The sequence below is a fragment of the Oncorhynchus nerka genome, linkage group LG2 (genome assembly GCF_034236695.1).
Source record: "Oncorhynchus nerka isolate Pitt River linkage group LG2, Oner_Uvic_2.0, whole genome shotgun sequence".
In the NCBI taxonomy this organism is placed as follows: Eukaryota; Metazoa; Chordata; class Actinopteri; order Salmoniformes; family Salmonidae; genus Oncorhynchus; species Oncorhynchus nerka.
Window position 1 is genome coordinate 72,695,887 of NC_088397.1, and position 72,089 is coordinate 72,767,975.

Sequence of the window (72,089 nt, forward strand, 5' to 3'; positions counted from 1 at the left end):
CTACTTTGCACATTCTTCCATTGCAAATCTACCATTCCAGTGTTTTACTTGCTATATTGTATTTACATTGCCACCATGGCCTTTTTTTTTGGCTCACATCGTATATAGACTTGTTTATACTGTATTATTGACTGTATGTTTGTTTTACTCCATGTGTAACTCTGTGTCGTTGTATGTGTCGAACTGCTTTGCTTTATCTTGGCCAGGTCACAATTGCAAATGAGAACTAGTGCACTATAAAGGCAATAGGGTGCCATTTTGGCCACAAACAATATATTCCCGCTCTCTCTCATTTTTGCATTATTTTCTTCATTAAAAGTGCAGCTGTTTGCCTGTATCTTGCCTGTAAGCTGAACTTGGCTGAGAGAGACTGTATATTTCCAAATGACACCCCATACCCTATATTGTGTACTATGTAGGGAATAGGACACCATTTGGGACACAGAGAGACTCAAAGGGAGGGACGGAGCTAACAATGGGCTGTCACACTCAATTTGGGTTCCACCGCCAAATACAAATACTCAGAACGGATTGCTTAGCTCCTTTCAAAAGCATTCTAGCAACAGAAGGCTGGCTATATGTGTGGACACACACATGCATTTGAATAGTTGTAGGTACACATACACATACATAGATAACAAAAAAGGGTGATTGGTTAAAGAATGAACCATTCAATGTAACAGAGACTGTCTATGTTCACCATTCACTGCCTGTGAAACACACACACACACACACACACACACACACACACACACACACTGTATAAAAACACACAGTCACAAAGGTAGATATGTTGTGATGCACACACACACACACACACACATCATGGTATGGGGTATTTTTTGTTCCGATTTTGACAAACAACAACTGTGACCTTTCAGTCCACCGAAGCAGCAGGGCTCTGATCACAGGAATGGAGACAGAGCCAAAGTGAAATGTCAACCATCCCTGTGGTTTCAGCACTGACGCAAAACTGACTGCCAGGGAGCTATGACAAGTGGAAGGGCTGTGTGTGTGCGCACACTTGTTTTACTATACTTGTGAGTACCAGAAGTCCTCACAAAAATAGTAAACCAACTAAAATTCAGAGAAGTGAGGATATTTTTCAGGTCCTCACTTGTAAAAGGATATTTTAGGCTTAAGGGATAGGTTTAGGGTTAGGGTTAGAAATAGGGTTAAAATAAGGGATTAGTGAAAGGAGTTAGGTTTAGGTTAAATGTCACTACAGTATGTTGACATATTCTGATGAGATCATGTCGGTCTAATAAAAAAAGGGTGTTGACTGTGTTACGTCCTAAGACACCGAAACACATTGAGACAATATTTTACTGTAAGAGAGTAGAACTTAACCTTTGTAACATGATTGTGGGAAAATAATACTCAGTTTCTGTTGCGGGTGGCATTGCAGCATTTTAGCCACAGACAGTTATGTGCTAGCTATCTAGTCTGTGATTTATAAATGTGCAATGAGCATAAAAATGCACATTTACAGTGCCTTCAGAAATTATTCTGACCCCTTTACTTTTTACACATTTTGTTAGGTTACAGCCTTAAAATGCATTACATTGTTTCCTCATCAATCTACTCACACTACCCCATGATGACAAAGCAAGAACGAGGTTTTAGAAATGTTTGCTAATTTATCATTTAAAAAAAAGGAAATATTAACTATTAAATATTAAATATTTACAAAAGCAGCGATCGGCAGCGATTACAGCCTTTTTGGGTATGAAGCTACAAGCTTGGCAGACTTCTATTTGGGGAGTTTCTACCATTCTTCTCCGCAGATCCTCTCATGCTCTGTGAGGTTGGATGGGGAGCGTTGCTTCACAGCTATTTTCAGGTCTCTCCAGATATGTTAGATTGGGTTCAAGTCCGGGCTCTGGCTGGGCCATTCAAGGACATTGAGACTTGTCCCGAAGCCACTCCTGCGTTGTCTTGGCTGTGTGCTGAGGGTCGAACCTTCGCCCCAGTTTGAGGTCCTGAGTGCTCTGTAGCAGGTTTTCATCAAGTATCTCTCTGTACTTTGCGCCTGTCACGGTCGTCATAAGGAGGAGGCCAAGGCGCAGCGTGATAAGCATACATTCTAATTTATTAAACAAATGCAACACTGAACAAAACTATACAAAATAACAAAACGAACCGCGAAGCAATATGACTAGTGCGAACAGGCAACTAAACATAGAATAATAACCCACAAAACCAAAATGGAAAATGGCAACCTAAATAGGATCCCCAATCAGAGACAACAATAAACAGCTGCATCTGATAGGGAACCAATTCAGGCCACCATAGACCTGCATATACCTAAACATACTAAAACCCCATAGAATTACAAAAACCCTAGACAGGACAAAAACACCTAGACAATACAAAAACTAAATCAACCACCTTTGTCACACCCTGACCTAACCAAAATAATAAAGAAAACAAAGATAACTAAGGTCAGGGCTTGACAGCGCCGTTTATCTTTACCTCGATCCTGACTAGTCTCCCAGTCCCTGCTGCTGAAAAACATACAGCATTATTCTGCCACCACCATGCTTCACCGTATGGATGGTGCCAGGTTTCCTCCAGACGTGACGCTTGGCATTGAGGCCAAAGAGTTCAATCTTGGTCTCATCAGACTGGAGAAGCTTGTTAATCATGGTCTGGGAGTCTTTAGGTGCCTTTTGCTAACTCCAAGCAGGCTGCCATGTGCCTTTAACTGAGGAGTGGCTTCCATCTGGCCACTCTACCATAAAGGCCTGATTGGTGGAGTGTTGCAGAGATGGTTGTCCTTCTGGAAGGTTCTCCCATCTCCACAGATGAACTCTAGAGCTCTATCAGAGTTACTCTCGGGTCCTTGGTCACCTCCTTTACCAAGGCCCTTCTCCCCCGATGGTTCAGTTTGGCCGGGCGGCCAGCTCTTGGAAGATTCTTGGTGGTTCCAAACTTCTTCCATCTAAGTTTGATGGAGGCCACTGTGTTCTTGGGGTCTTTCAATGCTGCAGGATAATTTTGGTATACTTTCCCAGATCTGTGCCTTGACACAATCCTGTCTCAGAGCTCTACGGACAATTCCTTCGACCTCATGATTTGTTTTTTTCTCTGACATGCACTGTCAACTGTGGTACCTTATATAGACAGGTGTGCCTTTCCAAACATGTCCAATCAATTGAATTTATCACAAGTGGAGTCCAATCAAGTTGTAGAAACATCTCAAGGATGATCAATGGAAACAGGATGCACCTGAGCTAAATTTGAAGTTGCATAGCAAAGGGTCTGATTACCTATGTAAATCAGGTAGTTCTGTTTTTTTTAGTTTTAATACATTTGCAAATATTTCTAAAAACCTATTTTCGCCTTCTCAATATGGGGTATTGTGTGTAGATTGCTGAAGAACTGTTTTTATACATTTTACAACAAGGCTGTAATGTAACAAAATGTGGAAAAAGTCAAGGGGTCTGAATACTTTCCGAAGGCACTTTATATAAGGAAATGGTAACTAGTTTTCATTCTGCGAAATATCCAGAATGTTCTTATCCAGGTAGGCCACTTGATTTCATCAACTAAACAAAGTGAACAGGCTATGTTGTTCAAACATTTGGAGACGGACAGGAGGGTATACTCATAACTGTTCTGCCTTTTTTAATTTTTATAATATTTATAAAATCCATATTCAAACCTATACATACGAACAACAACTTACAGACGCACACAAACAATGACTACATCTCATCTGCCCAGATCTGCATGCTCACACCCCCATCCCTAGTGCCTGCATTATTGTTTGCTACATGGCCTTAAATTGTATCAATTTGTTTTTCTCGGTTGCCAATGCTATTTCAATATTTCAATAATAAATCATTTGATTTTTCCATTGTGTTAATGATGATTGATTTTCAAGATGAGTGATGCCAAGAGTGTGCAAAGCTGTCATCAAGGCAAAGGTGGCTACTTTGAAGAATCTCAAATATAAAATATATTTTGATTTGTTTAACACTTTTTTGGTTACTACATGATTCTATATGTGTTATTTCAGAGTTTTGAAGTCTGCACTATTATTCTACAATGTAGAAAATAGTACAAATAAAGAAAAGCCCTGGAATGAGTAGGTGTGTCCAGACTTTTGACTGGTACTGCATAAAACTATTATTTGATGAAAAAATGTTTTGGACCTTACTGCTGTAAGCCCATACAAACGCATTGAATAATAGATTCACTACACGGAACAACATATCGTCCCCCAAAAAAATCCAAATGTAGTTTCCTCTAAAGAAGTGGTTGTCCTATATTTGAGAGAAATAAAAAAGATCAGTCCAATTTTTTAAAATGTATTTAACTTAAACAGTCTCCATTTATACACTACATGACCAAAAGTATGTGGACACATGCTCGTCGAACATCTCATTCTAATATGGAGTTGGTCCCCCCTTTGCTGCTATAACAGCCTCCACTCTTCTGCAAAGGCTTTCCACTAGATGTTGGAACATTGCTGCAGGGACTTGCTTCTATTCAGACACAAGAACATTAATGAGTTCGGACACTGATGTTGGGTGATTAGGCTTCGTTTTCAGTTGGCGTTCCAATTCATCCCAAAGGTGTTCGATGGGGTTGAGGTCAGGGCTCTGTGCGGGCCAGTCAAGTTCTCCCACACCAGCCCGTGACAAACCGTTTCTGTATGAACCTCGCTTTGTGCACATGGACATTGTCATGCTGAAACAGGAACGGGCACAAAAGTATCTAGAATGTAATTTTATGCTGGAACTAAGGGGCCTAGCCTGAACCATGAAAAACAGCCAAAGACCATTATTCCTCCTAACTTTACAGTTAGCACTATGCATTGGGCAGGTAGCGTCCCCCCTGGCACCCGCCAAACCCAGATTCGTACTTTGGACTGCCAGATGGTGAAGCTTGATTCATCACTCTAGAGAACGTGTTTCCACTGCTCTAGAGTCCAATGGTGGCGAGCTTTACACCACTCCGGCCGACACTTGGCATTGCGCATTGTGATCTTAGGATTGTTTCACGAAGCTCCAGACTAACAGTTCTTGTGCTGAAGTTGCTTCCAGAAGCAGTTTGCAACTCAGTAGTGAGTGTTACAACCGAGGACAGATGGTTTTTACGCACCACGCGCTTCAGCACTCAAAGGTCCCATTCTGTGAGCTTGTGTGGCCTACCACTTCACTTCAATGATGGCCATTTGTGCGTGTTTCGCATAAATAAGCCAACGTTTCAACAAGATATCTCTCCTACTCCAGCCCTGTGGTCATAGCTATTTTAAGGCGTGTCCACATACTAGTCCACATATTAGTGTACTTCAATTCACTTTTTCAGCTGGTACCCAGGGGACCTTCAGACGAGTGATGTCTGTGGGTGTTCTTGAGAGTCTCGCTTTTCCACGGAGAGGTCATATCAGTGTGTAGCCCAAAGTGTACAAATGCTACAGACAGAAGTTGGCATATTGGCTGTATCAACTTCAGAAGCGTCCGAAGACGCTTGTGAGGGTTGTAAAGCAAAACAGAGAACACCATCGTGTTCATGTCCGTTCGGATGCTACAGACAATGAGAGAAGACCGATTTTTGGCATGTCTCATGGTCTGACAAACACCACTCTAGCTCTGTCATCTTTCACCACAGATGTGGAAGTGCAACATAGGCGGATGCAGTAGATTGAGACGCATACAATGCAAAAAAACAGATATCTCTAGCTTCAACTGATTCAATTCAATTCATTACATGTAGATATATATCTTGAATCACCCTTAAATAAGAAAAAATCTAGATATAATTTTTGGCTCATATTGCCCAGCCCTATGTGGAGACCATTGACGGGAATGCTGAGTAACATCATATTTTTAGCAGAAGAAATTCATTGGGTGAGTGTGTGTTGTGATTCAACATTTACTCAGATCTGATTCCTTCAGGAATTTTTTTTAACAAAAGTGTCCACATAATCCCTGAATACCGAAAGGGAGAACACACGTGCCCCCACACACACACACACACACACACACACACACACACACACACACACACACTTCTACACATTATACCCTTCTTGCCTCCATATACCTTTCACACTTAGTATCCTCCAAAACTCATTATTTTAAGATTTAAATCATAAAAGTTCACTGAGACAGCTGAAGGAAGAGATCCTATAATGCATTCTCATTTGGACACCAAACTCACCACTGGTGGGCGTGATTAAGTCCAAGTGCCAATGCCGTTTAGCACACTCCGGGCGTTTACATTTGTTGGCTGACATGAAAATAGAGCTCTTTGGCCACACACATCAGTGGTGGGTTTGGCATCCATGAGAATGCTTGAGCAGAAAAGAACCTTATACCCACTGTAACATTTGGTGGTGGATCTTTGATGTTATGAGGCTATTTTGCATCCACTGGTCCTGGGGCTTTTGTTAAGATCAACGGCATCATGAACTTTTAGCCAGTACCAGGATATTTTTTACAAAAACCTGTTTGCCTCTGCCAGGAGGCTGAAATTTGGCCGCAAGTGGATCTTACACCAAGACAATGACCCCAAGCACATATCGAAATCCACAAAGAAATTGTTAATTGGCCACAAAATCAACATTTTGAAATGGCCATCTCCATCTCCAGACTTGAAACCCATTGAAAACCTATGGTTTGAAATGAAGATGGCAGTCCATAAATGCAGATGAAGGATATCAAAGGATCTGGAAGGATTCTGTATGGAGAAATGGTTTAATATCCCTCCCAATGTGTTCTCCAACTCATAAAATACATTTTAGTAATATGCTCAGTGCTGTTTTCCTTGCAAGGTGAGGTATTTAAAGGTATTGAAAACAGGAGTTTTCTTTTCTTTTTATAAAAAAAATATATTACCTGTTAACCTCAAATATATTTCTCTGAGCAATTGTATTAGTATATAATATTATAATTTACCAAATGTTTGGAGCATACTGTAACGTTCGTCGTTAGAATGAGGTGACGACCAAAGCGCAGCATGGTGAGTGTTCATCATCTATTTATTAAACCGAGAACACGAAACAATATAACAAAGGAGAAACGGAAGGAAACAGTTCTGAAAGGTGACATACACATAACAGAAAATAATCACCCACAACTCAAAGGTGAAACCAGGCTACCTAAGTATGGTTCTCAATCAGGGACAACGATTGACAGCTGCCTCTGTTTGAGGCCAAACACAGATATCCCAAATCATAGAAAAAAGAACATAGACAACCCACCCAATTCACGCCCTGACCATACTAAAACAAAGACATATCAAAAGAACTAAGGTCAGAACGTGACAGTACCCCCCCCCCCCCCAAAGGTGCGGACTCTGGCCGCAAAACCTGAACCTATAGGGGAGGGTCTGGGTGGGTGTCTGTCCGCGGTGGCAGCTCTGGCGCGGGACGTGGACCCCACTCCACCATAGTCTTTGTCCGCCTCCTAACCTGCCTCCGTGGCCTCTTTAGAGCCGCGAACCTCACCGCCGACCTCGGACTGGGAGATTCCAGCAGCACCGGACAGGCAGGAGACTCCGGCAGCTCCGGAGTGAAAGGCGATTCCGGCAGCGCCGGAGTGACGGGCGATTCCGGCAGCACAGGAGTAACGAACGGCTCTGGCAGCTCCTGACTGACAGTGGGCTCTGGCCGCTCCTGACTGACCGGCGGCTCTGGCCGCTCCTGACTGACGGGCGGCTCTGGCAGCTCCTGACTGACGGGCGGCTCTGGCCGCTCCTGACTGACGGGCGGCTCTGGCCGTTCCTGACTGACGGGCGACTCTGGCAGCTCCTGACTGACGGCAGCTCTGGCAGCTCCTGACTGACGGACGGCTCTGGCAGCTCCTGACTGAAGGGCGGCTCTGGAAGCTAAGGACAGAAGGGCGGCTCTGGCAGCTAAGGACAGAAGGGCGGCTCTGGCAGCTCAGGACAGACGGGAGGCTCTGGCAGCTCAGGACAAACGGGCGGCTCTGGCAGCTCAGGACAGACGGGCGACTCTGGCAGCTCAGGACAGACGGGCGACTCTGGCAGCTCAGGACAGACGGGCGACTCTGGCAGCTCAGGACAGACGGGCGACTCTGGCAGCTCAGGACAGACGGGCGACTCTGGCAGCTCAGGACAGACGGGAGACTCTGGTAGCTCAGGACAGACGGGAGACTCTGGCAGCTCAGGACAGAGGACAGACGGACAGACGGGCGACTCTGGCAGCTCAGGACAGACGGGAGACTCTGGCAGCTCAGGACAGACGGGAGACTCTGGCAGCTCAGGACGGACGGGAGACTCTGGCAGCTCAGGACAGAGGACAGACGGACAGACGGGCGACTCTGGCAGCTCAGGACAGAGGACAGACGGACAGGCGGGCGACTCTGGCAGCTCAGGACAGACGGACGGCTCTAGCAGCTCCTGACTGACGGACGGCTCTAGCAGCTCCTGACTGACGGACGCTCTGGCAGCTCCTGACTGAAGGGCGGCTCTGGCAGCTAAGGACAGAAGGGCGGCTCTGGCAGCTCAGGACAGACGGGAGGCTCTGGCAGCTCAGGACAGACGGGCGGCTCTGGCAGCTCAGGACAGACGGGCGACTCTGGCAGCTCAGGACAGATGGGCGACTCTGGCAGCTCAGGACAGACGGGCCACTCTGGCAGCTCAGGACAGATGGGCGACTCTGGCAGCTCAGGACAGACGGGAGACTCTGGCAGCTCAGGACAGACGGGAGACTCTGGCAGCTCAGGACAGACGGGAGACTCTGGCAGCGCTGAGCAGGCGGGAGCACCTGTAGGGGGAAGACGGAGAGAGCCTGGTGCGGGGGGCTGCCACCGGAAGGCTGGTGCATGGAGGAGGCACCGGATAGACCGGACTGTGGAGACGCACTGGAGGTCTTGAGCACCGAGCCTGCCCAACCCTACCTAGCTGGATGCTCCCCGTAGCCAGGCCAGTGTGGCGAGGTGGTATCGACCGCACTGGGCTGTGCTGGCGAACCGGGGACACCATGCGTAGGGCTGGTGCCATGTACCCCGGCCCGAGGAGACGCCCTGGAGACCAGATGTGCTGAGCCGGCTTCATGGCACCTGGCTTGATGCCCAATTAAGCCAGGCCGATACGAGGCGCTGCGCTGTAACGCACCGGGCTATGCCTGCGCACCGGGGACACCGTGCGCCTCACGGCATAACACGGTGCCTGCCCAGTCCACCTCTCTCCACGGTAAGCACGGGGAGTTGGCGCAGGTCTCCTACCTGACTTAGCCACACTCCCCGTGTCCCTCCTTCCCAATACATTTTTGGGGCTGCCTCTCGGGCTTCCAGCCGCGCTGCCGTGCTGCCTCCTCATACCACCGCCGCTCAGCTTTAGCTGCCTCCATCTCTGCCTTGGGACGGCGATATTCCCCTGCCTGTGCCCAGGGTCCCTTGCCGTCCAAAATCTCCTCCCATGTCCAGGAGTCTGGAGATCGCTGCTGCCCGTTACCACACTGCTTGGTCCTTGGTTGGTGGGTGATTCTGTAACGTTCGTCGTTGGAATGAGGTGAGGACCAAAGCGCAGCGTGGGGAGTGTTCATCATCTATTTATTAAACCGAGAACACAAAACAAAATAACAAAGAGGAAACTAAACAGTTCTGAAAGGTGACATACACATAACAGAAAATAATCACCCACAACTCAAAGGTGAAAGCAGGCTACCTAAGCATGGTTCTCAATCAGGGACAACGATTGACAGCTGCCTCGGATTGAGAACCATACCAGGCCAAACACATATATCCCAAATCATAGAGAAAAAAAACATAGACAACCCACCCAACTCACGCCCTGACCATACTAAAACAAAGACATAACAAAATAACTAAGGTCAAAACATGACACATAAGATATACTGTAGCTCAGTATTTGAATTATTTATTTAATAAAGTCACCTATGCTCATCTTTAACAAGGGTGTCAATAACAAGCATACAAAATTATTCTGAAGTCTCACACTGCAATGACTTGAATAGTGATGCATGAAATAGTTTTTTCTCCATTATCCATGTTTTTCGAACCAACCCTCTTTTGATATTTCTAATTGTATGATCTGCGTCGCATGTTGGCAAGGGACTCGTATCCCACGCAAAAACGCTATTTCATTTGAATGCATGCTTGGAAAATCTATTTAATCATCCCAGGCCTACTCATTTTATTATGTAAACTGATAATGAAACTGTGTGAAGCTTTGAAGATGAAATATATATTTATATATTTTTTTATGGATTTGGTTGAGATAGGAAACGGAGCACAGACATAGCTGGGGGTTTGTTTGGTAGCGAGCTTGTTAAACTTGTTGATACTCTATTTTCATGGGACTGCTGTGTTGGGTTGTGTTTGCTCGCCAAGGATGATGTTACCCTTAAAGGTGCACACACTTTCTTTTCTTTCTTAAAAAAAAAGTGTTAGGGAACGCTGGAGTTTAAAATAGGTGACATAGCTCACTTGCAGGTGCAGTTAACAACACCGGGTGTTTCAAAAAGCCTTATCACCGGTTTATTCTGGGTGTTCTCAAGGGGTACAAAACACTCCCAAACCCCTATTTAAAAACTCTTCCAACGCTGCTTCCAAAGATGGTATATTTAAAGCGGTCTGAAAGACATTATTTCACCAGTGTAGCATGAATATGAGTGTTAGTGCGGGAGGGATGATGGGGTAGTGTGGTTAAAGGGGATCCAAAGATAGGTGAGCCACGATTGATGGGGGGGGTCAGTGTTTCTTATGTATGAGTGTAGAGTGTGTGTACGTGCATGTGTGCGTGTTCATCTGAGCTGTGTTGCTCTATTGGGATTTTGAAGCCTGATTGACAGGGGAGAAGTCTATTAGCAGAGATTGTTAACTCAGGGGCACGGGCCAGCCTGTTATCGGCTCCAGACAGGCATGAAAGGGGACGGCTGATTCACAAGGAAGCCATTGTGAATTTCAAAAGGTGTTGTCTGAGTGATTTGGGCCTAGGCCAATACCACACCGAGTGACTGGAGCGTGTGCTGGAATCCACTGTGATCAATGAGCTTTCAGGAGCTCTCTCTCCATCTCTCGCTCTCTTTTACCTCTGAAAGATTCTTTCAATCGTTCAATCCTTCTTGTTTTCTGTTTCTAGTTTTTGTTTCTAGTTTAACCAGCTTTCTGAATCTGGTGTATCTCGTCTTCTCTTTCATCCTCTCTCCGTCTGAATCTGTTTCTCTTTCTTCTATTCTCTTTTTTACAGTGCTTTGTGTCTTCTTTGCTTTGAGTTTCTCTAAAGAAAGGTTAGACTGGTGCAAAGAACTGGAAAAATACTGGGAGTGTGTATCCGAATGGCATGACTGGTAAAATTGCAGGTCCCATATTGAAGAAGGACCAAGACTACCAATAAACACTCTGTGTGACCCTGATTCAGCCCACTGCAGTAAAAGGTTAATTAACTACCTGACCCTGATTGTTTTCAATTAAAGAAAAAAAAAGAAAAAAAGTGCTTCTTAGCAAAGAGCAAGGACTGTCTGGGAGTGGTTTGAATTGGCAGGGGAAAACTGAAAACCAGCTGTTATTGGCAGAGAGGTTTGGAACTCTCTTTCTTATTGGTCTATTAACTAATTTTCACCAGGCAGGCCAAACCTCCATCCCACTAAAACAGCCACAATTTTCAAGCAGTCATTTCAAGCAGCTCTTACAATAAAGGGCATTATCTTAATTTTTTAAATTTCACAGTATTATTCCAAACTCATAATCTGGAAATATATATAAAACACAGGAAAATCTAGTTTTTTACTGCACTGGGCCTGTAAGAAAAACAACTCACCTTACACTGGCTCAGTAAGATCTAATTATTTTTTACGGAGGGACTGTGTGCTCCAACCTTAAATGAAAAAAATGGACTGTGTGCACGCATGTGTGAGTGTACTTGGGTTTGTGTCTGTGTAATGTGTATTAATGCTGAACTCTTTCTAACCTTGGTTTAGATACAAAATTATTGCCAAGCGTGTTAAATGAATGTGTATCTGTGTGTATAAATATTTGTATGTGATTGTGCACGTGTGTGTGCCTGCTTGTGTGTGTGATCGTGCATGTTTGTGTGTGCCTATGCATGTCTGTGTGTGTGTGCACATCTGGGATCTTGTGCATGTGTGTGTATTTGTGCATGTGTGTGTACACATTCACACACAAGGTTATCCAGTGACTAAGACAAATTAGAAATAATATTCTGGCTCCACACCCTGTCTGTCCTGTCGGCTCAATGACAAAGCCCCTATGTCTAGTCTTGATGTTTGGGGAAATCGATACAGTGACATATCGGGATATTATTTTTGATGATCATATAATTTTGGTCAATATTGCAATACTATTTTTGCACTGGTTGGCTGTAGCTGCACTGGTTGGCTGTAGCTGCACCAAAACTTTTTTCTTCATAGGTTTTTCTTCTTTTTAAGAAGGCAGCCAATTTGTTTTCAGCACTTTTATTTCCATGACTTTCTCGTGGCTCTCCCTTGTCCCTCTGCAGCAGACACATGGTGAGCAATATGTTTGAAACATCAATAAAATCACAATATTGAATTGCAATACTTATAGAATCATGAGAATAGCAAAACATATCGTATAGTCACCAAAGTATCATGATAATATCGGAAGGTCCCTGGCAATTCCCAGCCCTAATTCCCAGCCCCCTCTGAGCCACAGGTCAGACCATAGAGGACATCTGCTCTGCTAGGCTAGCCCCTCATTGGCCACAATTCTGAAATTTGATTAAGCAGTTCAGCGAGAGGTGAATGAGATGGGCCTGTTCCCTGCAGGCTAACAGGAGCATTACTCGAAAGAGCTTCTACTTCACTGGTCCACGAATTGTTTTAACAGAGGCTAGGATTGGATGTTGTCCAATGTTTTTACATGATTGTTTGGTGGGTTTTTCTGAGTGCATAGTCTAGGTGACTTAAACTATCAAATGCCGTGAGCAATGAGAGGAATTGCATTTGTAGTCAAAGGCTTTTAGTATTTTAGTATTTTCTTTAGTATTGGCTTAGAATACTAAAGAGAAACATGGTGGGGTGGTACATGTTATGGTTGCAATCTTACCATAAATTCCATATTTGAGCTCACATAATATGGGTAGCTACCTGAAGAAATATATAGTAATAGTACTTTTTCAAAATAAATAGTCATCAATACCAACACAAGCAAACTCCTACTGTTGGGGAGCCTTTGCCATTTCAATTTCCACTGGTATAGTCTCTTACCTGTAGTATCATGAGGATGCCAAATCAAATCAAATTCATAATTTGTGAAGACAAATCAAAAGACCTGTTATGTAGCGCTCACAATCACTACAACAGTAATTTCTCGCCCTGTCCCAACTCACGACCAAAGAGAGCTTGTATCTACTGTTCAATTGTTCTCCCCCTATTTCATTCATTGGCTACCATCCCAGTCATGTATTTTCCTGTTTGCATAGTGTATTAGGTGTGTGCATCTGCAACATCTTCGAACTACCAGTTTGACCCTAATGGTAACATGACAGGCAGGTATTTCTAACCGTATTCTGTAAAACCGCCCCTAGCATCCATCATCAATCCGACTACAAAATCTTGACTTGTGCATATCATGCACATCACTATAATGAAAATGTACAGCTGCACTAGAGGCAGGACTACCCAATACGACCCCGCTAAGCATCAGATCAAAGCCTTCAAAGAGATGCAGGGAGGAATGGCTGCTGGACATTGTATATGTTCAATTATACAGTCAGTAACAACAACGCAATCTGTAACAACACTATTATGTGCATGTTATAGGACATTCTGTTGACAAAGCTGGGTTGCTCAGAATCCTGATCAATGACATCATAAAAATAGGTAGTTTCCTCCAACTAAATATCATATTTAAACACACAATGACTACTTAGGTGTACAAACACCTGTAGCAATTGGATTCTGTAACTATGACAACCGATGCATATGATGGACTGCAAAACCCTACAAGGACCAACTGAGTGTGTGGATCTGGCCAAAGCAAATCAACATCTCAGAAAATGTTAATAGCAGGGCCCGGGATGACATTCACCTGATGGTAAATGTGTAAATGGGACATCTCCCTGACCCACACGTGTGAAACAAACCACTGGAGGAAAGCAGTAACTGGAGTTGGAGATAAGCCAATGCCTTTGAGGACCATCCCTCACATGTGGCCGATACATTATTGACTCAAAGTGTAGGGATGTTACCCGGCTAGCAGATGCCTTTTTGGTTGCGTCCCCAATTGCACCCTATTCCATATATAGTGAGTTGGCTCTGTTCAAAAGTAGTGCATTAATAAATAGGGAATAACATGCCATTTGGGACGCAGACTTTTACTTTCCCCCTCTACTGTCTGGTACCCCTTCCTGGACAACTCATCCTGCTCTTATCTGGACCCAAGTACTCTTCGCCATATCTCCCTATCTCTGTCAGGCCGGGTAATCCACTCCTTCCAGTACATCTGATGCCTGCTCTACTCAGCAGCTGCCTGGATTATCCCCAACCCTGTCGCTGCTGTCTCCCACTGCTGGGGAACCATCACAGACTCCTGCCTACCAGGGCCCCTAGCACTGCTCTTCTATGTTTAGAGCTCCCTTTCCCTTCACACACTCCCTTGAGAATGTGTGTGTGTATGTATGTGTGTGTGTGTGTGTGTGTGTGGGTTCTTCTATCCTTCTGGGGACCTAAAATCCCCAAAAGTCCCCAGAAGGTTAGTAAAACAAGGACAATTATCCCTCGGGACATTTCTCATATCCACATGAGGACAAAGGCTATTTTAAGCTTAGGTGTAAGGTTTAAGATTAGGGTTTCAATTAGGATTAGGGTTAGAATAAGGATTAGGGTAAGGGGTTAGGAGTTAGGTTTAGGGTTACGGGTTACGGGTTACGGGTTACGGGTTAGGGTTAAGGTTAGGGTTATGGTAATAGTTAGGTTTAGGGTTAGGTGAAAATAGGATTTTGAATGGAAATTAATTTCAGGTCCCCATGAGGATAAAAGAGCATAACGTGTGTGTGTGTGTGTGTGTGTGTGTGTGTGTGTGTGTGTGTGTGTGTGTGTGTGTGTGTTAGATGTGTACTCTCTTTGTCACATCCTGATCTGTTTCACCTGTCTTTGTGATTATCCCCTGTGTATTTATGCTTGTGTTCTCTGTGTGTCTGTTGCCAGTTCATTTTGTTTCGTCAAGCCTACCAGTACTTTTCCATCTGCTCCTGTCGATTGTTCCTGTTTCCTAGTTTTCCCGGTGTTGACCAGTCTACCTGCCTTGACCCTGAGCCTGCCTGCCATCCTGTACCTTTGCCCCACCTTTCTGGATTAGTGAACTTTGTCTACCTGACCCTGAGCCTGCCTGCCGTCCTGTACCTTTGCCCCACCTATCTGGATTACTGACTTCTGTCTGCCCTGGACCTGCTTTTTGCATGCCCCTGTTTGATTAATAAACTGTTGTTACTTCGAAGTTGTCTGCATCTGGGTCTTACCTGAAACGTGATACTCTTAGGAGTTGTGTGTGTATGTGTGTGTATATGGCCTCGTGCACATTCATCCTTTGTGTGTGTGCATGTGTGTCTTACTCATTCAAGAGCTGTACACGTATGTACACATTTCTTTTCTCTGTTAAGCTTTCAAGCCAGAGGACAATTCTCCCAGCAAATTAGATCTGTACAGTGCATTGGTTTCTAGGCGAGACTATAGATTGTTCTGTCTTTGAGGTCAGTTGAAAAGGAAACAACCTGGAAAGTCATAATGTTGTCCATTGCCCTGTAGAACACAGTGATTTAGCCCCCCAGGCCTTTACAGTTTTTGGTCACGAATCCCACATGCCCAAAGAAGACTTGTAAAACCTTGAAAGTTTGAGGTACAGCAATGGGTGTAAATACTGACACTGAATCATGCTAGTTGTCAAGTATCAAGAAGCATTTATCCCAGTTGATATGGGCTGAAGCAGCCTTCTAGTATGCAAAGAGGGAGGGGAATATGGCCAACAGTATATTCTATGACGGTTTGATTGATGAGTTGTGACAACGGCTTGAGCTCAGATCCATCACTATACTGTGAGTTCTGTAGACAACCTTTGAGTGGCGGGGCCAATTAGCTGAGCTACAGGGCCTTCAGAAAGTATTCATAACCCTTGACTTATTCCACATTTTGCCGTGTTACAGCCTGAATTCAAAATGGATTAAATACATGTTTTTTTCTCTCACATCTACACACAATACTCTATAATGACAGTGAAAAAATGTTTTTAGAAATGTCTGCAAATGTAATGCAGAAATATGTCATTTACATACAGTGGGAAGAAAAAGTATGTGAACCCTTTAGAATTATCTGGATTTCTGCATCCGGTCATAAAATGTGGTCTGATATTCTTCTAAGTCACAACAATAGACAAACACAGTCTGCTTTAACGAATAACACACAAACAATTATAGTTTTTAATGTCTTTATTGAACACACCATGTAAACGTTCACATTGCAGGGTAGAATTACAGTATGTGAACCCTTGGATTTAATAACAAGTTGACCCTCCTTTGCCAGCAATAACCAGTTTTGTAAAGACCAGTAGTCTTTACAAAACTGTTTCAGTTCCACAATATTCTTGGGATGCCTGGGGTGAACCGCTCTCTTTAGATCATGCCACTGCATCTCAATCGGGTTGAGGTCAGGACTGACTGAGCCACTCCAAAAGGAGTATTTTCTTCTGTTGAAGCCATTCTGTTGTTGATTTACTTCTGTCTTTTTTGGTCGTTGTCCTGTTGCATCACCCAACTTCTGTTGAGCTTCAAATGGCAGACAGATAGCCTTACATTCTCCTGGCAGACAGATAGCCTTACATTCTCCTGCAAAATGTTTTCATAAACTTGGGAATTCATTTTTCCTTTGATGATGGCAAGCTGTCCAGGCCCTGAGGCAGCAAAGCAGCCCCAAACCATGATGCTCCCTCCATTATAGGTTACAGTTAGGATGAGGTTTTGATGTTGGTGTGCTGCGCCTTTTTTTTCTCCACACAGTGTTATGTGTTCCTTCCAAACAACTCAACTTTAGTTCATTCTGTCCACAGAATATTTTGCCAGTCCCCCCATGAACACTATTCTTGTTTAGTGTTTTACGTATGGTAGACTCGTCAACAGAGATGTTAGCATCTTCCAGAGATTTCTGTAAGTCTTTGGCTGATTCTTCTTAACCTCATTGAGCATTCTGCGCTGTTCTCTTGCAGTCATCTTTGCAGGACTGCCACTCCTAGGGAGAGTAGCACCAGTGCTGACATTTCTCAATTTATAGACAATTTGTCTTACTGTGGATAGACTTTTAGACATACTTTGTAACCCTTTCCAGCTTCATGCAAAGCAATGTCTTAATCTGAAGTCTTCTGAGATGTGTTTTGTTCGAGGCATGGTTCATATCAGGCAATGCTTCTTGTGAATAGCAAACTCAAATTTTGTGGGTATTTCTCATAGGGCAGGGCAGCGCTAACAAAAATCTTCAATCTCGTCTCATTGATTGGACTTCGGGTTAGCTGACTGCTGACTCCAATTAGCTTTTGGAGAAGTCATTAGCTCAGCGGTTCACATACTTTTTCCAACCTACACTGTGAATGTTTAAATGGTCTATTTAATATAGATATCGTCTCTCACCTGGTCTCATCAGCTCCCTATTTAGTTCAGTTCTTTCTGTTTGTATGGTTGTGAGGTATTGTTTGTTTTTGACTCCCTACCTGTGTTTGACCATTGGCCGCCTGTGATCACGATTCCTGCCTTCTGCCGTGCTCTGCGTGTGAATCTACACCTTTTTCTCCCTGAGTATTCATTACTGCTGAAAGGTGAATTTGTCTCCACGTGTCTGTTGGAAATGAGACTCAACCAGGTTTTCCGCTAGGATTTTGCCTGTGCTTATCTTTATTCCATTATTTTGATCCAAAAAAACTCCATAGTCCTTGCTGATGACAAACATACTCATAACATGATTGCAGACACCACAATGTTTGAAAATATGAAGTGGTACTCAGTGGTGTGCTGTGTTGTATTTGCCCCACACATAACGCTTTGTATTCAGGACATAAAGTTACTTTCTTTGCCACATTTTTTACAGTTTTACTTTAGTGGCTTACTGCAAACTGGATGCATGTTTTGGAATATTTAATTCTGAACAAGCTTCCTTCTTTTCACTCTGTCATTTAGGTTAGTATTGTGGAGTAACTGTAATGTTGTTGATCCTCAGTTTTCTCCTATCACAGCCATTAAACTCTGCAACTGTTTTAAAGACATCATTGACCTCATGGTAAAATCCCTGAGCGGTTTTCTTCCTCTGAGTTAGAAAGGGGTTATGGTGAAATCCTTGAGCGGTTTTCTTTCTTCCTGAGTTAGGAAGGACACGTGTATCTTTTTAGTGACAGTGTGTATTAACATAGTGTAATTAAAAACTTCACCATGCTCAATGTCTGCTTTTTTTTTTTTTTTTACCCATCTACCAATAGGTGATGGGTATTAGAAAACCTCCCTGGTCTTTGTAGTTGAATGGGGTACATATGTGATGGTAAACAATATTATTGCATACAGAGTGAGTCCATGCAACTTAATATGTGACTTGTTATTAAGCACATTTCTACTCCTGAACTTATTTTGGCTTGCCATAACAAAGGGGTTGAATACATACACATTTCAGCTTTTCATTTTTATGAATTACCATTTGAATAGTTATAGAGATATAACATACTCATTCTGCTAGTATATACTGTACTTTCTGTAAATCAATTGTAGGCCAATATAGGTTTTTATAATACTCTCATGTGCATTTAGATTAAATATCATACAATATGATACATTATTGGTCAGCAAACATTTATCAGTATTTAAAAATTCATGGTTTCCTTAGTAAAATCTAATTTTATTTGATGTATTTTCACCTCACCCATAAACCAACATGCCAAGCATAAACATTATGCTTGTCATCTCTGTAATATGCCTATTGCATTGCAAAACAGCGCAACTGCATTTTTATACCATTTCATTTTATGTAACCATAAATGATAGCGCCATAGATTCAACCTAAATGGTTAAGCATGTGAATTATGGTCGTAATCATCATGAGATTGTATAATGTTATGTGCGATACCATAGGTTCTGAAGTGAAAGGAGAAATGCTACCCGGTACAGTCTCCATTCTCATTGCCAGGACCAGGTTCAGTGACAATTTTGCTGCCTATCTGATTTCAAATCAGTATCTCCCACCATGCTCCATTTTCTTATTCAACCCCTCTCCCATCCAATTTTCTCTCTTTCACTCCCATCCATTCCTTTCTTCCCCCTCTTGCGCTGTAGAGTTTAGACTCTGCGATAGAAAGCTTCATAAACAATTTTCGAGCCCTGCCATTGAGACAGTATTACTGAGGCGGTGTGTGAACGCTATGCCAATTTCCTGAATCCATACTTCACCCCACCCCATCCCCCCTCCTCTCCTCTCGCCGTCTCTTGGCTCTCTCTGTCCATCGAAACAATGTTCACGTCAAGACAATTATGCCCACTCTCTGGCGCGGACTAACTCTGTGTGTTTACCTCCGTAGGGCTGGTGGCGGCAAAGCAATTTCCTCCCACCGCGCTGCAGCTGTATTCCCCCAAACCCCCACTGCCACCCATACCCCTGCAGACATCTGATCTCATAAGCAATATATCTCTTGTTAAGGCCAATAGCATCTCCTCACACACGGCCACCGGCTCTTGCCAGGACTGGTTATTTCTTTGGGGAGGCAGCGGAGGTGTGACAGCAGCGAGCGGCAGTGCCCAGGCAGGCGGAGGCTCGGTGTGGGAGATTAGAACCACTACCCGAGGCCCTCCTCACTTCCCTCTCTGTCTTAGTGGGAGGCCGGCCATTTTGGCTCACCACTTTCTCATGAACTGCCTCCCAGATGGCACCCTCTTCCCTATATAGTGCACCTATTTTTGACCAGAGCTCTATGGACCCTGGTCAAAAGTAGTGCACTAGGGAATAATAGGTTTCCATTTGGGATGCATACATGGAGACATTAATTTTCCTTCTTCTCTGGCCTGTGTGGAGAGAATTGTTCCAGTCACAACATCATGACTGGGTCCATCACGATGTAGCACCATGTCTAGGGCCACCCTGAGACTGAGGAGTGTGTGGGCAAACATGAACATGTGATTTGGGGTGGAAGAAAGTGAATAAATAACTATGATATAAAAAAGTAAACTAAGCCAGGAGCAGAAACCATTCCTCTGTGCATTAGAAAATGCATTAGAATACATAGTGTACATACACAGGGCCCAAATTACAGAGAGGAATGAGAGAGAACACACAGATAGCGCATCCTGATGAGCGTTCTGATGAGGAAAGGCAAAAATTATGAGGGTTTTGGCAGTGTGTTAGTTGAGTGGCAGGGCCAAGGGACCCCTGGGTAGCCTAACAAAGATGGCTTTTCCCTGCACTACACATACACACAGACGCACACACACCTTCCCCCCTCTACAAGCCCGCTCTACATAACACCATGCAGAGCTCCCTTCCTTATAATTAGGGCCAACAGCGTTCCCTGGGTGAAATGGTTACTCATCCTTAAGGACAAGAGAAGGGGGGAAGGTGTGCAGAAATGTGTGCATGTATGTGTGTTGTGGTTAGCATGCAGGCGGCTGCATGTGCAGGTCAATAAGGTCAAAAATAATAGGGTTGAAGAGCTGAGATACAAAGTAAACTACTGTGATTCCTAAAATCCAAACAAAGGGGAATATGAGAGCTTAGATTCCATGTTTCTGTGTGATCTTAATAGGGTTACTGTCGCTTTGTATACAGTTCAATATCACACCGCCATGGTGTGATAACAACACATTTGATTATTTATCTAGAGGTGACGCTCAACAGCATTCTCTTGATTTTAAAAGATAGGTTGAGATGCCAAGCAGTCCTAGCTCTAAAAACACAAATAAATATGGTGCTTACTTGATTTTACAAAGACAATTCCATTCTATTGTAATTCTATTTCATTTTTTATATAAAAAATAAAAAAACTTTTACCCCTATTTTGGTAGTTACAGTCTTGTCCCATCACTGCAACTCCCGTACTGACTCGGGAGAGACAAAGGCCAAGAGCCATGCGTCCCACAAAACACAACCCTGCCAAGATGCACTGCTTCTAGAAACACTGCTCGCTTAACCCGGAAGCCAGCCGCACCAATGTGTCGGAAGAAATATCGTACAACTGGCGACTGAAGTCAGCTTGCAGGTGCCCAGCCCGGCATAAGGAGTCGCTAGAGCATCCCAGCCGGCCAAACCCTCCCCTAACCCGGACGATGCTGGGACAATTGTGCCCCGCCTCATGAGTTTCCCGGTCAAGGCCGGCTGTGACACAGTCTGGGATCAAACCCAGGTCTGTCGTGTGGCTTCAAGCACTGCTATGCAGTGCCTTAAAACGCTGCACAAGGAAGGCCCTCTGCTTTAGCATCTTAACCATGAAATATGCCTTAACTCTAACCTCCACCTTTTCCAAACCTTTAAAAATAAATACAATATTTATGGAATTTGTATCGAGAAATATAAAATACCACCCATGTTCGGCACTTGATAATGTACTGACATACTGACATACAGTGCAGTTGCCCACACATTGCGACATGTTCTGCCAATATCACGCTACATTGCATATTTTCAGTGATCGAAACTGTACCTTTTAAAACAACTTAAGCGACAAACATGGTAAAAAAAACAACTCTGGGCTGGTTTTGTCCCTTGGAGGTTTTTCTTCATATTTCCAGAGTGTTTACATGTGGAAGCTGTTGGGCCGCGAATGAGTTTGATCCCAAATGACAGCTACTGAGAATTCCTCTAGGACTGGTCACACACATTCTCCTCTGGGGCATCCCTCTCTGCAGGAGGACATATTTGTAATCCAGGATTTTAATTCCCCTTTCACTGATGCCATATTAACACTGAATAGGATGCAATATATTGGATTGCTGTCTTCCTTTCTCCCTCTATACCCCTAAGTCTCCCTTGCTGAAAGATTTGTTGTCTCATTAATGGGGTATGTTGAGCCATTTATAACATTCAGAATCACTCCGTCAAGGGAAATATAGTATTCTTTCTAACAAAGATATCTACATATATTTCAGGATGTTGTGTATCTCTGTAAATAATCTGAATTCATGTAAACAGAAACATATCTTGTCCAAAAAAAAGGTGATATTCTTGGCACAAAGCAGAGGGACAGGGTAAGTTGAGCCACCTTGGGGTAAGAGGCATTTTGAGGCTACTAGCCCATGAAACTGGGCCGCAACATTCTTGATATTGTATGTTTATCAAGCTCAGACTCCATGTCATTAGACAAGGCCTTGTGTGCCTCTGCTACTCTATCATAGCCTCTCTTTCGCACAGGTACATGTTCATTTTATTTTTTGGCAATGTTTCTTCAGTGTCATTCGGTCTACTTTTTCATCCCTTGCTCCTGCTCAAATTAAATTTTTCCCTTCTCTCACTTTATTGGCAGCTCTTTGAGGAACCTGACAGGGGGCTAGACCCCTGCTTGTTTTGTGTTTGTTAACACAGGCCATTATGATGTCTGCTTTGTAATAATAAAAATGCATCTTGAGTTCATATGCACGACCAATTGCAAAAATACTATACATATTGTGCATAAGACAACTGACAAAATGTAATCATCATTTATTTGTATGGGTATGTTGAGCCATTTGCTCAACTTGCCCCTGGCCAAATGGCACAATTTACCCCAAAGCAACCATTTTGAATATATTAGTTCACACAGATACAATATTGTACTTTCATGCTAGGTTTAGGACCTCATATTGCAGCTAATAGAGACCCCAACTGATTAATGAAATGGTCTTAAAACTATCTACTTTGGTTTAGGTACAAGCATCATGAAAAATACAACACAACACTTTTCTTTTTACTTAACTTACCACTTTCCGTGTGGTTTATTCCTTCACAGACTCCATGAAACAATGACCTCTTCTTAAATATCTGGTGACATGATTCATTTTGTGTATGGTTTCCTATAAAAAATTGGTGGTTTATATTTTTTTTTACCTTCATTTAACTAGGCAAGTCAGTTAAGAACACATTATTATTTTCAATGACATCCTAGGAACAGTCTGCCTGTTCAGTAACAGAATGGCACCTCGGGGATTTGAACTTGCCACCTTCCGGTTACTAGTCCAACACTCGAACCATTAGGCTACCCTGCCGCCCCTAACTAACCATTTGACACGACTTACCACACTCTCCCCTATCGTTAAGGTGACTTGAAAGCAGTCATTACCAATCCTGTTCCTATAACAATACAGGGTGTGCAGATCTTTTTTACAGACCAAGATGTATGCACCTGGTCCAGCTAACCATAGGGGGCCATGCAGGCCGGTTCTACTTAACCTCTGTGTCCCCCTAATATTGAAATGGTTTCAATTTGAACATTCTTAAAAGCACTTTCTTTCATTGTCTTAAAGTGAAACTGACAGCATTTTAACTACTTTGCAGATATGAAACCAACAGACAATCATAATATCATAATATAAAAAATATAAAATTCCCAGTTTATACTACAAAGCCAACTTCATAAGAGGTTTTAAAAATAGGCTATATTGTTGACAGAATATATGGATGCAGATTAATGCATGAATAATATAATAATATAATTCACCCATACATTTCTTGGTAGTCCAAAAAATATTGTTATCAGGTTGTAAATCACAGTTGGCCTGGGACATTGTTTGCTGCTTCCATTCGGGATGCACTGTTTCAGTTTCAATGGCTCAATATTTTGGACAAAAATGAACAAATGTAACTAGGGCTGGGAATGTAAGTACAATCAAACTAGCAAGGGTAATTATCACAAGTCATAATGTGGCTAATAGGCTAGTGTATCTATTTATGTAGCAAGCTAAAAACACAGAGCCTAACATTTGCTAGATACCTAGCTAGCTAGATGCTAGGGTGATGTCATGTCATGTCATTGGAGGAGTGGGTGAGTGACTGACTTTTTCCCCTCATATCGTTTTTTTGGTGGCTATACTGTACACAGCTAGAGATGCAGGTGTCATTTGGTTAGCTAGCAAGAACTTCAATGACGGTTATCCAGTTAGCATATCGCTTGTGTTTGCATATTCACTGCACTGGCTATCTACTCCAATTTCAGAGCACTCTCGTCTGAGTGTGCCAGAGAGCAGAATAACTGATGAATTTACTAACGCGCAACACCTACTGAATATGACCGACCAGTATCAGTAAATGTAGGCAAAGAAAATAACAGTTAGTCACAAACTCTCTAGATAATGTAAACAGCATAACCAGCTCTACTAGGGCAAGAAAAATGGTCAGAGTAAGGTGTTCTCTTATTTAGCCAGTTTGCTTTGGGTGTTTGGTTGGGACAAGTATTAATTGTTGGCAGGCAAGCTACAGAAGGGCAAGCAGGCCAATTCCCCATTGTTTATCAATGCAATCTTGACGGCCAACTAGCTGAAAAAATTTGAGAGGTTTTATCTAATGTTCCTTCGTTAGATTTTAGCTCATCTTTCTCAGGCTAGCATTAGTTGTTGATCTTTATGTTGTTTATGTGCATACAATTTTCACAAATGCCTTAGTATACGTAATTCCCAAATTTCTTTGAAGTATTTATGGAAATGTGAAAATGTCCATATCTAAGTGCTCGCTTGTCAGAAAATTAAAAAAATATATATATATTCTTCCTGGGGGTGCATATGAACAGATTTTAATACGATTTCTGTTGCTAAAATGCTGTCAAGTATTGCCTATAACCACATCCCACTGTACTATTGTGTAGTGACCATGTGTTCAACAGCACTAACAGTATATCAACTTCCTTAATTAAGAGAGCCAGCTTTGTTGATGCTGTTGATAGCGTGAAGGACTCCTGACCAGAATCTTGTAGGTTTGATTCTACCCTTGGGTGAGATCACTTGCCCTCCTCTTTCATTACAATAGTTTTTCTTTTGGATTCTTCTCACAGGATGTCTGTAAGGGGTGTATGGCCAAACCTATGACATAAAGAAGAAATTCTCTCCTCTCTCTTCGCCACCTTCTCCGTGGCGACTGAATGAGAAGTTTGAGAAACGGATTAAAGGATGGAGATGGAGTCATTATGGGAAAAGGAGGCATGGAGGGGATGGGAGGAACGTCTGGACCCAGCTGGCTCCCAGGGGTCCAGTGGAGAGTGAGGCTCTGATACACTTAGTCATCACACCACTTTAATTGTGCAGAAAATGTGATTTGTGTCCCAGCTTCCCTTCCTTAGGAGAGTGGTGTTCACAGCAGGGGCGATTCCGGTCGCTTGAATAGGTCGGCTATTCATCTTCCCAGGGACCCGCGTCTGTCTGTCTGTCTGTCTGTGTGTGTGTGTGTGTGTGCGCGCATTCGTGTGTGCCTGGGTCCATGTCCGCGTGTGTGTACGTACTGTTCATATGTGTGTCTGTGTCCGTGTGAGTATGTGTGTGCACTCATCTGTGTTTGTGTGTGTGAGCATGTATTTGTGTCTGTGGGTGCGAGGGCCAATGTGTTATGTTCATATTTACCCACTATGTGATCAAATGAAAAATGAATATGCATAGTTCAACATCATAACAATTTTATTGTTGTCAAGAACATTTTCAACATTTTATTTAAAACAACCTGAACATAAACCATGACATATTCGAGATTGAAGATTGAATATCCTACCAACGGGACATCAAAAACTGTAATATCTTATGTTTCACCGAATCGTGGCTGAATGACGACATGGAAAACATTCAGCTAGCGGGATATACGCTGCACCGGCTCGACAGAACAGAACACACAGCGAGAGGAGGGAGGGGGGGCGGTCTGTGCATATTTGTAAACAACAGCTGGTACACGAAATCTAAGGAAGTCTCTAGATTTTGCACGCCTGAAGTAGAGTGTCTTATGATAAGCTGAAGACCTTACCATTTGCCAAGAGAGTTTTCATCAATTTTTTTCATGGCTGTTTATTTACCACCACAGACGGACGCTGGCACTAAGACCGCTCTGAGTTGTATAAGCTGTATAAGGAAATAAGCAAACAGGAAACCGCTCACCCAGAAGCAGTGCTCCTAGTGGCCGGGGACTTTAATGTAGGCAAACAAATCAGTTTTATCTAATTTCTATCAGCATGTTAAATGCGCAACCAGAGAGAGAATAGTTCTAGATCACCTTTACTCCACACACAAAGATGCATACAAAGCTCTCCCTTGCCCTCCATTTGGCAAATCTGACCATAATTCTATCCTCCTGATTCCTGCTTACAAGCAAAAATTAAAGCAGAAAGCACCAATGACTCGGTCTATAAAAATGTGGTCAGATGAAGCAGATGCTAAATTACAAGGGATGTTTTGCTAGCACAGACTAGAATATGTTTAGGAATTCTTCCGATAGCATTGAGGCTTTATCAATAAGTGCATCGAGGACATCGTCCCCACAGTGACTGTGGGTACATACGACCACCAGCAGCCATGGATTACAGGCAACATATGCACTGAGCTAAAGGGTAGAGCTGCCACTTTCAAGGTGCGGGACTCTAACATGGAAGCTTATAAAAATCCTGCTATGCCCTCCGATGAACCATCAAACAGGCAAAGCACCAATACTGGACTGAGATTGAACCGTGCTACACCGGCTCCGACGTTCGTTGGATGTGGCAGGGCCTGCAAACTATTACAGACAACAAAGGGAAGCACAGCCGCGAGCTGCCCAGTGACACGAGCCTACCAGACGAGCTACATCACTTCGATGCTCGCTTCGAGGCAAGCTACACTGGGGCATGCATGAGAGCATCAGCTGTTCTGGACGACTGTGTGATCAAACTCTTCGTAGCCGACGTGAGTAAGACCTTTAAACAGGTCAACATTCATAAGGCCACTTGGCCAGATGGATTACCAGGACGTGTGCTCCGGGCATGTGCTGACCAACTGGCAAGTGTCTTCACTGATATTTTCAACATGTCCCTGATTGAGTCTGTAATACCAACATGTTTCAAATAGACCACAATAGTCCCTGTACCCAAGAGCACTAAGGTAACCTGCCTAAATGACTACAGAACCGTAGCACTCACGTCCGTGTCCATGAAGTGCTTTGAAAGGCTGGTAATGGCTCACATCAACACCATTATCCCAGAAACCCTAGACCCACTCCAATTTGCATACCGCTCAAGCAGATCCACAGATGATGCAATCTCTATTGCACTCCACACAGATCTTTTCTACCTGGACAAAAGGAACACCTACGTGAGAATGCTATTCATTGACTACAGCTCAGCGTTCAACACCATATTGCCCTCAAAGCTCATCACTAAGCTAAGGATCCTGGGACTAAACACCACTCTCTGCAACTGGATCCAGGACTTCCTGACGGGCCGCCCCAGGTGGTGAGGGTAGGTAGTAACACATCTGGCACGCTGATCCTCAACACAGGAGCCTCTCAGGGATGTGTGCTCAGTCCCCTCCTGTACTCCTTGTTCACCCACAACTGCATGGCCAGGCACGACTCCAACACCATCATTGAGTTTGCAGACGACACTACAGTGGTAGGCCTGATCACCGACAACAACGAGACAGTCTACAGGGAGGAGGTGAGAGCCCTGGTAGGGTGGTGCCAGAATGACAACCTCTCCCTCAATGTAATCAAGACAAAGGAGATGATTTTGGACTACAGGAAAAGGAGGACCCAGCATGCCCCCATTCTTATCAACGGGGCTATAGTGGAGCAGGTTGAGAGCTTCAAATTCCTTGGTGTCCTCATCACCAACAAACTAGAATGGTCCAAACACACCAAGACAGTCGTGAAGAGGGCACAACAAAACCTATTCCTCCTCAGGAGACTGAAAAGACCTGGCATGGGTCCTCAGATCCTCAAAAGTTTCTACAGCTGCAACATGAAGAATATCCTGACTGGTTGCATCACTGCCTGGTATGGCGATCTCAGAGGAAGGCCCTAAAAATTGTCAAAGACCCCAGCCACCCCAGTCATCGTATGGCAAGTGATACCAGAGTGCCAAGTCTAGGACCAAAAGGCTTCTCAACAGCTTTTACCATCAAGCCATAAGACTCCTGAACAGGTAATCAAATAGCTACCAACCACTCTTTTACGCTGCTGCTACTCTCTGTTTATCATTTATGCATAGTCACTTTAACTATACATCCATGTACATATTACCTCAATTAGCCTGACTAACCGGTGCCCCCGCATTTTGGCTAACCAGACTATTTGCATTGTGTCCCCCTATCCCCTGCCCACCAACCCCCTCTTTTACGCTGCTGCTACTTTCTGTTTATCATCTATGCATAGTCACTTTAACTATACCTACATGTACGTATTACATCAATTAGCTCGACTTACGGGTTCCCCCGCACATTGACTCTGTACCGGTACCACCTGTATATAGCCTTGCTACTGTTATTTTCACTGTCATTTTACTGTTTTTTTTGTCCTTTACTTATCTATTGTTCACCTAATACCTATTTTTTCCTTAAAAATTGCACTGTTTGCTAGGGCTTGTAGGTAATCATTTCACTGTAAGGTCTACCTGAGTATGTGACAAATAAACTTTGATTTGATTCTGTAAATACAGGGAGTAGTAGGCTACTGTGTGTAAGTACAGAAATTGGTAAGAAAAAAGAGATGGGATATCTTGTGTTATAGGAATGATAACATGAACCTCACTACCACAGCATTAAAGGAATGTCACATATATCTGTGTGTCACTCTCCCATTGGTTCTCTCTTCGCTGGACGCTGATAGCACAGCATAAGATGAGAGAAAGCTATGGGTGTAAGGTGATGGTTTCGGGATGAGTTTCCAAACATAGGAATCGACATGCAGCGAGAGGGAGATGAGGAAAAGATTGAATGAGGGAGAGAGTGTGACTAAAACAGGGGGATAAGGGTTTGAAAATATCTCCAGTGAGACAATGACGAGGGAGAGTTGCAAAGAGCGAGAAAGAGAGGGACTAGGAGAGAGAGAGATGGCGAGATTGGTACTGTAGATTGGCAGAGGGGAATAGAAGCAGAGAGAGAGAGAAAGGCAGAAAAGCTGAGTGTGAGACAGTGAAAGACACTGATGGGGGGAGAAATCCTTTACATATACTCTTCTCACCTGGATCTCCCGCTCCTGCTCTGCCCCAAAAATTGCTGATGGGACGGGAGTGTGAGAGCGAGCTTTTCAGCTCAGAGAAAAGTGCTTACTGGCTCTTCTTGTAAGGGGAACGGCTTGAGGAACACGCCTCACATACCCTCTTTGTTTGGAAACTTTGCAGTGGCCAGCATTTTCTATCTCCACACCTATCTGTTCTCGCTTTTATTTCTTTCTTATTCATTCCATTTGTTCTTCTGCTCCTCAACACTTTGCTGGGACCAAGGAGCAGCAGTGCTCAGCAAGCAAGCACTTTTGAATTGATTTGTTCCAGGATAATTCCTGGAAGTAATGGTTTGGCTAAGGTTTACAGTTGCTTTTTCAGGTCAACACAGTTTCGTTTTGGATCATGGTCATGACTGGGAAGTATTGTTAGCCAAAATGTTGTCTGCAACTGTTAGCGCCCATGGTAAAGTGGTTCATTAATATCAGTCTAACTGACATGTCCAGTTCCCATACCTATAGTTTTCCTGCTGAAACAGCAGCATTTTCCCACAGTTGGATAACAAATAATCACCTTTCTTACTGTAAATGTAACTACAATGTAAGAAAAATATTAAAAAGGAATCTAATTGTATAAACTCACCCTGCCTCTACCTCTCTCTCTCCTTTCTCTTCTTCTGTTCTCTCTTACTCTCGATCTGTGTGTCCTTTTCAAATCGATTCCGAAGAGGGAGTGCAAAGCGAAATAATAGCCTGTGCATGAGAGAAAGGTACAAGGGAATTATCCCATCTCAAAGTTTGTCTTGCTATTCAGAAACCCCTGTGGCTTTGTAATCAGTCTTTATAAACCATCTTAATCTCTTAATTCACTCGTATCACTCCGATGGCTAGCCTTTTTTTTGGTGGGGGGCTCCTAATCCTCTGAACTGCTGGAGATTTCCTGCATGTATTCAAACCACTGCAGAGACATTAAGAGACATAAATAACCACAAAAAATGGCAAACAGGAGGGATGATAATAGAATCCATGACATGAGATGTTAAACTGGGGGGGTCAGAAGAATCATTTCTAGGTGACTAGCTAAGTGCTCATCGCCTTCTGATTCCTCTGACCCCCAATGGATTTAAACATGATCTTCTGATTCTCAGTCACCCATTTGTTGGGAGCATGACATGATATCTTCTCCAAAAACACCACAGAAACCATAACAGGTGGCGCTCATCTGCACGACCAACACATGAGGTACAGTAAATAGTCAGGAATCCGTTTATCTAAAGCAACAACAAAAATGTATAACTTTCTCCTGACGGACAAAAATAAATCGCACTTACACTTACCAAATGACATTGTTTAACATCAAAATGACTGGGCCTGCTCTCTGGGGATCTTTGTCTGTGATGTATGGATTTAGTTTAGTCGCCACAAATCCCAGGGTGCATTAAATCCAAGCTGTAACACAACAAAATGTGGAAAAAGTAATGGGGTTTGAATACTTTCCGAAGGCACTGTAAATGTGGTCTTGAACTATAATTTCTAGTGTTATACATGTTCAAGTTTTACTTGACACACCACTGAGACATTGAGCAATCAATCATCAGCCTGGGACAAAATTCACTGTCAAATAACTGCAATGACTTGTTGAAGACAGTCCCTATCTGCAAGCTGAAGCTGATAACCATGTCCAGACATGAATATCTCCTACAAAATATGCTTTGCCGCAAGTGTAGAAAACCAATCATCCACAGCAATTAAGGCATCAAACTTCCTTGGAGCGCAAGTAGGGCGATCGGAAAACTGAGCCTTTATTAGCTCCACGGGTGGGCAAAACCTCAGCAAATACAGACCCGTGTTTATTTTCCTCTGTTTTTCCCCACAAGATAACGTTCCCTCCCTCCAAAACCTCTCTCCTTCTCCAGTATTGTGGGTGTGTCCCAAATGGTACCCTATTCCCTATTCCTATTCCTTGTATATAGTGCACCATGGGCTCTGGTCAAAAGTAATGCACTGTATAAGGGATAGGGTGCCATTTGGGACACAAAATTGGTGCCCATGGGCGACGGCATCTCATGCATCCCAATACCTGGAAAGTGCCATCTGGATGTGGGACTAACACAGATCCCAGCATGTCTCCCAGTTCTAATCAAGCCGCGTTGGTTCCACAGTGCTCTGGGGGGGGATGGACAGCCACGATTGATGCTTTGTGTGACGTCTGAATACAAATGAAGGATTTATCAAACTGCAATATTTGGATCCCAATAGATTACCATAGTGCGCAAGGGTAATTATGCACAGAGTTGATTGAATAGATGTGTAAACTTGTGACTGCCACAGCATTTGATTTCAATAGAAATGGGAGAGGTGACACACAATTAAGGCGGAAATGCACATGCAAACGCACCTATTTGAGCACATACACACGCACACGCACACGCACACACGCACACGCACACACACACACACACAAACGTGCATGGTTATACCTCTCACACAGCATACAGAAACTCACAAACAGATGCAGAGTCACAGAGACATAAATGCCTGCAAACACTGACAAATGCACACATTCAGGAGCACAAACCTACTGTGAACCAACCTTCCTCTCACACACAGCTACAAAGCAACTGCCAATTCAGAAGTAGTTAGACAGACAACAGTCAACACATTCAGTCTCATGTACCATACAGTATATTATCTTTAGAAGCACACATAGACCCAGAGACAACATTAATATAAAGACACACACCCAGGATATGCAGGCGATCACACACAAACAGACACACAGACAATACGAGTTTACAGGCTGTAAGGCAGTACTCCCCAGAGAGGGCAATAGCATGTTCTATCTCTCTCTTTATTGTACTCACTTCCATTTTTGAATGTGTCGTTATTTATTCGGAATTAAGCCCTGCGTGAAACAAACGCTTCGGGATTTTTTTTTATATATCTATTGTTGTCTCAGAGACTCACATTTTCTGCAATCATCAAAAAGATTTTAATGTTTTGTATTTTTTCTTCCCTCGCATAGAATGAATCAATGTGAAACAGCTCAATATTAAATCAAAGTAAATTGATACATGTTCTTTAATGATGACAAATAAATGAAGAACATAAAGTAATAAAAGATAAGATGCAAAGGAAATGAATATTCATGTTCATTTTATTAAATAGAGTGAAAAATGTTTCACAGCTTTGTTGGAGAACTTTGAAAATGTATCCTTTCTTTCCTCTTCCTTGAAGTCATCACCGATTTAACACAACTGTTCTTCTTCTCTGTTATGAAAACGTTAAGAAAGCTGGACCCAAGTCTCAACTGACCCCATTGATTACCTGTGACAACAATTTAGAAGGTTGTGGGTTCACTATAAAAATCTCCTTTATAGTAAAAGCATTGCATTCACCTAGTATTTAAAGGTCATAGAGAAAAATATGCCTTTTATAAACATTTCATGCAATTACACCTCACTTTACATATTAGCAGAATCTTTTTTAATACCACACAAATTACTGAAATTACAGGCTATTATGGACAGAGGGCTAGGCGTATGTGTTCATATATTTCATTTCTCCAATGCCAAATCAGTGTGTCTTGTTTGCAATGAATCTGTCCCTGTTTGCAAATAATTTAATCTGATACATCTTTAGAAATATGAGCATGGTCATTTCAAAAGTAAGGCCTACGTTTCCACCCCAGACAGTAAGCCTACCACTGCAGACAAATGTAAGCTTTAACTGCTGGCTACTTTTCTTCAGTGGCTTAACCAAACAAGAGAAGTTCAAAAGTGTTTCCCTAAAAGCTGTCTGTGTTTAAACATCTTCTATTGTACAGAAAGTGAAGAAATCTTAAGACAACAATGGGCAGGCCTGTGCTTTTTTCCATTTTCATTAATAAAAGGTAGGCCTACCCTCTCATACCCCCTCAATTCAAATTCCGGTTTTAACTTAACAGTCTTTCACTGACACTGATGTAGGCTATTTAAGGAGTTCGTGGTGGGTGGAGGAATTGGCCGAGAAAATCTTTGTATTGAGCAGCCTTTAGCCTAATTTCCTCTGTCAAACACTTAGACCTACTGTACCTCTTATTTCTTCAATAGGAAGAAATAGGCACAAGCCCTCTTTTTTGTAAAGTCTAATTAAAATCAAAACAGTTTAAATGAATTATACCTGCTCAAATGTGCATACTTTCAGCTGTCTATTTTCAATCGATTGTGTCCCTACTGCTGCTTCAAGTTTCAGCAACACAATGTAAGTTTCTCGAATCTGGCTTACTGTGATGTCATTAACTCTGATGAATATATAATGGCAAAGACATATATTGTTTTTATTAAAATCTATTATAGTAGTAGCAAGCTATCAAAGTTGACCTCCTGTCCTTCTTATCATATATGCGCTCTCCTTCTCAAAATGTTCAGAACATAGGCTATATTCTAGTTTGCGCGCAAAATCTAAAAATGTTTGGACTAGGCCTTTTCAGAATAATTCTTTGACTCTCCTCCTGAACTGCAACTGTAGGCCTATGCAGCACAGCATTGGTTAGGTAGCATAAAAAGGTTTTGATCAGCAAGAGCAGAGCAGGCCGGGGCTCAGGGTTGGAATATTCTTTGCAGTGTGTAATGCAGCCTAGTTCTTTTACACCATCCCAGCAGCTGTGCATCTCCGAGCATACACTTCGTAGCCTATAGCCTATAGGCTATGGATCATTTGATTGCGACTGTCACGTGTGCTCCCTCTCCAGCCTCTAGGTCACCAGGCTGCTCCTTATGGCGCACACCTGTAACCATCGTTAAGAGCACCCTATGCATCATCAGACTCACCTGGACTCCATCACCTCCCTGATTACCTTCCCAATATATGTCACTCCCTTTGGTTCTTTCCCCAGGCATTATTGTTTCTGTTCCTGAGTCATGTCTGTGCATTTTTCGGGTCTCTTATTTTGTGTTGTTTATTTATTAAAACACACACTCCCTGAACTTGCTTCCCGACTCTCAGCGCTCATCATTACAGAATAACGTCTCACCTAAGTGAAGCATCAGGGAGTGTTTTATTTTTTGTGTCAGGTGGAATGACGTCGGGTCCGGGAGCCGCTACAGGCTCAGCCAGATCGCCAGGCTCCCTGCCTCAGCCGGCTCGTCGGGCTTTCATGCCATCACCGGATCGCTAGGCTTCCCTGCTTTCCACCGGCTCGTCAGGCTCTCTCTCGTGCCTCAGCCGGATTGCCAGGCTCCCTGCCTCAGCCGGCTCGTCGGGCTTTCATGCCTTTGCTGGATCGCTAGGCTTCCCTGCTTCCACCGGCTCATCAGGCTCTGTCTCGTGCCTCAGCCGGATTGCCAGGCTCCCTGCCTCAGCCGGCTCGTCGGGCTTTCATGCCATCACCGGATCGCTAGGCTTCCCTGCTTTCCACCGGCTCGTCAGGCTCTCTCTCGTGCCTCAGCCGGATTGCCAGGCTCCCTGCCTCAGCCGGCTCGTCGGGCTTTCATGCCTTTGCTGGATCGCTAGGCTTCCCTGCTTCCACCGGCTCATCAGGCTCTGTCTCGTGCCTCAGCCGGATTGCCAGGCTCCCTGCCTCAGCCGGCTCGTCGGGCTTTCATGCCATCACCGGATCGCTAGGCTTCCCTGCTTCCACCGGCTCGTCAGGCTCTCTCTCGTGCCTCAGCCGGCTCGTCGGGCTTTCATGCCATCGCCGGATCGCCAGGCTTCCCTGCTTCCACCGGCTCGTCAGGCTCTCTCTCGTGCCTCAGCCGGATTGCCAGGCTCCCTGCCTCAGCCGGCTCGTCGGGCTTTCATGCCATCGCCAGATCGCCAGGCTTCCCTGCTTCCACCGGCTCGTCAGGCTCTCGTGCCTCAGCCGGATCGCCAGGCTCTCCTACCTCAACCGGTCTATCAGGTTCCTGCATCCCAGCCGGTCACAGGCTCCCGTGCATCAGCAGGGGGGACTGGTCCGCTCCTGATCCCCAGCATCGTACCTTGGGTTGGCGTCCTGCGTCTATAGCTGAATGCGCCAGGGAGGGGTTACCGTCAGGTATGCTCTCTCTCCGGCACTCAAGGTCGCCATGCTCCTGCGTCTCAGCCAGATTGACAGATTTCCCGCGTCTCTGCAGAGGCGACCGGTCCACTCCTGATCCCCGGGATAGTCTTTTTGGTCAGAGTCCTGCTGGAGCCGTGCATTGTGGAGGGGGTACTGTCACGTGTGCTACCTCTCCGGCCTCTAGGTCATCAGGCTGCTCGTTATGGCGCACACCTGTCACCATCGTCACGCGTATCTGCGCATCATCAGACTCACCTGGACTCCATCACCTCCCGGATTACCTTCCCTATGTATGTCACTCCCTTTGGTTCTTTCCCCAGGTGTTATTGTTTCTGTTCCTGTGTCATGTCTGCGTTGTTCTTTTTACTGAAGTGGCTGGGAAATGACTGACAACACAGCTCTTAGCTCCCTCAGTAGATGCCTACTGGAGAACTTATTTGTATTGCTTTTAATCTTTTTAAATGAATTTATCTTATTAACACTTTGTTCTAGCTAGCTATTTGTGTAGGTAGCTATCAAGTAAACGCAATGATAATTTGTATATGTTGTGTTTATTTATTCGAACACTCACTCCCTGAACTTGCTTCCCGACTCTCAGCGCACATCGTTACAGCGACCACATTAAATAGCCTATAGGCACACTTGATAAGGCGTCCCCAGCAGAGAATCAGAGATAAGGGGCAGCATCAGGCAGAATATATAGCCTAATACGCAACTTTTTCTTTAACACTCAGAAATATTGAAATTTCATCAATTACATGACCCTATTCTGGATTAGATAAAAAAATGCTAAACCCCCCTTGACTGAAATTGAAAAAGCATGACCCTAAATTTCAATCCATCCCTTACGCACTGCAACTGCCTCTGAAATACCGCAAGGCAAATGCAGCATTCCATTGGAAGTGAATGTGCTTCCAGTGTACCAAACGCTATGACACTGTTGGTTTGAATGAGGCTTTAGTGGTCAATGGGACTGAGAGTAAGCTATCCAGCTGAGCTAGCAAACAATGTAACACATATAATTTCAGATTTGAAAAATACTCCATCGACAGGCTCTGCATTTCAGGAATCACAGTAGCAAGTACTCCTGGTGCACTGTTTAATGATATACCCATTTAAACAATACATTTTTGTGAAGAAAACTCTCCATTTTTGCTATAGCCCGCACTGGCTTTCATGGGATTTAAAGGTGAGCTTGTCCGATGTGTCGGACTCGATGACAGTTGCTATCCATTGGAGAAATGCGATTGGTTGCTCAGAATTCTGGGGCAGACTTAGGTTAATTGTCTTCAAGCCAGAAATAATTATGTTGAATCAATCTCTTACATTCCTGAACTAATCATGTGGGTATTAGATGAACTATGTGTGTCGTACTGTACACTTTGGATGACAGTAGAGCCTGGATATAGTATACAGTGCCTTTAGAAAGTATTCACACCCCTTGACTTTTCCACATGTTGTGATACAGCCTAAATTTTTAATTGATAACTTTTAGATTTTTTGTCAACGGCCTTCACACAATACCCCATAATGTGGAATTATGTTTTTCAAAATTGCTACAAATTTATTAAAAAACGAAAAGCTGAAATTTCTTGAGTCAATAAACATTCAACCCATTTCTTATGGCAAACCTGAATAAAAAATATCTTAACAAGTCACATAATAAATTGGACTCACTTTGTGTGCAATAATAGTGTTTAATATCTCAATATACCCACAAATACAATCGCTCTCTCAGACGAGCAGTGAATTTCAAGCACAGATTCAACCGCAAAGACCAAGGAGGTTTTACAATGCCTCGCAACGAAGTGCACCTATTGGTAGATGGATATATAAATACAAATCTGTCATGGAATATCCCTTTGAGCATGATTAAGTTGTTAACACACTTTGGATGGTATATCAATGCACCAAGTCACTACAAAGAGATAGGCGTCCTTCCTAACTCAGTTGCCGGAGAGGAAAGAAACCATTAATGGGATGTGATAGGAAAAAGTTGAGGATTGATCAACAGCATCGTAGTTACTATTGGACAGAGTGAAAAGAAGGAAGCTTGTACAGAATAAAAAATATTCCAAAACATGCATCCTGTCTGCAACAAGGCACTAAAGTAATACTGCAAAAAATGTGGCAAAGCAATTAACTTTTTTTCCAAATCCAGTACAACACATTACTGAGTACCACTCTCCATATTTTCAAGCATAGTGTTGGCTGCATCATGTTATGGGTAAGCTTGTAATCGTTAAGGGAGTTTTTCAGGATAAAAAAATAATAATGGAATGGAGCTAAGCACAGGAAAGCTCTCAGAGAAAAACTTGATTCCGTTTGCTTTCCACCAGGCACTGGGAGATGCATTCACCTTTCAGCAGGACAATAACCTAAAACACAAGGCCAAATATCGACTGGAGTTGCTTACCAAGAAGGCATTGAATGTTCCTGAGCGGCCAAGTAACAGTTTAGACTTAAATCCAATTGAAAATATATAGCAACACCCTAAAAATGGCTGTCTAGCAATGATCATCAACCAATTTGACAGAGCTTTAAGAATTTTGAAAATAATAATGGACAAATGTTGCACAATCCAAGTGTGGAAAGCTCTTAGAGACTTAACCAGAAAGACTCACAGCTGTCAGGGGTGTGAATACTTATGTAAATTCTATATTTTTGTGTTTTTTTTTTCCAATAAATTAGCAAACATTTCTAAAAACATTTTTTCACTTTGTCATTATGGGGTATTGTGTGCAGATAGTTAAAAACACATATAAATGTTGAATTCAGGCTGTAACACAACAAAATGTGGAATAAGTCAAGGGGTATCAATACTTTCTGAAGGCTCTGTAATTTATGCCATAGAGCCAGGCTATAGCATAATTTTAGGACAGATATACCAGGGTATGCTTTTATTTGTGTACAGATATACCTTGAAGCGAGGATGGGGTAGCTATAATTCGAAGGGGGTCTCCTGGTGATGTATGTGCTACAGGAATGTGATGGGCAATATAGCATTGGTCCTTGGAGGCAAGGCTTCCTCTAGTGTTCATACATAGCTTTAGAATGAATACATGCTGACCTCCTGATTTACATCCTACCTCAAAGACACGGCTTTAATGAAAAGCTCGGCCCCTGCGCTGCAGCTTGCTTGGCTAACGCAATATGCAGTGTGGATGGGCTCCAACAGGGCCCTTTAATAAAAACCAGGAAGGAGGTGAAATGCAAAACCGTTCTGGAATTTAACAAGGACCTCTTTTTTTGTAAGGTGGAAGAAAAAAAGAAGATTGAAATCCACATTATTATTATTTTCTTACTCGCAAACTTGTGATCACAAGCCCACTCCGAGTGTGATGTTAGACAGAATGTTCCCTTTGTGAAGTGTCAGGTGACACAGATTTTAAGCTGTTTTTTAATTAAAAATTATGACAATTGAGCAATGTAAAATACAAATATTTAGGAAAAGTCAAGGAAAGAGCAGGACGTTGCCTTCAAAATGGCAGATTAATTTAAATTACAAAATCAAACGTCAGTGGCCGTTGAACTATGGCGGCTCTAGAGTTCAATATGACATGGAAAGCGGACGACGGCAAGCAGATGGAAATGCATCTGACTCTGTCAAGAGCCTTGAGAAACATTTATCAAAGGGGGGTAAGAGGAAGGGAGTTGCAGTTGTGGGGGACACAGAAAAAAGCGGAGGGGCTCTCATGCTCTGAAGAAAAACGCCACTGGAGTGGTTGTTATAGAGTAGAGGGAGTAAATAAGACTGGATAACAGCTTCTGTCTGCATGTCCCATCCAATCCCCCTCACATTGACTGACACACACACATACACACACACACACACACGGACAGAGGTCTGGACGGGACCTTGGCCCAAGGTTGAGGAGGTCTCTGCTGATTGGTGAAGACGTTTCTCTCCCTGCACCGACACCTTCGCAGTTTAGTGACCCTTACCCGAACATCCCCCATGCCCAGTGGGGACTTTTGGCATGGCCTGAAGAGAGAGATTAAAGGAGGGAAATTCACCGCCTGAATCAACACCTGAAAGATTCTTGCCTTAGGCTGATCATAATGGTGGCGGTTGTTGTGCATGGACACAAATGCAGTGTTCCAAATGGCACACTATTCCATTTGTAGTGCACTACGTAGAACACTACATAGGGAATAGGGTGCCATTTGGGACAACATGGAGTGAGCCTTGTCTCCAGACAGGTTCAACATGGGGAGACAGCAGGGGCAAATTACAGGGGTGCTGTCCAGCTGAGCTCACTCAAATGAATAGGGACTATATACTTATCTGGCCTCTAAGCACCACCTTCCATCATATAAACCCAATCTGAATAGACGAGAATGTGTGGGTGACACAGTCAACATGGGAAGCAGGACATACAGGCTTTGGTTCCAGTCTAGTTCTAACACACCTCAACCAATTCAGTTGTTAATGTCACAACTGAATAAGAACTTTAATGAGTGATAATAGCAAGTGTTTTAATGAATACATCCATTGCCAAATGAGCTGTGAGCTGTTATTAGGGACGTCCCTCCATAATCGATATGAGTGATTTATTGCCACTTGTCAAAATAACAGGGTTTTTGGTGCGTGTGCAGTTTATAAGGTGCTCGTTTAAAAAAAATGCAAGCTATTTGATTACTATTGTTGCACATGTATGTGTAGCGAATACATTTTATGTTTAGGTTTTCAATATATTGCAACTGTTTCTGCATATTGGTTATAGATTTGGACACGATTAGACTGCGCTTTGACATTGGACTATTTATCAAAATGGAATGTCAACAGAAAGCAGTGACAGCATCGCTTTCTACTTCAGTTTAAGGAATATAAATATAACTTTCAACATTCGTTTCCTGTGGTATTGTACTTAATCAGGTAAAAACTGCCGAATAAGTCCAAAATAGTGCTGTGATTGATATATTTTGGCGATATACAAGAAATCACCAAAACGGGTTTGCGTAGCCGACTGTTATAATTGCTGTACAATGCTATAAATGCATTATAAATAGTGGGTTCATAGAAAGTGTTACTGAAATGACCGGTGAGCTCAGCTGACACTATGGGCTTAAAGGGGCAGTTCAAACATCAGTAAAGGGCCACCCTGCCACTATTGGATGTACTAATTGCAGATGTATCCTTTAATGCTCTCTCTCTATAAAGGCAAACATGCATTTTATTTTATTTTATTTTATTTATCCTTTATTTAACCGGGTAGGCCAGTCGAGAACAAGTTCTCATTTACAACTGCGACCTGGCCAAGATAAAGCAAAGCAGTGCGACAAATCAACAACAGAGAGTTAAACAAACGTACAGTCAATAACATAATAGAAAAATCTATGTACAGTGTGTGCAAATGTAGAAGAGTAGGGAGGTTCGGCAGTAAATAGGCCATGGAGGTGAAATAATTGCAATTTAGCATTTACACTGGAATGACAGATGTGCAGATGATGATGTGCAAGTAAAGAATATAGATACTGGGGTGCAAAAGAGCAAGAGGGTAAGTAACAATATGGGGATGAGGTAGTTGGGTGTGCTATTTACATATTGGCTGTGTACAGGTACAGTGATCGGTAAGCTGTTCTGACAGCTGATGCTTAAAGTTAGAGAGGGAGATATAAGAGTCCAGCATCAGTGATTTTTGCAATTCGTTCCAGTCATTGGCAGCAGAGAACTGTAAGGAAAGGCTTTGGGGATGACCAGTGAAATATACCTGCTGGAGCGCGTGCTACGGGTGGGTGTTGCTATGTTGACCAGTGAGCTGAGATAAGGTGGGGCTTTACCTAGCAAAAACGTATAGATGACTTGTGGCCAGTGGGTTTGGTGACGAATATGTAGTGAGGGCTAGCCAACGAGAGCAAACAGGTCGCAGTGGTGGGTAGTATATGAGGCTTTGTTGACAAAAACAGATGGCACTGTGATAGACTGCATCCAGTTTGCTGAGTAGAGTGTTGGAGGCTATTTTGTAAATGACATCGCCGAAGTCAAGGATCGGTAGGATAGTCAGTTTTACGAGGGTATCTTTGGCAGCATGAGTGAAGGAGACTTTGTTGCGAAATAGGAAGCCGATTTTAGATTTAATTTTGGATTGGAGATGCTTAATGTGAGTCTGGTATTCACCCCCCTTGGCATTTTTCCTATTTTATTGCTTTACAACCTGTAATTTAAATTGATTTTTATTTGGATTTCATTTAATGGACATACACAAAATAGTCAACATTGGTGAAGTGAAATGAAAAGAATTACATGTTTCAAAAAATTGTAACAAATAAAAAACTGTGGTGTGGTGTGTGCATATGTATCCACCCTCTTTGCGATTAAGCCCCTAAATAAGATCTGGTGCAACCAATTACCTTCAGAAGTCACATAATTAGATAAATAAAGTCCACCTATGTGCAATCTACGTGTCACATGATCTGTCAGATGATCTCAGTATGTATACACCTGATCTGAAAGGCCCCAGAGTCTGCAACACCACTAAACAAGGGGCACCACCAAGCAAGCGGCGCCATGAAGACCAAGGAGCTCTCCAAACAGGTCAGGGACAAATGCAGAGAAGTACAGAACAGGGTTGGTTATAAAAAATATCAGAAACTTTGAACATCCAACGGAGCACCATTAAATCCATTATTAAAAAATGGAAAGAATATGGCACCACCACAAACCTGCCAAGACAGGGCCGCCCACCAAAACTCACAGACCAGGAGAGGAGAGCGTTGATCAGAGAGGCCACAAAGAGACCAAAGATAACACTGAAAGAGCTGCAAAGCTCCACAGCAGAGATTGGAGTATCTGTCCATAGGACCAATTGAAGCCGTACAATCCACAGAGCTGGGCTTTACGGAAGAGTGGCTTGAAAAAATCCATTGCCTAAAGAAAAACAAACATATGGAAGAAGGTACTCTGGTCAGATGAGAATAAAATTGAGCTTTTTGGCCATCAAGAAAAATGCTATGTATGGCTCAAACCCAACACCTCTCATCACCCCGAGAACACCATCCCCACAGGAAAGCATGGTGGTGGCAACATCATGCTGTGTGGATGTTTTTCATCGGCAGGGACTGGGAAACTGGTCAGAATTGATGGATGACGCTAAATACAAGGAAATTCTTGAAGGAAACCTGTTTCAGTCTTCCAGTGATTTGAGACTGGGACAGAGGTTAACCTTCCAGCAAGACAATGACCCTAAGCTTACTGCTAAAACAACACTTGAGTGGATTAAATGGAAACATTTATATGTCTTGGAATGGCCTAGTCACAGCCCAGACCCCAATCCAATTGAGAATCTTTGGTATGACATAAAGATTGCTGTACACCAGCAGAACCCATCCATCTTGAAGGAGCTGGAGCAGTTTTGAAGAATGGGCAAGAATGTGCAAAGCTTATAGAAGCATACCCTAAGAGACTTGCAGCTGTAATTGCTGTGAAAGGTACAAAGTATTGACTTTGGGGGGGGGGTGAATAGATATGCACGCTCATGTTTTCTGTTTTTTTGTCTTATTTCTGGTTTGCTTCACAATAAATAATATTTTTCATCTTCAAAGTGGTAGGCATGTTGTGTAAATAAATGTTTTTATTTGACCTTTATTTAACTAGGCAAGTCAGTTAAGAACAAATTCTTATTTTCAATGACAGCCTCGGAACAGTGGGTTCAGGGGCATGACGACAGATTTTTACTTTGTCAGCTCGGGGATTCGATCTTGCAACTTTTCGGTTACAAGTCCAATGCTCTAACAACTAGGCTACCTGCCGCCAATGATGCAAACCCCCAAAATAATCCATTTTAATTCCAGGTTGTAAGGCAACAAAATAGGAAACATGTCTAGGGGGGTGAATACTTTCGCAGGCCACTGTACATGTTTATAATGTGTTCATAATACAGTATGCATAGATGGCTTTTAAAGTGTGCAACCATAATCTCATCTTTCATTTTCCCCTCAGCAGTCCTACAACTCCTCTTCCCAGTACACCACGCGCACACCATACGCACATGCGCACACACATGAACACACCCTCCGAGGCTCCAGTGTACCAGAGAAGCAGAGCAGGAAGAGATGAGAACCCTGGATTTTTATGAGTGTTGTTTGTCAATGTTGACGTTTCTGTGACTCAAACACATCATCTTCAAAAGGCACTAATGGTGATCATAACACCACTCATAACATGTCATGAGTAAAGATAACCCCTGTCATTGAAATATGTTGTGTTTCATGGGTTATTACAGATTTCTTTAGTTATCTTTGAATCATTCTGATTTTGAGGAAGTGATACTGACTTTGTTCGCATGGGGACAAGCATAAGAAACTGCCACATTGAACCACACCCTAAAGACTGAAATCTAGTTTCTCTTCATGAGCAACAGAGAAACATGTGAAATAGGTCCATACAGTCGCTCTTTAACTGGCATGGAATGTTATGTCCGTCTAATGACAGCTTTATGAAGGCATTGTATGTGTTGTGCACTTCTTCTCTAATCTTTTGTGGACAGATGCACGGAACATAAATGGTAGTAACATCTGTCCACAGACTGTGGGCTGTGACGACTAACGAGGAACTTTGTTCCGGTACATAGATTTTTCATCACTGATCATTTGGACAAGGTGCTCACATCTTTCGTATTTCAGAAGGGGAGGAGACATTTGGCCCATAAACTTGCACAAAACTGGCTGAGTTTTCGTTTAGAGGGGTATAGACTTCGCTGGTCTCAGTACATATTATAACACGTCTCCCCCCAGAACTTAATCGAGCATCTGACCAAATTAAGCAAGAGCTTGGTTCTGGGTGTCTGAGCATACTTGTCTACAGATAGTCTCTAGGTTTTTGTGGATGGCGTTTGCTGTTCAGCCACTTTGCCAACGCTCCCTGGTGAGTGAGACTGACTGTCTGTGGAAACTCTCTCCTTGTCTCTGCAGGGCAGTTTTTTATATTAGATGTCAAGCTTCAGATAGACTCAAGCCACTGGGTAAACACTTTGACAGTTGCTATAGAGGATATTTTGTCTGTGAAATGGAGTCGGGATTACTCCGGCAAAAAGAAGATTGTGGGAAAGAGAGAGTGAGAGCAGCAACCTCTTACTTCTTTTTTTAATATAACTTTGGCCTGCTGGTGTATCTGGTTTGAATTTAAAAGCCAAATGTAGGGTTCAGATTTATTTGCCTGAACATAAAACAATCTGCTAACCAAGGTGATCTACAGAACTATGGACCATTGGTTTGCATCAAGCTGGACTTACACACTAGATAGTTGACAGTGACACACAACTTTGAATTACAAAGTTGCTGAAGCTGAAAAATTACTTGCTATTTATTTTTTGGGGAAATTAATAAGAAATAATATAAAATGCTCAGTGCAATAGCTTGGGCCTTACAGTAGTCCAAACCTCCCTTAACTGGAAACATAGCATACAGTATATACCTTGTGTGTGTGTGAGAGTGAAAGAGAGAGATAGAGAGAGAGAAGTAGAGCGGGGGTTCTTAGATGTGTGAGCTTCAGTACGCCAAATTAAATTCTAATGCAAATCCAGCTGTATTTCATGACAGCCCATGATAAAAACCCTATTGTGTTTAATGATATGCTTTGTGAATGTGCATGAGTGGAGACGGAATTGAAACCGGGGGACTTTTCTGAAAGCGCACACCCACCCCACGGTGGACTGCACATTGCCTGTGGAGGTAGAAGTCGGCATGGTGGGGGTTCTCTAGGCAAAGGGGGTGACTGTTGAGTGAAGTCTGTAAATCATCTACTTCTAATACAGCGAAAGGAGCTTTAAGAAAAACTGTAGCATCGTTGCAAAGCTCTCAAAGTTCTGTTGAATCAGCTTTGGGAGTTACTTTCTTACCTGGAATAATGAAGAAAGGGACAGTTGAAGTCAGAAGTTTACATACACTTGTTGGAGTCATTAAAACCTGTTTATCAACCACTCCACAAATATCTTGATAACAAACTACAGTTTTGGAAAGTCGGTTAGGACATCTACTTTGTGCATGACACAAGTAATTTTCCCAACAATTGTTTACAGACAGATTATTTCAATTACAATTTACAGTATCACAATTCTAGTGGGTCAGAAGTTTACATACACTAAGTTGAATATGCCTTTAAACAGTTTGGAAAATTCCAGACAATTATGTCATGGCTTCAGAATCTTCTGATAGGCTAATTGATATAATTTGAGTCAATTGGAGGTGTACCTGTGGATGTATTTCAAGGCCTACCTTCAAACTCAGTGCCTCTTTGCTTGACATCATGGGAAAAAATTTTAAAAAATCAGCCAAGACCTCAGAAAAAAGATTGTACACCTCCACAAGTCTGGTTCATCTTGGGAGCAATTTCCAAACGTCTGAAGGTACCACGTTCATCTGCACAAACAATAGTGCGCAAGTAGAAACACAATAGGACCACGCAGCCATCATACTGCTCAGGGAGGAGACGCGTCCTGTCTCCTAGAGATGAACGTACTTTGGTGCGAAAAGTGCAAGTCAATCCCAGAACAACAGCAAAGGACCTTGTGAAGATGCTGGATGAAACAGGTACAAAAGTATCTATATCCACAGTATAACGAGTCCTATATCAACATAACCTGAAAGGCCGCTCAGCAAGGAAGAAGCCACTGCTCCAAAACCGCCATGAATAAGCCAAACTATGATTTGCAACTGCACATAAGGATGATGAAACAAAAATAGAACTGTTTAACCATATTGACCATCATTATGTTTGGAGGAAAAAGGGGGAGGTTTGCAAGCCAAAGAACACCATCCCAACCGTGAAGCACGGGGGTGACAGCATCATGTTGTGGGGATGCTTTGCTGCAGGAGGGACTGGTGCACTTCACAAAATAGATAACATCATGAGGGAGGAAAACTATTTGGTATACTGAAGCAACATCTCAGGACATCAGTCATGAAGTTGAAGCTTGGTCGCAAATGGGTCTTCCAAATGGACAATGACCCCAAGCACACTGGAACACACTGGAACATTTTATACTATGTTGTTGATTTAAGTAATATTTGTTGCTCTGTGGTGTGTAATGAGGAGCAACCAGACTGCACTTGACACATTTATTGCTTATTCCACTTACTAAGAAGCATACATCCATTAAATTATTAAATATCCATTGATTGATGAGGAATTGAAAAATTGTATGGTTGAGGCAAAAGGAAATATGTCTGGCTGCACAACCGATTAGCAAACATGCTGCAAATTGACCAAACTCAATAAAAAGAAGAAGAAACTATAATGTGAAACAAAGATTAATTATATAAAGAATGACAGTTAAAATCTCTGGACCACCTTAAATGAACTTTTGGGCAAAAATATAATCTCAGCTACATCATTCACTGGCTCATTCATCACAAAACCACCTGATATTGTCAATTTCTATAATGATTTTTTTAATTGGCAAGATTAGCAAACTTAGATATGACATGCCAGAATCAAACGCTGACACTACATATCTAAGTAAAACTGATCATATGATGAAGACAAACGTTTTAAATTCCGTAAAGTGTGTAAGATGTGAGAAAATTATTGTTGTCAATGACAAGCCACCGGGGTCAGAAAACTTGAATGGAAAATTACTGAGCATAATAGCAGACGATATTGCTACTCGATATTGCTACTCCTAATTGCCATATCTTCAATTTAAGCCTACTAGAAAGTGTGTGCTTTCAGGCCTGAAGGGAAGCAAACGTTATTCCTCTAATTAAGAATAGTAAAGCCCCCTTTACTGGTTCAAATAGCCGATTAATCAGCCTGTTACCAACCCTTAGTAAACTTTTGGAAAAAATGAAACCAAAATATAACTTTTTGGTAAAAACTCAACTTGTCGTGTTTGGAGCAGAAGAATGCTGAGTTGCATCCAAAGAACACCATACCTACTGTGGAGCATGGGGGTGGAAACATCATGCTTTGGGGCTGTTTTTCTGCAAACGGACCAGGACGACTGATCCGTGTAAAGGAAAGAATGAATGGGGCCATGTATCGTGAGATTTTGAGTGAAAACCTCCTTCCATCAGCAAGGGCATTGAAGATGAAACGTGGCTGGGTCTTTCAATATGACAATGATCCCAAACACACCGCACGGGCAACGAAGGAGTGGCTTCGTAAGAAGCATTTCAAGGTCCTGGAGTGGCCTAGCCAGTCTCCAGATCTCAACCCCATAGAAAATCTGGAGGCAGTTGAAAGTTCGTGTTACCCAGCAACAGCCCCAAAACATCACTGCTCTCGATGAGATCTGCATCTTTTTAAATGGGAGAACTTGCACAATTGGTGGCTGACTAAATACTTTTTTGCCCCACTGTACCTGTCTAAAAGAACGCAGAGGGTGTTTTTTAATGGAAGCCTTTCCAACATAATCCAGGTAGAATCAGGTATTCCCCAGGGCAGCTGTCTATGCCCCTTACTTTTTTCAAACTTTACTAACAACATGCCACTGTGTTTGAGTGAAGTCAATGTGTCTACATATGCGGATGACTCAACACTATACATATCAGCTACTACAGTGACTGAAATGACTGCAACACTTAATAACAAAGAGCTGCAGTTAATTTCAGAATGGGTGGCAAGGAATAAGTTGGTCCTAAATATTTAAAAAACTTAAAACCTAAATCTTATATTGAATAATGTGGAAATTGAGCAAATTCGGGTGACTAAACTGCTTGTTCAGGTGACTAAACCCTGAATTGTAAACTGTCATGGTCAAAACTTGTTGATGCAACAGTAGCTACGATGGGGAGAAGTCTGTCCATGATAAAGCACTGCTCTGCCTTCTTAACAACAGTATCAACAAGTCAGGTCCTACAGGCCCTAGTTTTGTCACACCTCGACTACTGTTCAGTTGTGTGGTCAGGTGCCAAAAAGAGGGAATTAGGAAAATTACAATTGGCTCAGAACAGGGCAGCTAGAATGGCCCTTAAATGTACACGTAGAGTTAACATGAATGATATGCATGTCAATCTTTCGTGGCTCAAAATGGGGGAGAGATTGACTCATCACTTCTTGTTTTTGTAAGAAGTGTTGACAAGCTGAATGCACCAAGCTGTCTATTTAAATTACTAGCACACAGCTTGGACACCCATGCACACCCCACAAGACATGCCACCAATCTCCAACTCCAGAACAGGCTATTAGATGTGCACAATACTACATAAAGCCATGGCTACATGGTACTCTATTCCGCATCAGGTAACTGTTCCAAGCATTGGAATCAGATTTTAAAAAACAGATACAAATACAACTTATGGACTGTGAAGAGACACACACACGCATAGGTACAGAAATACACATATGCACATGAGTGCTAGCACACGCACTCTACACACACGTACATTGTAATATTGTTGTATGACAGCATCATATATTTTGTGTTGTAGATTGGTAGTGGTGTAACAATATTATATGATGTACCATTTTATCTTTTGATCTACAGCAACAGTCAAAAGTTTGGACACACTCATTCCAGGGTTTTCCTTTATTTTTACTATTTGCTACATTGTAGAACAATAGTGAAGACATCAATAAGCGTGAAGACAATAATACATGTGGAATCATGTAGTAACCAAAAAAGTGTTAAACAAATCAAAATATATTTGATATTTGAGATTCTTCAAAGTAGCCACGCTTTGCCTTGATGACAGCTTTGCACAATCTTGGCATTCTCTCAACCAGCTTCATTAGGTAGTCACCTGGAATGTATTTCAATTAACAGTTGTGTTAATTTGTGGTATTTCTTTCCTTCTTAATGCATTTGAGCCAATCGCTTATGTTGTGAAAAGGTAGGGGTGGTATACAGAAGATAACCCTATTTGGTAAAAGACCCAAGTCCATATTATGGCAAGAACAGCTCAAATAAGCAAAGAGAAACGACAACCCATCCTTACTTTAAGACATGAAGGTCAGTCAATTCGGAAAATGTAAAGAACCAAAAGTTTCTTCAAGTGCAGCTTCAAGTGAAGCTAGCTCTCACGAGGACCTCCACAGGAAAGGAAGACCAAGAATTACCTCTGCTGCAGAGGATGAGTTCATTGGAGTTACCAGCCTCGAATTTCTGCAAAGAAACCACTACTAAAGGACACAAGTGAGAAGAAGAGACTTGCTTGGGCCAAGAAACACGAGCAATGGACATTAGACTGGTGGAAATCTGTACTTTGACATTTTTGGTTCCAAACGCCGCTTCTTTGTGATATGCAGAGTGGGTGAACAGATGATCTCCGCATGTGTGGTTCCCCCTGTGAAGAACGGAAGAGGAGGGATGATGGTGTGAGGGTGCTTTTCTGGTGACACTGTCTGTGATTTATTTAGAATTCAAGGCACCAGTATGGCTACCACAGCATTCTGCAGCGATACACCTTCCCATCTGGTTTTCGCTTAGTGGGACTTTCATTTGTTTTTCAACAGGTCAATGGCCCAAAACACACGTCCAGGCTGTGTAAGGGCTATTTGATCAAGAAGGAGAGTGATGGAGTGATGCATCAGATGACCTTGCCTCCACAATCACCCGACCTCAACAGGATTGAGATGGTTTCAAATGAGTTGTCATCATGGCAAAGCGTGGCTACTTCGAAGAATCTAAAATATATAATATATTTTGATTTGTTTGACACTTTTTGGTTACTACATGATTCCACAAGTGTTATTTCATAGTTTTGATGTCTTCACAATTATTCTACAAAGTAGAATAGTAAAAATAAAGAAAAACTCTTGAATGAGTAGGTGTGTCCAAACTTTTGCCTGGTACTGTATGTTTAATGCAAGTGCCTTAGAAACAGTTTATCTTGTGTAGCCAGCACCTGCAAGTTATTGGATGTGGATATACACTACATTTGAAACGAGGTCCTTTAAGATTACAGGTAAACCACCTCTCCCACAGGATCACCACAGGGTGTTGAGGGGAGGAGGGTGGGGGTGGTTGAGTTTGTTGTGGTTTTCACCAAGGCTGACTGTATATTTACTGACCTGTCCACCAGAAGCAGCCTGATGTGTTTGTCATCTCCCTCCCTCACCTGGTAACACCAGTAAACGCTAAAGGCCCCTGTAGCATGCACATCAAGGCAGGTTTTGTCATATTGCGCTCAAACATTTATCTTTACCAATTGACACACACACACAAACACTCAGACACACATTCCTACACTTCTGTTAGACAAATGCAGCTGCTCACGAAATGCACACACTTGCTGAACGGTTTGAACAATTCAGCTGACAGCGAACCTTGTTCGGCCCCATGTCTCACAGAGCTATTGAAAATATTTATCTTTATGGTATTATTGCATTGAGATTAACATTAACGCACAGGAGAACAAATCTTCTTTGTTGTGAGATATCTGTTGTTTTTTTACATGTTCTGTCATTTTTTCCATGTCATCAAGTGAGCAAGCTACTTTCCTTTCTTACTGACAATGTATTGAGATATTCCTCCAACTCAACATCAGTGACGTATTTGGCACGGTTATACAATCGTTTTTGGTCAGTGTACCGTGAGTGTCCTGTCTGGCCTGAGTGCAGTTCAGGGGTGAGACCATCCAGGTGGAATCAGAACAAACAAGCTGTCAAGGACAGTTACATCTTCCAATGTGACACGTGCAAAGCTAGGCCCCATAAAGCTGTCCATCATGTGTCCACAGCCAGGCGCCAGTGTCTGGGCCCCGAGGGCCACGTCAGTGGGAGAGAGGCTGCATTGATTCGCATGAGAGAAAACAAGACATCCTCTTAGGACTCTGACTCACTCAAGTCTCTTACATGTACCTTAGCTAATGTGGACAAACATCCCAAGTTTTTGTTTTGTTTCCACAATAAAGGTAAGAAACCCCTAGTGATACTAAAGGATATTCCAGGTCATCTTCATTTCTGTCAACCTGCACAGATTATCAGATTCCACAATGCCTGGAAAAGTGTATAAACAGTTTAACTGAGTTACTTAGTGTAATTGTATTGGTTCATCGAACATAACCTTGTTTACTACAAAAAGAGCCAAAGTTAGTTGGAAGCTAGGTTTAAAACTACAGGTACTGCACTCTTACAATTTTGTGAGGGAACGTCCTTCTCAGGCTGGTGATTACTTGCGACAGAAACACTTACTTGTAATCCCCTCTCTGAATGACAGGATTATTTTTGTGGACAAAACAACATTACAGATAAGTATCATCATTTTCTCTACCATCACTCGAACTCCATGTTATTGAGTATTCAAATGGAGGAGAAAAACTAATTACAAAACATGTCTGGCAAAGAGAGTTATCTTAAAGATAGTCTGCAGTGCAGGCACATTTTAGCCATTTGTTTTTTGTTGTGCAAACCTAATTACAGTTTTGTACAAATAGATCAATTCTCCTTAATAGTTCCTCAAACCTGTTATGACCTTCAAATACAATTATGACATCTGCAGAAGTAATGCATTTAATAAACACTATTTACATTAGCCTAAATTCATTTAGGTGCTATGCTCAGACACTGGATACAAATCCTGTTTTGTTTTGCTGTAGGTAGAGCATTTACCAAAATTACTTTTATTATGAAAGATATAACTCCCCAAACTTTGGTGGAAATGAAATGGTGTGCGTGCCTTACTCAATCAAGCTACTGTCATGACGTTGGCCTGGGGGTAGGTTTATGACAGTCATAAATATCTCTTCCCCCCCTTTTTCCTCTCTCTACCCTACTGATGTTACATTTGCAAAACCCTTAGTTAACATAGAGATTCTGGGAACATCTGAATGTGGGGGGAAATGAACTATATTCTGGTAATCCGACCAATTGAACATATGCGTCGGTACTTAATGAATATGATGTCAGTTCAGTTGTCATCTGAGACATTCTCATCAATGCTAAGATGACATAAACTCTACAGTGGAAAGTCTACACATCAGAGTTATCGGATTCACATAGAATTGTTGTTCAAGTTAAATGTTTGAAGATGAAATTATTTGTGATGGGATGAAATGTGATTTTAGCTTCTAAAATGTGAGATGTGGGTAGGCTCTGCTCAATCAGTGGCCCACCCCTGCGAAGGGACATGGGCTATAAAACTTTTCAAACAAGCCCTCCTCTCCCTTCCTATATAAAGCATTGACGACAATATAACCTCCTGTTCCGAGGATGTGAGGACAACGGTCCGATGTCAGCTGGCGCAGTGGTTAAGGGCGCTGTACTGCAGCGCCAGCTGTGCCACCAGAGACTCTGGGTTCGCGCCCAGCCTCTGTCGTAACCGGCCGCGACCCGGAGGTCCGTGGGGCGACACACAATTGGCCTAGCGTCGTCCGGGTTAGGGAGGGTTTGGCCTGTAGAGAAATCCTTGTCTCATCGCGCACCAGCGACCCCTGTGGCGGGCCGGGTGCACAGTGTTTCCTCCGACACATTGGTGCGGCTGGCTTCCGGGTTGGATGGCACTGTGTTAAGAAGCAGGGCGGCTTGGTTGGGTTGTGTATCGGAGGACACATGACTTTCAACCTTCATCGAGCCCGTACGGGAGTTGTAGCGATGAGACAAGATAGTAGCTACTATCTGGGATATCAACTCACTGTAAACGTACCAGTTTATTGTTATGTTTGATAAAACATTCGATACACACCAAGTGGCACTATTACAAAATTACCACAAAATCCAAATGCACTTTGAGACCCTGAATGAGAACCTGTCGATAATATCTGTTATCAATGGCATTTATGTACCATAATCAAAATACCAATTTAAAAAAAAAATCCCACTCTTTTTAAAAGAAGAAGAGGAGGAAGCCCTACTTTTTGATCAAAAACAACATGCTAGTTTGAGAGGGGTGAATACAGCCCAGACTTTAGAAACCATGAAACCGTCAATTGACTGGGTGGGTAACTCAAGGTGAGATTGTTTTTCAGAGTCTGTCTCCTTGTTGTGTCAAATTCCAATCATTCCTCAGATGTAGCAAACCAATTCAAATGTAAACATTTAGAGTGTTGGTTGTAGTTTACAATTTGACAGTTATTTGTTTTAAAACTTATTGGGACAAGACCAGAGACAATTCAAAAATCTTTGTTTGTACTTCACATCAGTCTTCAGTTGTCGATTTCATTTCGCTTTTCAGAAGGAATGGAAATACAGCAATAGCCCGCGTGTCCCGCACTGACCATAGTTATCTTTGTTTTCTTTATTATTTTGGTTAGGTTAGGGTGTGACGAGGGTGGTGTGTTTCATTTTTTGTATTGTCTAGGGTGTCTTGTCTAGGGGTTTATATGTCTATGGTTGCCTAGATTGGTTCTCAGTCAGAGGCAGCTGTTTATCGTTGTCTCTGATTTGGAACCATATTTAGGTAGTCATATTCCTTGGTTTATCTGTAGGTTATTGTCTATGTGTAGTTGCATGTCAGCACTCGGTCTTTATAGCATCACGGTCGTTTTGTTGTTTGGTATAGTTTGTTTAGTGTTCTTCCTTTTATTAAAGAAGAATGAATTCACATCACGCTGCGCCTTGGTCTCCTCTATATGACGAATGTGACAGAATAACCCACCAAACCAGGATCAGGCGGCGTGAAAAGGAGGAACAGTGGGGAAATGGACATGGGAGGAGATATTAGATGGTGCAGGACCCTGGACACAGCCGGGAGAGTATTGCCATCCTAAGGAGGAGTTAGAGGCAGCGAAAGCGGAACGGCGATACTACAAGGAGAAATAGAGAATAGAGGAACAGCGACGATATGAAGGTACACGGCTAGCACGGAACCCTGAGAGGCAGCCCCAAGATTCTTTTGGGGGGGCACACGAGGAGATTGGCTGTGTCAGGTAGGAGACCTGAGCCAACTCCTCATGCTTACCGTGGGGAGCGTGTAACTGGTCAGGCACAGTGTTATGCAGAGATGCACATGGTGTCTCCAGTGGGATATTCTAGCCCGGTGCGTTCTATTCCAGCACCTCGCATTGGCCCGGCTAGAATGGGCATCCAGCCAGGAAGGAGGGTGCTGGCTCAGCGCTCCTGGTCTCCAGTATACCTCCTTGGAACAGGATATCCTGCGCTGGCTCTGCGTACTGTGTCTCCGGTGAATCTGCACAACCCAGTGCGTCCTGTGCCAGTGCCCTGCATTGGACAGGGCAAAAATAAACATCCAGCCAGGACGGGTTGTGTCAGCTCTACGCTCCAGACCTCCAGTACGCCTCCACAGTCCAGTACGTCATGTGCCTGCTCCCCGCACTCGCCCTGAGGTGTGTGTCACCAGCCCAGTACCACCAGTGCCAACACCATGCACCAGGCTTCCTGTGCGCCTCCAGAGCCCAGGACGTCCTGCTCCTCCTCCCCGCACCCGCCCTGAGGTGCATGTCCCCAGCCCGGTACCACCAGTTCCGGCACCACGCACCAGGCCTCCAGTGCGCCTCCAGGGTCCAGTACTCCCTGTTCCTGCTCCTCTCACTCGCCCTGAGGTGTGTGTACCCAGCCCGGTACCACCAGTGCCGGCACCACGCACCAGGCCTATAGTGCGCCTCTGCAATCCAGTACGCCCTGTTCATCCTCTCCGCACTCGCCATGAGGTGCATGTCCCCAGCCCGGTACCACCAGTGCCGACACCACGCACCAGGCCTACAGTGCACCTCGCCAGTCCTGAGCATCCGGTGACAGTACCCAGTCCAGGGCGTCTGGCGACATTACCCAGTCCAGAGCGTCTGGCGACAGTACCCAGTCCAGAGCGTCCAGCGACAGTACCCAGTCCAGAGCATCTGGCGACAGTACCCAGTCCAGAGCGTCCGACGACGGGCCACAGACCGGAACCTCCCGCGACGGGCCACAGTCCAGAACATCCCACGACGGGCCACAGACCGGAACCTCCCACGACGGGCCACAGACCGGAACCTCCCACAACGGGCCACAGTCCGGAACCTCCCGCGACGGGCCATAGTCCGGAACCTCCCACGACGGGCCACAGTCCGGAACCTCCCACGACGGGCCACAGTCCGGAATCTCCCGCGACGGTCCCCAGCCCGGAATCTCCGCGACGGTCCCCAGCCCGGGGTCTCCAGCGACGGTCCCCAGCCCGGGGTCTCCAGCAACGGTTCCCAGCCCGGGGTCCCCATCGAGGGTCCCCAGCCTCTTATCTAGGGGTTTATATGTCTATGGTTGCCTAGATTGGTTCTCAATCAGAGGCAGCTGTTTATCGTTGCTTCTGATTGGGAACCATATTTAGGTAGCCATATTCCTTGGTTTATCTGTGGGTTATTGTCTATGTGTAGTTGCATGTCAGCACTCAGTCTTTATAACGTCATGTTTGTTTTGTTGTTTTGTATAGTGTGTTTAGTGTTCCTCCTTTTATTAAAGAAGAATCGTTGTCTCTGATGGGGAACCATATTTAGGTAGCCATATTCCTTGGTTTATCTGTGGGTTATTGTCTATGTGTAGTTGCATGTCAGCATTCAGTCTTTATAACGTCACGTTTGTTTTGTTGTTTTGTATAGTGTGTTTAGTGTTCTTCCTTTTATTAAAGAAGAATGTATTCACATCACGCTGCGCCTTGGTCTCCTCTATATGACGAATGTGACACTGCGACAACATTTACTGTATGGATATGCAGTGCCGTGTCAGAAACAAAAAAGCCATTGTCTTTGTATGTTGTTACTATGTGTACCCCACGAAGAAGAAAAGGGAAAAAGAAGGGAATAGGAAAAATATTGACAAATTCCTTTTAAAAAGTCATCACACCTATTTCCATCAAAGTCACTACTTATTGCCTTTCTCTATTAAACCTGACCAAAATGCAATTTCCATCAGATGTTTTGTAATACAGAATGAAATCTTTATGGTCCCTGAATGGCCTTCTGCACCATGAATACATACATAAAACATAAACATATCATAAATACAACAACAAGGGGAGGTTCAAAATAATTTAAAAATTAAGATTTCCTGTAAATGTAAAATGTTAACAAAGAGCAACCAACGACCCTTAGGTCAGGTCTGTGTACAACAATGTTTGTTCTTTTCCTCTGGCCATGTTGAATGGTTTTGCATTGGTGCAGGTTTGTTTCTCCCCATGGTTCCTAGGCAGGGCTGGGAGTGATCTTGGCCAGTGGGAAGCTACTTTGTTTCCTGTTGAACACTTAGCTATCAGTGTAAGGATGAACCCGCGACAGAAACCATCGCAAACAGCCTCGGCGGCCAGAGTTATGGTGGCGTTCGGTAACGGATTGGGACCCGGGACACAGGAGATAACTCCCACGGTGGAGAGACACACACACACAACCCCCCTCCGTTTTTCCTCTCTCTCTCACTCTCTCTTCACCTCCCTAGTCTCCATCCCTCTCCTTTGCGGCCTACGATTGAGTGCTTCTAAGCCAACTGGGTGGCCTGAGTACAGTATAACTATAATTTAATTTTAATTTGATTTAGATCCCCATTAGCTGATAATAATGGTGACATTACTTTACAATTTACATACATCTAAAAACAACTACATCTAAAAACATGAACATAGACATTACAACTAGGTCAGACAGGAGAGAGGTGTTGTGAGGTGTTGTTTTTCACTTGTTTTTTTAAATATAATTTTGCTGTTTGCTTGAGTAATTTGAGATGGAAAGTGATATGTGACCTATTGTCACGACTCCGACCGAAGGACACTCCCCTTCCCGTTCGGGTGGCGCTCGGCGGTCGTCGTCGCCGGCCTACTAGCTGCTACTGATTATTTCCTTATGTGTTGATTGAGTGCACCTGTTTTGAATTAGGTAGTAGGCTTTATTAGTCAGCCGGCCCGCAGAGTTCCTTGTGCGGGATTAATTATTGTGACCATCTGTTTTAGTGCACTTGTGTGCACGTCTATAGGTTTTGTGTTTTTCCAATTTTGTGGGTTTTCCCTGGACCGTTTAAGTCCCGCTGTTTGGGGGCATTTGTTTGCTCATTACGCCCTGTGTGTTCGTGAGGGTTTGCTTATGTTCGCCATTTGTTCGGTGCATTAAAATAGCACTCACCTGAACTCTCTGCTTCCTGCGCTTGACTCCTCACCCACTACACTCAGATCGTTACACCTATATAATACTGTCGGTTGCCTTGAATCCGTTCTGGATTTGGGGACTGTGAAGAGACCCCTGATGGCATATGTGGTGTGGTAAGTACAGTATGTCTGTCATATTTGTACAGTGCCTTCAGAATGTATTCACACCCCTTGACTTTTTCCACATTTTGTTGTTACAGCCTGAATTAAAATTGTATTACATTAAAAACATGTATTCACTGGCCTACAAACAATACCCCATAATGTCAAAGTGTAATTAAGTTTTTCACAAAAAAATATATATATAAAAAAAATAAAGCTGAAATGTCTTGAGTCAGATATTCAACTCCTTTCTTAAGGCAAACCTAAATAAGTTCAGGCATAAGTTCAGGCATAAAACATATATTTAATATCTTTTGAATTCAGGGTACAACACAACAAAATGTGGAATAAGTCAAGGGATATGAATACTTTTTGAAGGCACTGTATGTCAGTTGATTATTGGAAATTTCAACACAATAATATTTCTCACAGAAACAAGAATTGATACAGTTAATCTTTCATCAACCCTCAACCAGGAAAGACATGCATGTTGTGGATGTTAGCTCTGTATGTGCAGTTAAGGGCAAGGCGTGCTGCAACTTTGCTATGTGTTTCTTTGCTGCACTTGACAAGACCAGAGCCTATACAACTAGTACAGTTGATTTGTGTGTAAAAAACGCAGAACATGTTTTTTTAACAGACATACCCCTCCCCTTCTTCACAACAACTTTGTTAATATGACTTGACCATTATAATTGACCTTCCAATGTTATACTTAAAGGTTTAGCTTCCTCAACTTGCTCAATGGTCACAACCTTTATACACAACTCCAGTTGAGGTTTAGGTCTTAGAGAATATTTTGAAACAAATCCAATGCTTTTAGTTTTAGCCGTATTTAACACCAGTTTATTAGTAATCACTGACTTCAACTCTTTATTTAGAATTTCAGTGGGCTCACTGGCTTTGGGTGCTGACATGTAGTGTGGAACCATCAGCATCCATAATCATTCTAGCTTTGTTTAATATCAGTGGAAAATCATTTGTAAAAATAGAGAAAAGTAACGGCCCAAGTCAGCTGCCGAGAGGGACACACCACACTGTACAAATGTTAGAGAATACCTCTCCAACCCTGTGATGCCAGGTGATGTAAAGCCATAGCAAGTGAGTTTCTTCAATAACAATTTCTGATTAATAACATCAAAGGCTACACTGCAGTATAACACAGCCCCAACTATCATCTTATTATCCATGTATTTTAAATAGAGATAGCAATAACTGCATGTACTTATTAGCATATAACATTGAAGTAACACAGGTTATTAGTTTCCAGTATAAGGCCTAAAGTAAAATGCAACCAGGCAATTCTCTCAATACTGTTGCAAGTGCTTAGATCAGTGTTTTGTGAGCATTGAGACAATTCATGTTGTAAATTAAGTCCGCAGTGAGGAAAAAGCAACAAAGAGAGAGTTTCTGTCAAATCTCCTCCCTCTGACAGCTGTTATCACTCACTTTTGGGCTGGAAAAGAACACAAGTTTAAATCGGTGTGCAGAAAAAGAAAATGGTATTGAATAACCCCCTTGGTCAAATATTTGTTGAGGAATGTCATGCAGTCTGATAAATTAGGTGGCCTCTCGATTGATAACTGCTTCTTTCTTCATAGTTCAAGATGGGATTTTTGTCAAAATAGGAACTGGAGCAATGTCCATTGACTTCACTACACTGTCTTGGTGTAATTTCGAGGAAGGTAGACAACAATTGGAAGAAGTACCTATTTGTGCGTTTGCTCAGGTGTGTGTGTATGAGTTTTTTTATTTAAAAGCTGATATCCACGATTGGCAAAACAGTACCCCTGGTCGCCACAGACACAGTTGTTATTGATTGGCGAAACAGTACCCCTGGTCGCCACAGACACAGTTGTTATTGATTGGCGAAACAGTACCCCTGGTCGCCACAGACACAGTTGTTATTGATTGGCGAAACAGTACCCCTGGTCGCCACAGACACAGTTGTTATTGATTGGCGAAACAGTACCCCTGGTCGCCACAGACACAGTTGTTATTGATTGGCGAAACAGTACCCCTGGTCGCCACAGACACAGTTGTTATCGATTGGCGAAACAGTACCCCTGGTCGCCACAGACACAGTTGTTATCGATTGGCGAAACAGTACCCCTGGTCGCCACAGACACAGTTGTTATTGTTTTTGTTTAGAAGAAATGATCATCCAGCATCGTGGTAAAACATGTTGTAGTACATACTCTGCCGTCCTTTCGCGAATGCAATGATGTCCGAGGGAAAAAAGGGTTTGTTGTTTGAAGTAATGTCTTTGTTGTTGTAATATCACAAACGGACGTGGCAGTTTCACCACTATGGATTCCAGCTTTAATGTAGCCTTCCATTTGCTTGAGCTATAAACAGAGAGAGTACTGTGTCAGTACATATAACATCCTTAAAATTCACTATTTTCATCATAATACATTTTCATTGACCATAATATGATATTGCACAATGATTTCACGCAGCTGGAGTCAAGTCAGTTGGTAAAATGTTAGGTGCACACTGTGTACACTGACCTTTACGTCTAGCTACCAGTTTCATCTCTGCTTCTTTCATCATTTAACTGACATCCCTCCCTCAAGCTATAGCACCAGATCCATGCGCTTACCATCTCACCATCCAAGTTAAAGAGACAACTCTACAAGATGGCATATCTTCCATACCGGAGATTTCACACCATTTTTAACACATTCCATTTTCAATTCTAACATGCTCCATGGCATGTGAAATGGCTTGATAACCTGTTTCCAATACATTTGCAATGAATTTAGGAACTACAAATGCACTCTTAAGTCCCAACTAGCTTTTCAGGCATTTCAGATGAAAGTAAAGATGATACAATTCAGTTTGTGTTACAAAAACAAATGATTGTGTAATTATTGTATTTCTAATACATGTTTAACATGTAGGCCTACATTTCTGATAGGGTTCCATCTTTGCGTAACCAACTTTGTAAATGTGTGGAACAATAAAATTGGTTATTGTGTAATAAATGTATTTTCAACATGTTTTTAACATGCACAGTACATTTCCAGTAAGGCTCTATCTGTGTTTGTCCAACTTTGTATCACATACAAATATGGAATCTTCTAAATTAAAATGTCATGGTGGCGTGATGTTCCATTAAGGCTGTTTCCCTCTCGCCCTTTCTCTCCTCTGATCCTCCCAGTGGACCTATTAAGCAAGGGACAAAATGATTGAAGTTCAAATTCTATTTCCTATATAGTGCACTAATTTTGACCAGGCTCTGGTCAAAGGTAGTGCACTACATAGGGAACAGGGTGCCATTTGAGACGCAGACTGAAGGTTTCAGCTCACCGCTCCCCTCCACCGAGCGCTTGTCCCAGCAACCCTGACCTTTACCAAGACAGCCGTCGCCGCTAATGTGCTCGCATATCTAATGAGAGGTTCAGATGTAGCCCTGACAGCCCTATATGTGCGATAATTCCACCCCCCACTCCCCCCCCCCAAAAAAGTAACAAAACGAGAACTTGCCATCTTGTTCTGTTTTTAAATGTTGAGGTAAGATCTGTCTTTCTCTCCTCCTCCTCATTTCTCTCTCTTTCTCACTATCTCTCTTTTCTTCCCTGTTCTCTAGGGAAAGGTTATTTGAAAGGACAAGGCATTGCCTGCTTTTCATAAAAGGCGCCAGTGTCTGTCAGTGAGTGGCAGGGGAGATTCTAATCATGCTCTCACTTCCACATATAACAGACGTTCTTACCCTTAAGTCATCTCACGTGGCAGCGTCAGTAATATTTATGTAATCATTCATGGAAAAAGCCTTGTGGACAAAAACGTCTTAATACATACATTTTAGCAGAAGGGGGAAATCAACTTTACATTCAAGTTGAAGGCCAAACAGGGTACTGCAGGCTGTCAATAGCAACTAAGTTGTCCTTATTACTTCTTCTCAAATCGAATCAAATTTAATTTGTCACGTTCACATGTTTATAAGATGTTATTGTGAGTGTAACGAAATGCTTGTGTTTCCAGCTCTAACAGTACAGCAATATCTAACAGTAATATCTAACAATTTCACAACAATACACACAAATATAAAGTAAAGGAATGGAAATAGGAAAACATAAATATTGGGTGATCAATGTCAGAGCAGCATAGACTTAGATACAGTAGAATAGGATCAAATATAAACTCAGCACAAAAAAAACGCCTCTCATTGTCAACTGCATAAATTTTCAGCAAACTCAACATGTGTAAATATTTGTATGAACATAACAAGATTCAACAACTGAGACATAAACTGAACAAGTCCCACAGACATGCGACTAACAGAAATTGAATAATGGGTCCCTGAACAAAAGGGGGGTCAAAATCAAAAGTAACAGTCAGTATCTGGTGTGGCCACCAGCTGCAATAAGTACTGCAGTGTATCTTCTCCTCGGGGACTGCACCAGATTTGCCAGTTATTGCTGTGAGATGTTACCCCACTCTTCCACCAAGGCACCTGCAAGTTCCCGGACATTTCTGGTGGGAATAGCCCTAGCCCTCACCCTCCGATCCAACAGGTCCCAGACATGCTCAATGGGATTGAGATCTGGGCTCTTCACTGGCCATGGCAGAACACTGACATTCCTGTCTTGCAGGAAATCCCGCACAGAATGAGCAGTATGGCTGGTGGTATTGTCATGCTGGAGGGTCATGTCAGGATGAGCCTGCAGGAAGGGTACCACAAGAGGGAGGAGGATACCTTCCCTGTGATGCACAGCGTTGAGATTGCCTGCAATGACAACCTTCTCAGTCCGATGATGCTGTGACACAACGCCCCAGACCATGACAGACCCTCCACCTCCAAATCGATCCTGCTCCAGGGTACAGGCCTCGGTGTAACTTTTCGTACCTTCAACGATAAACGCGAATCCAACCATCACCCCTGGTGAGACAAAACCGTGACTCGTCAGTGAAGAGCACTTTTTGCCAGTTCTATCTGGTCCAGCAACAGTGACTTTGTGCCCATAGGCAACGTTGTTGCTGGGGATGTCTGGTGAGGACTTGCCTCACAACAGGCCTACAAGCCCTCAGTCCAGCCTCTCTCAGCCTATTGCGGACAATCTGAGCACTGATGGAGGGATTGTGAGTTCCTGGCGATTGTTGCCATAGTGTACCTGTCCCGCAGGTGTGATGTTCAGATGTACCAATCCTGTGCATGTGTTGTTACACGTGGTCTGCCACTGCGAGGCCAATAATCTGTCCGTCCTGTCTCCCTGCTGTCTTAGGCGTCTCACAGTATGGACATTACAATTTGTTGCCCTGGCCACATCTGCAGTCCTCATGCCTCCTTGCAGCATTCCTAAGGCATATTCACGCAGATAAGCAGGGACACTAGGCATCTTTCTGTTGGAGGAAATTATGGTTGAAATGACTAATTATGTATACATTCCAATCAGAACTGACTAGTCCAAATGCTATAATGTACTGTACATATGAATTTTCTCTCTTGCTCCCAATCCCAATTGTATATAATGTAGTCAGGAGTTTAGTAACAATGACGGTCTGTTCCTTGTACAAATGAATGTACTATTTCCAGGTGGCAGGAACGGACTATCTCCAGACTGTCTAGAATGCTGATTTATACTGACTGACCTTGACTTCAGGCGTGGAGCGAAAGCTCAAGAAACTATAGGGCCTCTACCGGTGTTATGAAGAGATAGAACATTTAGAAAACGCTGACGTCATTTTCAGTTTATAACCTGTAGAAAAATGTGTATGTGGCAGTACTCTCTTGTAATAAACGCTGTTACCTGACTTTTAAGACTGGTCTCGATCTACTTCATGCATAATTAATGAATTTACAACTCATTAATGAAATAGAGAGAGTGCGAATTTGATTTTTTGCCTATAAAACATATAGGAATTTAGAATTCCTCTAACACTTTCTTTTGGGTTTTTTCAGAGTCAGTAGAGAGGCCTCTTTAGTGTCATAAGGTTTCATAACTGTGACCTTAATTGCCTACCCTCTGTAAGCTGTTAGTGTCTTAACAACCGTTCCACAGGTGCATATTCATTAATTGTTTATGGTTCATTGAACAAGCATAGAAACAGTGTTAAAACCCTTTACAATGTAGATCTGTGAAGTTATTTGGATTTTTACGAATTACCTTTGTAAGACAGGGTCCTGAAAAAGGGAGTTTATTTATGAGTAATGCAAAATATGTAAACATTCTTAAAGTCACTGTAAGGACCGACACCGGAGATGAGAAGCATGTACGGGGAGTTAACATTTAATAAGGAACAGACATTAAACAAGACAGGCACAGCGTCAGTACACGGGCAAAACAACAATCAATGCTGAAGCAGGGAACAGACATATATAGGGGAGGTAAAGACAGAGGTGATTGAGTCCAGGTGAGTCCAATAATCGCTGATGCACGTGACGGGGGAAGGCAGGTGTGCTTAATGATGGTGGCAGGAGTGTGTAATACTGGGGAGCCTGGCGCCTTCGGGCGCCAGGGAGTTGGAGCGGGAGCAGGCGTGACAGTGACTATTGTTCCATTATTAAAGTGGCTAGTGATTCCACGTCTATGTATATAGGGCAGCAGCCTCTAATGTGCTAGTGATGGATATTTAACAGCTGTTAACAGTCTGATGGCCTTGAGATAGAAGCTGTTTGTCAGCTTCTCGGTCCCAGATTTGATGCACTTATACTGACCACGCATTCTGGATGATAGCAGGGTGAACAGACTGTGGCTCGGGTGTGGACCATTTAAAAATAATTGGTTCAAGGCCATACATCTGGTGTATTGAAGCAATTATTGGTAACATGACTGTCTTCTAAAAATGTTTTATATAGATGAAGACTGACCACGAAGATTAACATTTTCCCATTCACAATAATGGGGGAACCTGTTTTCTGCAAATATTGCCTGCAGTACTGTGGTCGGCCTTTAACTCCTGTGACTTCAATGAGAGTGGGCAGTCGTTCTCCCCTGATTTAAACAGACCTTATTTCTGTTGTCAAATTAAACAGCGGTGTCATTGTCGGTACCATTAGAAATACCAGGAAATACCAGAAAGTAACTTATGAGATAATGTAGTTACCTCCAGTTTACAGGATAAGACAGGTATGGCAGGTATGCACATGGACAACAGTTTGTAAGATTACTGTTGAATTGGGCTCTCAGTTGGAATCTTGTGCTTCTCTTAAAAACCTTTGCAAGCCTCACCTGACAAGTCTTTTCCATTGGAAGAGCAGTCTTGTGACAGTTCCTCACACACTTGTTCAGACTCACACACCTCTCTCTTTCACAGACACTCACTCTAAAACACAAACTCGCATTGACACACACGCACGCACGCACGCACGCACGCACGCACGCACGCACGCACGCACGCACGCACGCACGCACGCACGCACGCACGCACGCACGCACGCACACACACACACACACACACACACACACACACACACACACACACACTCTCTATCTCTCTTACTGACAAACACACAAACATTCTCACTGACAAACACACACACACACTTGGGCCTGCTTTCTGTTCCGTCCGCTGCACTCAGCTGGCACTATCTTATTAAAGCCTGTCAGCATAGCTTGCGCTATCATAAGCGTTTTATTATTGACTCTGAAAATATGATAATTTTGAAATCAAACACCACCTCCTAAAGACGCTACCGTCACTTTCAATTTGATCCATTCCTCTCCCCTTTAATGGGATGATGCGATAGCAGGAACTTCATAAGCTTCTCTAGTTTTTCCCACATTTATGTAGTTATTTGGGGGGTACATTTATTTATTTATTTTAGTTTTTTAATTAGAACGTTATAATGGGGGTCTCTCACCTATTGGACATTGTTGGAAACTGTAACTCCTTTAATAGGGGAAAATTAATTATGTTTGAAGTGGGAGAGATTGCAAACTGACAACATGTTTTATTTATTTACTTCTTCTGCCATCAACTGAAATAAAATCTCCATGCAATTTTATTACTGACACTCCCTGCACAGCAATTTCTCATTATAAGATTATTTATGTTAAATGAGTGCAGTGTAAAAATTCATTTTCTGCATTATAAATGAAATTGAGAATTAGTGATCTGAAACTGAGTATACTCATTTATTCTGCTGCCGGCAGGATTTTATTTGAAATTTGGCATTTGCAGAGGAATAGGAAAGAAGCTTTAGATACATGTTTGAAGCAGAGAATGTGGATACAAATCACAGGAGGCTCCTGAGGGAGGGAATGCTCATAATAATGTCTGGAATTGAGTGAATGGAATGGGATCAAACACAAGACAATCGTGATTTCAATACCATTCCATTTATTCTGTTCCAGCCATTTCTATAAGCCCGTCCCAATTAAGTTACCACCAGCCTCCTGTGATACAAAACACCAACACGCACAACCTTGTTCCTCTCCTCTATTTTTTCCCTCTCCTCTCTCCTCTCTTCGTCATCTATACTGATTTCCAATCCCTCCCCTATCAGCTCTTGTCCGTTTCTTCCTCAACTCTCAGTATTCTCAGATTAGCTCCCTATCTGGTCTTCACATTCCCAGGGGCCTCCACACAATCCATAATGAACAGGGGCCCTCTTAACTATGCCATAATCTCTATCGGGCACCCCTTGCTTTAATCGGAGTGTAGCTTCAATATCTTATTGACCCTCTCTCTTGATAAAACATCATTAGCTTTTTAATCTGGTGCCAAAAGATGTTGAGTGTCCAAGCATGAGAGTGCTGTGGTTCTCCGGTAGGACGGTCAGGCTGGGGGAGACCTGTGTACTCTGCTGATACACAGTGATTCTTTTTGGAAACTTTGCCCCACCGATAGTGGTGATTGGACGGTCAGTCCTCTGGCTGCTGCAGAGCAAAAGGAAATAGGAGGTTTCCAGTGAGTTTTATCAGATCTGATTATAATACCTTCTAGTTAGGGGTGGGATTGGGAAGCTGATCCTAGAACAGTGCTTGAGGGCATGCAGGGCCACTAATCTAGATGTGGAGAGGTATTGGAGAGATGGTGAGTAACCCAGGGCCCTTGTCAATCAAAATGTATTGTTTATCCAGGTTTAATAACAAAGAACACTAAATTCTTCTTGTGCTGTGACAAAGAATGTAATATGAAGTTCACACATTAACCAAATCCAATTATGCAATCTTGATTAAATAATGTTTTTTTGTGTGTTTTTTTACAGTCTGAAATCAAGCCTTCTTCTCTCCTCTCATATTCTCAAACAGGTATAATATCAGCAATATGGTGTAAAGGTGTTCATTTTTGGACATGGCAGTGGAATTCTCCATCCAAGCAAAATCACGCTCAGTTTCATCAATTGTAGGGAAACTTTGAACTTTTCCATTTAAATAATTAACAGTCTTGTTTGATGAATTCTATATCTATGCATATAATTTGACAACCCTCAGATGAGAGTGTGTGTAGGAGAGTGTGTGTGGGGGGGAGAGGGGGAGGGTTGTATGTAACTATGCCCATTTTTACATTGAAAACAGATGCTATTACAACCAGAAGGATCTCTCCCCTGGGCAGTTCTTCTACAGGGAAAGTAAAGGATGGAAAATTGGCCAAGGCGAGCAGCAGAAAGCTAATGGATCAAAATTACACCCGACAGAAAGTTTTGACAAAAGCTGACAGTTTTATTTTTTTTGCCTGCATCTCAATATGAAACGCAGACAGAGAAATCCATCTGTAATGCAGGCATTGTCAGCGTCTCGCATTTTGCACCCACTCCTCTCTGCAGTTGTTCCTGTGCTTGATGGCGTGATAAATTAATATTTGTCCACGCCACTGCGTCCATTCTTTTAAAAGAATACATTAAGGGGCGTTCAAGACGATTTTTTCCTGTGGTCATTTCCTCTCTCAGTCACCATGACAAATCATATTCTCCAGAGACGAAGCCGAGAACAGAGAGAGAAAAAGTGAGGAGAGAGCAATGTGGAAGGGGAGAATAACATTTTGACGTACTGAAAGCAGAGCAGAGATGCAAACTCAGTCAAAGAGCAAGATTAGAGTTTTAGTCAACAGATCCAATGGGAAAATATAGTGGTCATAGCTGATCAAGCATAATGTCTGACATGCAATCTTATTGTTTCAGATGATGGAACGAGCAGCACTCGAGCTGATTTCAAAACACTTGGTTATATCCCTAAAATCAACAGCCTACTGTCATTTGTCTCTCTTTGCCTTGGCTGTGCAACCAATTGTCCATCTAATATACCACCAGCCATGCATACCAATATTCATATTACACTGCTAATAGATACGACCCCCATACATGTTCTTGGCAATCAAGAAAATGTCAATCTTATCAATCGTTATCAAACACATTTCCAAATGCAGCCAATACTAATAGATACACTGGGTGTTAGCGTGTTCTATCATGGGCTTACCTACGCAGCCATGTCTGTTACAATGTTACAAATATAATTGGAGTTTCTACAAAGAGGCTCATCCACGTATGAGTTAGCCTACAATAGTATTTTTTTAAGCACCGCAGGGGGGGCTCTCAAACACTCTCGCAGTGGTTCCCTTATCATTTCAAATAGCTACCCACTTAAATATGTCTCATCATCCCTTCTGAGAGCTTTGAACCCTGAATGGTGGAACCCTGCCCTGGAGCTTCCCCGGAATCGTCCCAGCTTCCAGCGCAGTACGTATGGGACTAGGTGAGAGGGGCACTGAGGTGCAGCTCCAGGGGAAGGATGAGAGGGAGATAGTCCAGGCTCGACTAAGCGGTACAGAGGCCCTCAGTGCCCCACAGCACAGCCCTTCCTGCTGAGTCGCCGAGGCTCTTCACCTCCCGGGACCCTAGTTCTACTCTCAGAAAAGACTGACTCCACTTGACAGAGGAAAAGAAGGAAGAAGGAAAGAGGGAGATCAGTCATCCTTACTGGGATATGAAAAATAGGTGGTAGCTAACACCCTCTTAAATCCTTGGTCTTAGATGTGCATGCTAACAAGTGTGAATGTATGCTAATGTGCACACCCACGCAGTAACACATGCATATGCATACTCACACACACTTTGTTGCTTTGTAGCACATCACTAAGGATCCATTATGGTCCAAACACACCAACACAGTCGTGAAGAGGGCACGACAATGCCTCTTCCACCTCAGAAGGCTGAAAAGATTTGGCATGGGCCCTCAAACTTATACAGCTGCACCACTGAGAGCATCTTGACTGGCTGCATCACCGCTTGGTATGGCAACTGCTTGGCATCCGACCGCAAGGCGCTACAGAGGGTAGTGCGAACGGCCCAGTACATCACCGGTACTGGACCTATAAACCATGTGGTGTCAGAGCAAGGCCCTAAAAACGGTTAAAGACTCCAGCCATCCAAGTCATAGACTGTTCTCTCTGCTATCGCACGGCAGGCACTACTGATGCACCAAGTCTAGAACCAACAGGACCTTGAACAGCTTCTACCCCCAAGCCATAAGACTGATAAATTGTTAGTTAAATAGTTAACTAAATAGCTACACGACCGATCTGCATTTACCCTTTTTACACTAACTTTTTGGACTCGTCACATACGCTGCAGCTACTGTCTACTATCTGTCACTTTATTCCTAGTTATATGTACATATCATATCGTGCCTCTGCACATAGACTCAGTACTGATACTCCTTGTATATAGCCAAGTTGTTATTGACTCAGTACTGGTACCCAGTGTATATAGCCAAGTAATTATTACTCATTGTGTATCTACTATTACTTTTATTGTTATGTGTTTTACTTTTCTATTATTTCTCTATTTTCTTTCTCTCTGCATTGTTGGGGAAGGGCCCCTAAGTAAGCATTTCAATGTTAGTCCACACCTGTTGTTTAGGAAGCATGTGACTACTAACATTTTATTTTATAGCTAAGTTCCTGTCAAAGCAAAATCACCCAGCCCCTTCATCATGTTGAGTCGCATTGGCCATGGCATTGTTATGAGTGACATGGTGCCATACTCAGCTGAATAGTGACTTGCTTTTAAGAACCTCGAGGGTCATGAATAAGTCATCAAGAAAATATACTGTGTGCTTGTGTTCATGTCATGCGCGTTATGTGTGTACATATATCCTTGTTCTCCATTTCTTTACCCACACAAGTACAGCAAGTTGTTTAATCACAGTCATTCAACTACAGTACTGTATAGGCTTGAAACTGACACACTGTCTTTCTGCACCTTTCCTTCTCTTCCGGTCTCTATTCAAATACAAATGGAGCGCTCTTATAAAGAAATTGTCCTTGAAGCGCTGAGTGTCTATTTCACACACCAGAGAATCTCTCGCCACCACAGCAACAGAGTCCGGGGCACACATGTGGGGAGACTGAAGAGATATATGGGCCATACTGGGGGACGTGTGCCTTTATGTTATAACCAAAGCAGAATCCCTGTAGCCTTACAGTAGCCCGATAGTTATTGAGGGCAGCAGGGTCTGCTGATTGCCTTTTACTCATTTTTTGGGGAGTGCAAATCAGTGGGTCGCGTCCAAAATGGCACCCTATACCCAGAATAGTGCACTATATGGTCAGAATAGTGCACTATTTAGGGAATAAGGGTGCCTAACAAGGATTTGTCAGCAAAGTACAGTAGAGGGCTCCCGTTGACAAACTCCGCACAGGAGGCCTTGCACAGGCAGAAATCCTTTAACCACTGTTCCAAGATTTCACATTTTTCCTGGAGAAGAGAGGATACAATGCACAGTCGAGGTAAAAAAAAACCTGCCTAGAAGCAATTAAAACCCTGGTCTTGTGAAGATTTCTCTGCTTAGTTATGGTTTTCAGTACGTCCAGAAAAACAACTGTCACAGACTAGATTACAGGAAGACGGGCTGTGATTTGTGGAGGAAAGTGTTGTGACTGCAGTACTTACAGTTGAAGTCGGAAGTTTACATACACCTTAGCCAAATACATTTAAACTAAGTTTTTCACAATTCCTGACATTTAATCCTAGTAAAAATTCCGTGTCTTAGGTCAGTTAGGATCACCACTTAATTTTAAGAATGTGAATTGTCAGAATAATAGTAGAGAGCTTATATTTCTTTCATCACATTCCCAGTGGGTCAGAAGTTTACATACACTCAATTAGTATTTGGTAGCATTGCCTTTCAATTGTTTAACTTGGGTCAAAAGTTTTGGGTAGCCTTCCATAAGCTTCCCACAATAAGTTGGAGGAATTTTGTCCCAATCCTCCTGACAGAGCTGGTGTAACTGAGTCAGGTTTGTAGGCCTCCTTGCTCGCACAAACTTTTTCAGTTATGACCACAAATGTTCTATAGGGTGAGGTCAGAGCTTTTTGATGGTCAATCCAATACCTTGACTTTGTTGTCCTTAAGCCATTTTTCCACAACTTTGGAAGTATGCTTGGGGTCATTGTCCATTTGGATCAGACCAGAGGACATTTCTCCAAAAAGTACGATCTTTGTCCCCATGTGCAGTTGCAAACCGTAGTCTGGCTTTTTTATGGCGCTTTTGGAGCAGAGGCTTCTTCCTTGCTGAGTGGCCTTTCAGGTTATGTCGATATAGGAATAATTTTACTGTGGATATAGATACTTTTGTACCGGTTTCCTCCAGCATCTTCACAAAGTCCTTTGCTGTTGTTCTGGGATTGATTTGTAGTTTTTGCACCAAAGTACGTTCATTTTTATTAGACAGAACGCATTTCCTTCCTGAGCGATATCACGGCGGCGTGGTTCCATGATGTTTATACTTGCATACTATTGTTTGTACAGATAAACGTGGTACCTTAAGGCATTTGGAAATTGCTCCCAAGGATGAACCAGACTTGTGGAGGTCTACAATCTTTTTTTCTGAGGTCTTGGCTGATTTCTTTTGATTTTCCTATTATGTCAAGCAAAGAGGCACTGATTTTGAAGGTAGGCCTTGAAATACATCCACAGGTACACATCCAATTAACTCAAATGATGTCAATTGACCTATCAGAAGCTTCTAAAGCCAAGACATAATTTTCTAGAATTTTCCAAGCTGTTTAAAGGCATAGTCAACTTAGCGTATGTAAACTTCTGACCCACTGTAATTGTGGTACAGTGAATTATAAGTGAAATAATCTGTCTGTAAACAATTGTTGGAAAAATTACTTGTGTAAGTCCTAACCGACTTTGCAAAACTATACTTTGTTGACAAGAAATGTGTGGAGTGGTTGAAAAACGAGTTTCAATGAATCCAACCTAAGTGTATGTAAACTTCCGACTTCAACTGTACGTATTCTGACCCTTTGCTATGAGAATTGAAATTGAGCTCAAATGCATCCTGTTTCCATTGATCGTCATTGAGATGTTTCTACAACTTGATTGTAGTAAATTAAATTGATTGGACATGATTTGGAAAGGTACACACCTGTACATATAAGGTCCCAGAGTTGACAGTGCATGTCAGAGCAACCACTGGAATTGTGATAGAGTGAATTTTAAGTGAATTAATATATCTGTAAACAATTGTTGGAAAAATGACTTGTGCCAAGCACATAGTAGATCTCCTAACCTACTTCCCAAAACTTTTTTCAAGAAATTTGTGGAGTGGTTGAAAAAAGAATTTAAAAATGAGTTTTAATGACTGCAGCCTAAGTGTATGTAAACTTCAGACTTCAACGGTACATCCCAGCGCTTTGGGATGCTGCAAAGGTCGGGCCTGTCTTCTTTTGGGAACATTGGCTATTTTGTTGGGGTAGTGAGGTTCCTGGATCATACCCACCCTTCACTGTTTATATGTTGGTGTCATGTGTGAGGATTAGTGGGTAAGGTTGGTCATCAGAAGGGTGCCTGGGACTTGCAGAAATTGTATGGGTGCACTTCTTGAAGAAATTGGACAGTACATGGACTATTTCTTTAACCCTGTCAAAAGGTCTAGACTCAAGTGCTTGGTTGACAAGTATTAAGTTTCTGATTCAAATCTAGCCCCAGCAACAATAAGCCTAACAGGGCACATCTGACTCTGGAGCTTCACAATACTGTTTTACAATACTGTAAGTATGCTATTT